At 32.7% G+C, this 51,358-nt stretch overlaps 3 protein-coding genes across 3 annotated transcripts; all 3 read right to left on the reverse strand.

Annotated features, from left to right (window-relative positions):
* Positions 1-544: 544 nt before the first annotated feature.
* LOC147381765 (beta-glucosidase 12-like) lies at positions 545-3,104 on the reverse strand. The gene is made up of 5 exons (XM_086430001.1): positions 2,902-3,104; positions 1,729-1,865; positions 1,050-1,119; positions 892-950; positions 545-787 (listed from the first exon to the last, which is right to left on the reverse strand). The coding sequence occupies exons 1-5, from the start codon at positions 3,029-3,031 to the stop codon at positions 662-664; spliced, it is 522 nt and encodes a 173-aa protein (XP_086286127.1). The 5' UTR covers positions 3,032-3,104; the 3' UTR covers positions 545-661.
* Positions 3,105-16,238: 13,134 nt separating this feature from the next.
* Positions 16,239-17,836, reverse strand: LOC147381766 (beta-glucosidase 13-like). Its single transcript, XM_086430003.1, has 6 exons — positions 17,826-17,836; positions 17,476-17,693; positions 17,352-17,383; positions 17,113-17,218; positions 16,865-16,973; positions 16,239-16,433 (listed from the first exon to the last, which is right to left on the reverse strand). Exons 1-6 carry the CDS (start codon positions 17,834-17,836, stop codon positions 16,262-16,264), a joined length of 648 nt encoding a protein of 215 aa, XP_086286129.1. The 3' UTR covers positions 16,239-16,261.
* Positions 17,837-17,984: 148 nt separating this feature from the next.
* On the reverse strand, positions 17,985-22,715 carry LOC147381767 (furostanol glycoside 26-O-beta-glucosidase-like). The gene is made up of 9 exons (XM_086430002.1): positions 22,557-22,715; positions 21,679-21,818; positions 20,386-20,455; positions 20,231-20,289; positions 19,640-19,715; positions 19,196-19,267; positions 19,023-19,110; positions 18,692-18,908; positions 17,985-18,155 (listed from the first exon to the last, which is right to left on the reverse strand). The coding sequence occupies exons 1-9, from the start codon at positions 22,636-22,638 to the stop codon at positions 18,006-18,008; spliced, it is 954 nt and encodes a 317-aa protein (XP_086286128.1). The 5' UTR covers positions 22,639-22,715; the 3' UTR covers positions 17,985-18,005.
* Positions 22,716-51,358: the final 28,643 nt, after the last annotated feature.

Here is a 51,358-nt window from a genome sequence, read left to right on the forward strand (position 1 = left end):
CTCGATCTTTTCATAAACGTCGGTTCATGAAATAATTTTCTATGATTTTCTTGTCAAAAGTTTGATTTACTTGAAGGAAGCATTGATGGTATCAACTATCATGTGAGAAATTATAAATATGAGTATTTTAGGTAAATTACCATTTTGTGAGACGAATATGATGAAATCAATCCTATGACTAATTGTTCATTTTAATCCTCGAACATGAATGTGCGAGATCGCTGATTTCTCAAGTGACGATTTCACAGGTTTAAAGTGACAATCTCTCTAAAAATGATAAATCTGCGAGATCGTTACTTTTATAACCAATGAAATTATCTCTCTGGAAAGAAAAAATATCAACGAGATTGTCACTTTAGACCTATGAGATCATCACTTGAAGACTTGCAATCTCGCACATTCACGTTCTGAGAATTAAATGAATAGTGACCCCAGAATCGAAATTTAGTCAAGAGTTTATCATTTTTTGATAAAATTCACTTCTTTTTTTTTTTTCCTTTCCCGCCATCCAAAATTAATCCTCTATCATATCAATTCTCACGGGTGTCAAGTATTTGTAAGGTCGATTATGATTCCAAGGGTCTCAATGGAATCAAGATTGATAAGAATCAGAAATGATATTTTATTTAGGTTTCAATTCTAAGTATAAATGAAACCAAACCTATCCATTGACATCGACCCTAGCTCTAATTTTAATAAAGTTAAACATACTTGGCAATATCCGACTCCAAGAAATTGAGAATCTATACAAATCGACTCCCATGTACTTCAACAGCTTCACATCTTCCTGTAAATTCATATACAATAAATGAAAAATCTTGTATTTTTATTTCTTAATCATCTTATACTTTTATTTCTTAATCATGGACTTTAATGAAGAAGAATACTTACCTTATATCTGAGGTAAGAAAGAGTAGCTACGTTGGCAGAAGTAGGTTGACCAATGAACTCTGAAGAGAAGAAAGTCAATGTTTGATTAGGTACTTCAGCACAATTTTAATAACGTCAAATATAATGAAAAAAAAAAAAACAAGAAGAGATGGGCCCACCTGGTCCCACAGTAAGCAAAAAATCCCACGTGGTTGGCCCTCTCCCTCCGATATTGGCTGGTCCTTCTGTCTGCACCACACGAAAAAATCAATAAATAAGATCAATGGCATCAAATATGCCACGTGGAATACTCTTTTGTTGACCCAACTTGAAAACATAGTACATTTTTCACGAAAGTTGTCAATCGGACCAGATCCCAAACCCAATAACTCCATTTCCGGATCGAGGATATTGGTTCTGATCCAATTATGTGTTTGAAAATATATAATTAATGAATATTTATGTCATATATATTTTTTGAAACAAGTAATGTTGGGTGTCTTTCATCCTAATTGTTGATGAAATTTTAATCTAATTTCCCAAAAAAGAGTAATGCATCTGGGCGTTGTGAAAAATAGTTGTCCACCCGATCCGACCCTATAAATAATAAATGATTCGATGTCGTGTCTGGGTTTAATAAATTTCAAATCAATTATGTATCAATATGATCCCAACCTTATCCATAGACAACCATAACATCACCCCCATTGAAATTATTGAATGCTTAAGATAACAAAAGATATACAAATACGAATAAAAGATGAAACTTAAATGATGAGTCAGGGACCGGTAATGTAGTGTAAAAGATAAGAGAAACAACAACTAATTATTTTAAACTATGAGACCATAAATACAAACCTGAATAGCAGAGGTAGACGCCCCAAACTTAAAATCAGCAGGAAAATCGCTTCTTTTTATTGATGGAGATGCAGCAGGAGCGATTCTTGAATGCGGAACTCCTCCATCCGCAAATGCACCTCTTATCAAATACGTGCCTGTATTCATGCACGTGCAGGTATTAGATTCATGCAATGTGGTGAATTAATTCCAGTTATATATGTGTGCATGTTTAGATGTCAATTACTAGCAAAGTAAAAAAAATGTGGGGGTGGTGTAGCTGTAATTACTAGTTCACTAGAAGGTGGTGTATTCAAATGCACGTGTACCAAAAAGGCTTATTTGTAATTAAAATATTGATTAAAGAGTTTTTTTGAAATTACAACATGATTCTTGGGGTCGTTGGATGAAATTTTCTTAGATTTTGTCTAAAATGACTTATAATTATATTAAGTTTAAATGTTAAGGTGGGGGCACTTGTGGGATCCAAAATTTTGTGTGGAACCACTTCTACTCAGCCTTCTCTCGTAATAACGATAAAGATATAGGAGTCCTTACTAAGTTCAAAGGGTGGTTGTTTAATAGTAGGAGGGATGTTAGATTTTAGGAGCTCATGGGTAAGAGTTGTGGTGTATTTAAATAGAATGCATGTTGATTTTCCATCAGAGCTGTTTCGATAAATTTTAAAAAGCAATCAATGGATTCATTTAGAAAATTACTTTTAAAAATTAAAATTTTCTAATTTTTAGAACATAAAAGAAAATAACTTTCTAATTTTTAAAAATTACTTGGTCTCAAAAGCTGCTTTCTACTTTCTTTCCTAACAGGGGCCTAAGTTTTGGGTTAAGAGAATAAATATTAAATACTACTCAGTTTTCAAATATTCAGACCAACCACCCTCTCCAAAGCCATGGGACTTCACCATAATGCAAAAATAGAAAAGAAAGAAAAAATAATAATTGATGGCTTTAAGATGGCTAAATGGTTTATAGGAGGTCGTAAAGAAGTTGTGGTATATTTGAATTCTCCCTTCGATAGAGAATGCAGGCCAATTGAAGCTGCCAACTAGTTTAATTAGTTGGTGAAGTCTATGGGTGATGACACCATAGACCTCGGTTCAATTCTCGCCATGAATCTCATTAAAAACAGATATACAGATATATATATATATATATATATAAGGAGGTTGTTTACCCTGGAAGGAACTTTGTATCTGCAAAATTGCTAAGAAAATGAAGAAGGCGTGGAACAGTTTGGTAGTGAGACCAGGTAGTCTCATATGTCCTCCATTGGAGAATGACTTTGAGATGAGAAGAGCCTCCATATTTGGAGGTTAAAGAGAGAATTAATGTAAAGAAGCTTTGTTTGTCTTAGAATATAGGAAGAACTCAATAACGATGATGGCCTGATTCAGGTTGATATTAGAATATTTATAGTGTCCCAATAGCTTGCCCAACGATGTGGAAATAATACACGTTTTCTCCAGCCAGTGGTTCTTTACCTACACGAAACATTACGTTGAGTAATTAAATTTTCCTAATGACCAATTGCCAGGATTAGAATTTTATATGCTAAAAAAGTCCAATCTAAAGAGGCTGCGGAAGTAATCTTGAAATTGGTCAACTAAAGGGAAGTCTAAGAATTCGACTTGCAGATCGCTTGTTTTAAATAAAACAATTTGGTAATTTGGATATCGGTTGGAATCTAGTGACTTAAGAATGAGTCATGAAAAAACACATGTATGCATGTGTCTATATCACCTAATAAACAAATATATAATACACCATGAATTAAGGTCTCATGTATGCATGTGATTTAATAGACCCCTTTTAATTGTATTTTTTTTCCTAAGAAGACCAGTTTTGATTAATGGGCAGTAACATGGGTTTTCTTTCTAAAAACCCTACAAGATTTTGGAGGTGATTAACAGTCTAGTTCATAAACTTTTCTTTCTAAAAACCCCCTCATCATAAGAAAAGCTTTGAAGTACCCAAAATATCCTTTTTCACTTCTTTACACTCAATTGGGTTTTACAACCCTGATTGTGATCCATTCTATTTTTTTTTTTTTTTATGACGGATGACGAACGGAAAACGATATAATCATAATTTCAAATTCTTAGTCACAATTTCCTATCTATTCTAACAATTTGTACCAACAATCAATGAACCAAGAATGGCTTGCATACAATTTTAAAGATATAGGTGCAACTTTAGATCTGTTCGTCTATTTTTGTTATATACCTACGGGTCTTTAATGAAGATCTATTCACTATTGAGTTTGATACTTGAAAAATAGTGAACCATCAAGCCCGACGGTAGAAAACTCAACAATTGTTGAGTTCAAAGTTTTAAAGTGAAATGCACATATAATAACAGCAAAATGAAAACTCAGAACAAAAAGTTACACACTAATTTAGATTACCAAAGTTTAATCTTAAACTGAGCCTACTTTTAATCCAAACATCCATTTCGCTATTATGATATATGTATTTTGGGTATCTTGTGATCATCTATTTAGTGGCAAGTTCGACACTTGAAAAATCAGAAAGTGTTTGGCATGAAATTTGGAAAATTAAAATGTGTTAAACTTGACAATTTAAAGTGGCAAGCTCATTGGTTGTTGAAGCGTCAAGTGTTCCACTGGATAGACCTACACAAAATATCCAAAATGAATAATATTTTTATTTTGCTAATGAACTGAATTAATAATAGCAAAATAGATACTCGGATAAAAGGTTACACTTTGATTAAGTCTATCCAATCTGGTTGGGATGAGGTAGAGAAAAGATAATTTAAATTCAAATACTATCTATAAATTAATGATTTTAGGGAGTAGGGAGGGAAGTCGACGAGGAAGATCCCTTTGTTTCTCATGAAAAAAGGGTCCGAAGGAGCTTATCCATTAAACAAACCGTAACTTTTGATCCGTATGTTTATTTTATAATTATGATTATATATGCATTATGGGTATTTTGCGAAGATCCATTCAGTGGAGTGTGGATAGTGCTAAGCGATAAGCTTGTCTCTTAAAAGCTTTGAGTAATACGCTTTCTGATTTTTCAAGCTTCGACCTCGCTTCGAATAGATCTTCACAGAATACTCGGCATGCAAGTGTAATAATAAACAACAAACATCAGGATCAGAAGGTATGTATTAATCTTTAAAATTATGAATATATCTTTGTTCATTTGTCATTCATTGTCACAAATCGTTGGAATGGGTTGCAATTGTGGTTGAAAATTCAGATTAGATAAAAGAGGTGTGAAAATGTATTTTGGGTTTGTCAAAACCTTTCTTAAGGTGAAGGGCATTTACAACGAATTTTTTTTAAGAGAAAATACAAGTCGTCCTACATCAAGATGATGTCTTTGGTTGAATTATTACGTATCCCAATTATTTACAAAGTCAATACAACATAAATAGTCCGAGTTGTAAAATTATTTACGTTTATTTCTTTTGGACTTTCTTTCTAATATTTTCCTAGAAATACTCCCGTAACCATTTTTCTATGAAATACAAATTCCCTGCAATCAAACAGACCTTTATGTTTTTGAAATATAAAAATGCCAATCTCTGAATTGTTTGAAATATAAAAATATGACCAATGAATCTAAATCATAGTAAAAGATGGTCAAATCTAGTGGATAGAAATCACCAATCAAATATTAAAAGGCCAGTGGGCAAGAAAGAATATTCTAAGCAATATTTGTTGAATTGGATAACCACCCAACATGGACTATTGTATTAAGTCACTACAAAATTTTAAGTTTTTTGCGGTGGTCAAAAACAGTCGTAAATACAAAAAAATCGCTGCTATTATTAATAGTGATGGCCACGTGTAACGCCGTTATAGGTGGCGAAGTTAAAGGCCATATGAAGGCGGTCAAAAACCGCCTCTAATTGATTGTATTAGCGTCGCTAGAGGTATGAATGAGACCTATAGTGACGGTCAAAAACCGCCGCTAATTGAAATTATTACCGTCGCTAGATATAAATGAGATCTATGGTGGTGGTCACAAACTGTAACTAATTGATTGTATTACCATCGCTATAAATATAAATGAGACCTATTGTGCTTGCAGTGGCCGCCACTAATTAATATTTTAGCGTAACTATAAATACGATTTTGAATGCCTATAGTGGCGGTAATGACCGCCGCTAATAAATTTTTTTTTAATTTTAAAATTATTTGTAACTAAATACTTATTTTTATACAACATGTTAATTAAACACAATTACTTAGTAAATCAAATTAGTTAAAGAGAAAAGTATAACAAAATAATAAGTCGATTGAATTAAAAATCAATACTTATAAATCCATGTTTGTCACTCAAAAAACAAAAACTATTATGGTGGTTGTTGTGGACACTGATCATTGTCGGGTTGATTGTGCTGCTCATCAACCTACACTTCATATACATTAATCAAATTAGTTATATCAATCAATATTTATTTATTAAAAAAATATTTTAAAACACAACATATTCAATTATCAGTGAGAATTTACATTTCTCATTAGAGTAATGATCAATTCCTTGAATCTTTGCACCTCAACATCTCTCACAATTTTGGTTCAGCATTCTCACATGAGTCAGAGCATGTCTCCTATAATGTCAAGTTGTTAACCATGGTGAGTTTCAAATTGTCAAAACAAGCAAACATCAAATAGCTTAATGAGTTGGGATTGATGAACTAATGAAAAATGACTCATATAAAAACAGATCACTACAACCACTTGGGACCATTTGAACATAGAATTTTGACCAAGTCTAAGATGAAATAACAAAAATGCATGTTTTTCCACACAGACTTTGTTAATGGTCAAGAGAGCTATATCTAAATTTTTTAAACTATCATCTAATTTTCATAATTAAGGAGTAAAAATAAGGTAATAAATACAACATGAAAAATGACTCATATAGGTGAAGCTGATCCACAATATATGTACTTCAGAATTGGAAGAATTTGATGACTAATCATAAAATGCTCCTTGAGATTGATTCACCATTTGGCGAACCAAACAGTGAAGATACAATTATTATTATTATTATTATTTTAGAAGTGCATTATCTTTGCCTACATCTATGAGCTGGGTTCATTCTAGAGTGATGAACCGGGAACTCAAATTCGAACTTAAATGGGATAACCATTCAAGGTTCCTCAATTGTGGGAACTAAAATCTATAGAAACTGTACCTGGCGTTATCATCCATGCCCCAAATGCTACTAGTTATGACAACTAAAGATGTCAATTATGTGTAGGAGGCAGGGCTGATCATTTTAGTTATGAAAGGCAGTTGAACTGAGCCTACTTTTGATCACAAAGTTACACACTAATTTAGATTACCAAAGTTTAATCTTAAACTGAGCCTACTTTTGATCCAAACATCCATTTCGCTATTATGATATATGTATTTCAGGTATCTTGTGATCATCTATCTAGTGGCAAGTTCGACACTTGAAAAATCAGAAAGTGTTTGACATGATGTTTGAAAAATTAAAAAGCATTGAACTTGACAATTTAAAGTGACAAGCTCGGTGGTTGTTGAAGCGTCAAGCGTTCCACAGGATAGACCCACACAAAATATCCGAAATGAATAATATTTTTATTTTTATTTTGCTAATCGAAATGAATGATATAATAATAGCAAAATAGATACTCGGATAAAAGGTTACACTTTGATTAAGTCTATCCAATCTGATCGGAATATGGAACGAGAGATCATCCTACTTTAAACATGTCCTAATTCAAATCACCTAACAACCTTTATATATCTAAGGTTGGGTTGAGGCAAAGAAAAGATAATTTAAATTCAAATACTATCTATAAATTAATGATTTTAGGGAGTAGGGAAGGTAGTCGACGAGGATGATCCCTCTGTTTCTCATGAAAAATGAGTCCAAAGGAGCTTATCCATTAAACAAACCGTAACTTTTGATCCCCGTGTTTATTTTATCATTACGATTATATATGCATTATGGGTATTTCGCAAAAATCTATTCAGTGGAGAGTGCTAGGCAATAAGTTTGTATCTTAAAAGCTTCGAGTAAGACTCTTTATGATTTTTCAAGCTTCGATCTCGCTTCTAATAGATCTTTACAGAATACTCGGCATGCAAGTATAATAATAAAAAACAAACATCAAGATCAAACGGTACGCATTAATCTTTAAAATTATGAATATATCTTTTTTCATCCGTCATTCATTGTCACAAATCGTTGGGAATGGATCGCAATCGTGGTTGAAAAATTCAGATAAGATAAAAGAGGTGTGAAAAGGTATTTTGGAATACAAATTCCCTGCAATCAAACAGACCCTTATGATTTTGAAATGTGATGGGTGAATACGTTGTTGAATTGGAGAATAAGGAACGCCAATCTTTGAATTGTTTGAAATATAACAATGTGACCTATGAATCTAAATCATAGTGAAAGATGGTCAAATCAAATGGATAGAAATCACCAATCAAAGATTAAAAGGTAAATGGGCAAGAAAGAATATTCTAAGCAATATTCGTATTGGAGAACTTGAATTGGATAACCACCCAACATGGACTATTGTATTAAGTTTGACAAAGGTTTCCTTCTCTTAGTAATTAATGAAATCTTATCGGTTTTTTAATATAGATCTAAAAGTATTTCTTCATAACTTGGAGCACTTTACATGTAGACCAAAGAAATTGTTAGGGAGAGAAATCGAAATTTGTGAAGGGATGGAAACGTAAAAAATAAGTTAGATTTAGAATGGTTGTTCTAGAATAGCTTGAAAAATCAAAATAAACATATTTTATATTACTCTTAGAATCAGATAAACATATTAATTAATTTCTTAGTCGTGCTGGAGTAACATTGAAATTGACATCGTTTAGGACATTGGTGTGCGAAGAATCATAGATGCTTCTCACTTGTATCTCGATTAAAAGCCTATATGGTTTTATAAACACATCCACATCAGCAATGTCTGCAACGATGTCAATTTCAATGTTACTTCAGCATTTTACTTGTGGGACTGTTTTAGTGATGGTTCGAAAATCAATTTTGTTAGGGCTGTTTTGTTGGTTTGGGCATCAAGTCTTATGGATTTTTTCTTTCCACGTGGAAAATCAATGTTTATGGGACCAGTTCTAACCCTCTACCTTCTCAAAAAACAAAGAGCATTTCTCTTAGGTATTTTATTTTCAAAAATAAAAAAACATATATTATCAATGTAAAAATATTTTTTTCTATTAAACATAATTTTTCAAACAATACTCATAGAACGGAGGTTTTATTAGGGCTGTCACCGGATGCTTATCAGTTTGGATACAACAATATCCGAATCCGAATCCGAATCCGAATCTGATATTTTTATCTGATATCCGAATTCGAATTCGACGGATATTCTAAAACTCTATTCGAATTCGAATCTGATTATCTTATCGGATATCGGATAATATCCGATTAGAATTCAAATAATTTGTATATAAAAATAAAAATAAAAACATAATTTTTCCTTATCCAATTGATTTGTCATTATTAAAAATAAAATTTATTATATATTATATATTATATTATTTATATAATAAATAAATAAATAAAATAATAAATATTATATTATTTGTATAAAAAAACTAACCAAATAAAATAATATATATTATATATTATTTCGAATCGAATATCATCAGATTCGAAATGTTAATATCTGAGTTGTATCCGATAAGGATTCGAATGTATAAAACTATCCGAATTCAAATCCAATATCCAATTAAAATTTTTGGATAATACCAGATTTTTTGAATTCGAATTCAAATTAGATTCAAATTTTCAACCATCCATTGACACCCCTAGGTTTTATTAAGAAATCATGCTAGCCTAACTACGTAGTAAGATTTCAAATGTTACTAAAGGTCGTTGGAACACATGGATTACCAAATTGTCAATTTAACACCACAGTCCTATAAATTTCATCAAACAACAAAAGTATTTTTTAAAATGAGCATTTATTATTAAATAAGAAGTCCGGCTAGCCTGACTAACTTAGTAAGATTTCAAATCTTACTAAGGATCGTTGAGCCCACATGGATTACCAAATTGGCAATCCAACACTGCAGCCCTATAAATTTAATTTAAAAAAAAAAACTCATATTTAAATAATCAAATGAAAAAAAATAATGAGAAAAAACCTTTTCTGACTTCATCCAACGTGTTGAAATTGATGACTACCATATTCCTAAATTTAAAATTAAAATTCAACAGTAAAAGAATTTTTTTTTAAAGAAAAATCAAAGTACTTAGAAAATTTTGTTCTCTAGAACTCGAGAACATTAAAAACTTTCCGAAAGTGGGCTTGACCTAAGGAATTTTTCAAAAAATTTTAAAACCCAATTTTCGATAAGTTAGATGGATCAAAGGCCATTTTCAGAGGAAATTTTAAGCTTGGCCAAACCTTACCTTCAACCAGGCCATATTTAATCCTGTAATGACCTCACCCATGCCAAGGGTAATTTTTGGTATGACTGAGCCTAGGGTTCGTTTAGGGTTAAAATTTTGCTTGGCTGAATTTTAGTTTGGCCAGGGTTGAATTTTGGTTAAATTTGGCTTACGACAGTTAAGACCCATGTGTGCTCAATTTTTTAAAAAGGAAAATGACCCCCCTAACCCCTTTCTTAGTAGTTTTTCCCTCAAGAAATCTCTCTTCTTTTACACCACTTTGGTCTTCTCGTAATTTCTCAAATCTCCTAACAAAGATTTTGTCTTACTTGGTCCTCACTTAAGGATAATTACCTCCCTAACCCAAGTTTGTTACGACTTATTAGAATGAATTCTCACTTCTACTTTTTTTTCATATTCATCAAAATTCAAAAAGTTTTCATAGCATTCAATGTTATTTTACCAAGTTCAAAAGTCTATGACCACTTTGTCCTCCATAGAGAATTTTCTAGAATTTGTCTCAATTGACCCTTGTACTCCCAATTTGTTGGATACTCTATTAAAGGAAGTGACCAAAGATGCAAAAAACCTATCATTTAATTACATTCTAGAAATTGCTAGGCTTTTACTAATCTATCCATTGATCATCATAATTAGTATAACCCTAGATAAGTGAAAGACCATCAAGACCATGGAAATGATGAGTAATCCAGCCACAACCCACCTATCAATATCGATAATGTCTCAATCCACCTAACCATCATCAATCAACCCGCCTCATCATCCAAAATCCAGCCACAACCCAAATCCATCGAAAAATCCATCATCTCCATACCCATATCCACCCCAAAATCCAACCGAAACCATCTAGTTCGTCCCATTCTATCCAAATAAATCAAAATAAAATCCAATAAACCATGTCCACAACCTTCCTAAGCATTAACCTGAGCTAAATCAAAGGAGAATCGAAGGAAAAGTGAAAGAAAAATACCTTTGAATGGGTTGGAGATACGATTAGGCACAAATCCAAGTTCAAACGTACGAAATCGGAATTCAAGAGATTTGATGCGCCAATGGAGGTTGAGATTCTCGAGATTTGCATCATTTAGGTCTGTACCCAACCCAAGATCAATTCTCATGCCGTTAGCCCATGTACGAGAAGTTCGATCAATGAAGTTTTAGGAGAGAGCTGAGACCAAATCGTGGATTGGAATGAAAGTAAACACCAAATGGGGTGTTCATGGTTTTAAGGTTCTAAACAGTCCAACAACTACCAATGGCCTAGGCACAAAACGGGCTCCCATCATTAACCCACAACCTAGTGTATGCCCCTCTAGCCATGACATGCCTCACGGCCAGATCATTTTGAAAATTTTGGAAAAAATACCCACAAAAAATTGAAATATATATATATATAGATATGATGAAATTTTTGAAAAGAGTAAAAAACTGCAAAAGAAAAAAATACAAAAAAAAATAAAAATAAAATAAAAATAAAATAAAAAACGAGCAAAAAAAGTGCAAAATGGAAACAAAGCAAAATATCGAAAGTTAAAAAAAAAAAGTGAGAAAAAGAAAATGATAGTAAAAAGGGTATTCTTGGTTTAATGCAGGGGCACACTACTCAAGGACAAGGAAAAAGTCTTAGAAAGTCATTCCGGAACACCGAGCAAAAGGAAGTCAATGAATAAAAAAGCAACAAAATAAAAAGAAGAGATATTCTCGAAAATGAATCCACGATTATCTTACTGATCAAGGGTGTGGCGTAATAGTAAGAGCTTAAGGTCCCCACGGGGGCATGCATTCAAACCTTAACCACCTCTTTCAAAGGTAGAAGAGATCATGAAGATTTCAAAGCAAAATTGCAAGAAGTTGATCTAGTCACACTAAAGATAAACAAAAGATTTAAGCCATTTTCGTCATCATTTCTTTTTAGACGATCCCAGAGCTCTACATTGTACAAGTAGATCGATTTGAGGTTTCAAAGACCATATATCAAGATATGGAACAAAGAATCAAGCAGTACATCATCCCTATCATTCACAAAGCTTGAGAAAGTTACCTCTTACCTTGTGCTTTATTTCACTTTATTCTTAGACCGTTGAAATGAGACTGGAAACGCGTAAAGTTTGAACTCGTTCGAATAAATAGGAATTTGATTGTATGTCTTTGTGATTCGTTGCCGACAACTCTAACAAATAGGGGTAGTTGTAAACACCCCAATTTATCCAAACTGAGCCTAAAAACTCTCAAAATTCAATTAAGAGAAGTATGATTTAAGTCTTCAAGTTGGATCGAGTGAGGCCTACTTTAGTGGAGACCAAATCTCCAAATTAGTAATTTCAAAAGCCTGGCCTTAAGTAACCCACGGCCAAAGAAATTTTCCTCAGGGTCATGGGTCACCCATCACCTAGTGCATTTTGCTAATAGAACCTTGAGTTGATCATCTTTTTAGTCAATTTTGACATTCAAACATCCTCACCCTAGGTCCATTCGGTTGAGTTTGTTAGAACCCATATGTTTATTAATATGCTTAGGAAAAATGACTCCTTAAACCCCTTTGTTAATAGCTTATTCTTTAAGAAAATCCATTTTTCTTCCAATCCATACTCTTGTATTAGCCTCCATAATTCTTCAAAGCATAACCATTTTAGTCTTTATTTCTTCTTCTATAATTTACTCTAAGTCACCGTTGATTCCCATTTAGGTAGAATTACTCTCCTAAGCTTAAATTCTTGAGAATTATTAGAAGTACCTTAGCTTAATACCCTCTACCTTGATCATCATTCAAAGAGGATTGAATATAAATTTACAAAATTCAAAAACCTAAGACAATTTTACCCATCCTCAAGAAGTCTTTAGAATCTTGTGTGCAAAGACACTCATATTCCTAGGTTGTTAGAAGTCTAGAAAGGTAGAAAGTCTAGAATACCCAAAATCCAAATACCAATTTACATGTCATTTGGTTTGATTATTCTATAATTGACCTCACGTTTAGAATCTAAGATAACTTTGATCCTCTTTAAGAATTTTCTAGAATTTTTTGTCTTTTAGCATTCTTTCCATTGATAATCATGATTGGCAAGATTCAATAAAGTGTAAAAGATCATCAAAACCAAAAAGAGGAGAGGTAATTGGGATTTTTTTTGAGATTTTAGTGAGAATATTGATAACTTGGAGATTTAAGACAAAACTATCATCAAGGATCTCTCAAAATCCTATAAATAGGAGCCCTTCAAAGGAAAAAATAAAGTAAAATTCTAAAGCTCTAAAATTAAATTGAAATCTTCTCTCAAATTTCCTAACTCTTCCCAAACTCTATTTACATAACCTTTCACATCTCCATAAGTCAAACTAGAAGAAGAAGATGAAGAAGGCACTAAGGTGGGATGCTATAGTTAAATTTTTGTTTTCAGACTAATTTCTTCCTAGATCCCTTCTTCTCATACCTTAATTTTTTTTTTTTTCATGTTCATTTAAATTTTAAGTATGCAGTATTTAATTTTATAGTTAGTTTGATGAATTGGAAGTAGAGAGTAATCTCACTTTGGAGGTTATCTTCCCTTACAGTTCACAATAAGCTCCTTATGAGCATTTAATTTTCAAGTTCTTAGTATTTCAATTCTATTTACTTTTACAAGCTTTCGTTTATGTTGGTTAGTTTAATTTTCTTTTCTTTCCCGAGTTGAGAAGAAAGAAAGTAATTCTTCAACCTGACGTAATCTTCCCTCTAATAAGTTATGTAATAAATTTCATTGGAACCTCTTATGCTTACACTATGTGCACACACACCACATCTTTCTATTCTAAAAAGGTTAGAGTTAAAGATGGAAATCTACTTAGATCTACATCTAATTCTTTAAGCCAACAAAACAGTCCCATGGGGACAACATTTCATGCATAAAGGTTTAGTCCCACCATCGGTTGTCTCCAACTTATAGGCATAACTTAAGGACTAAACCAACAAATAAAGACTCTTAAGAGAGAATATAAGAAGAACAATAGCTTTGAGGTAAAAAAATGGTGGAATCTATGTGGATTCCAATCAAAATCAATCTCGTAAAAAATTCAACAAGTATACACTTGGTTTATAGCTTGGTTATTGTCTCTTTTAATCCATTCTACAAAACTAGATTATATACAATTTTCCTAAATTTTCTCTATAACTTCTTCTACTCTTAAAAAATAATAATAAAAAATAATTTTAAAACTTTATTTAATAGTCATTTTGGTAGTCATTAATAGATGGGAGGGACAAAGAAGTTGTTAGAGACAAGATGTCTAACACATTCCTTGTCCCTCAACCGAACCTCCTTACTTAATTTACTAGGTAAACCTTTACCTTACCATTGAAAATAAGTCACTAAAAATCAAAACATATTTTAAAAATCATTTTAGTGGTGTCCATTCACACTCAAACTCTTTAAATGGTGACAAGTCTAAAACCTCAGTAAATGAGCTCAAACCTCTCCAAAAGTTTCGAAACCCATATATCTACAAAGTATATTACTATATATCAAATCATATTCTTATGTAGATTGATTTGATTTTATTATTAAGTTGATTTATCTAGATTTTATTTCTATTTATGATTACTATGTATTTTTTATATAAATCATAAGAATTTATAAAATTTAAGATTTTGACACGCATATGGTTATTGCTGATTGATCAGAGTTTAGAAAGTCTTTTCTAGAGCCCTAATTTGTATAAACTTTATCAATGAATTGAACACTAAATCCCCTCATTAGACATAATGCATGGTTAGTCCATATTTATGTCGTTTTCAATTTAATTATGTATTTCAGAACTAATAACTATTATTTACGTGTAACATGAATTATTCACGAAGTTTCGAGGCGAATCAGGAAAATCCGAAGCTACCACTTTGATCTAAGATCATAAATAAGATCGTACATCAAAATTCAAGTCAATTGATCAAAACTTTACCGTGACACCATGGTCAATGACAATGGCACAGTCAAAGAAGAAAGTCAAACCTCGAGATTCGTATTGAAACTTGAAGATTGAAATACATTAATATTGAAGTAGGACTTTGATATTTTTGTAATCACAGAATGTTTCTGAAATCCTAATTACCCAAGAAATCCTAATCTGGTCTCTCTATAAATAGGAAATCAGACTAAAGGCATCTCATCTGAGAGATCTTCAATGTCCTCTAGAGGTTAACTTCTCATTTTCTATTATTTTAGTTTAGGTTTTTATATTTTTCTTTCTTAGTTTTATGAAAGTTATAAGGAAGTTTTGTCGATTTCAAGTCAAGAAGAAATAAAGATATTTCTTTCTTTCGCTCTCTTCTTTTTTACTTTATTGTTTATTGTTCTTACGATATCTATTGGCTAAATCTCCGTTAGATCGATTGAGGAAGTCGGAACAAGATTTGGTAGTGTTTTACTGTTCTCGTAATGACTTAATAATTGTATTGTGATAGTGCAGGTATTTATTATTAGGTTGAATATTAAATGTTTTCAAAGTTTTGATGATTTATTTTTTTCATAAGTTTAAGAATAACCATGCTTTATAGAGAACAGTTAATTTTTATCTAATAATCTCGACCTAATTTATTGCATACTTTTATCTTGTTTATATTATAGCTGTTTGATTTTCCGATCCACAAACATTAACTTTGTTTAGTGGATTAAGATAAATAAATAACCAAAATTCACTAATAAAACTTGTGAAGGTGGATCCAATTGATCTACACTTTTCTTTTATATTTTTTTTTATATTTTTATTTTAGTAATTTATTTTAGATAAATCATCTCTTGCAAACTATTTTTAATCGTTTCCATAAACTTGAATTGGATTGGAAGTAAAAGCACTTTGGATTAACGTTGTCTCTATGGTTCGACCCTTGCTTGCCAAGGTTTTCTTTTGTTCCTTATTTTATCATCATTTACAACTCGAACATTGATCCAACATCAATCCAACATGTTACAAATTACATCCTTAATTAAAATTCAATCTTCATTAAACATTCAACAAATAATATTAATAAACAAGACATTTCTTTATTTCATTAAAACATACATGACGTGGTACAACATTGAATAACATATCAAATGAGCTTTATTATATAAAAAGAATACAATAAAATTTAATAAACAAATTTAAAAAAATCACTTAAGCCTTCTTGAGGAATTCCTTGAACCACAGTCCAGATTTTTTGGGATATCTTTTGAGATTATCATTGAAATCAGTGAAGCCTAACCCAAATCGAATGGAATAACCTGCTCCTACTTCCATACAGTCCAATAGAGACCATACGCAGTACCCTTTCACCTTCACGTCCTGCCTGTAATATCAAAATATTATTTAACATTAGTAGAAGAACAAATAATTCACTTTCTTCCCCCCACCCCCCCTTTTTTCCTATCTATAAATATATATAAATGGTTTCAATTAGTGGGCTCACCATATTGATAGAAAAAATTAATAGCATGGGCTTGACCTTTTTTTATTATTATATCATCGAGATATCCCCACACTTTTTGGGAGGAGACTAATCCATATGTACATTCTCACCTCCAACCCGAAGTTTCCCAACATGAAATAGAATAAATCAAGAGGCAACCCATTTTCAAACACACACGATCAGAGAGAGAGTAAACCCCCGTCGCTAGTTTTACCACTAAGTCAAACCCTTAATTCAGCCTACTAATTGAATGGGTCAGATTCTATATAACAATGTGATATGGTAATTCAAGATAAGTCTTTAGGCTTTACCTCAAAGCTTCTTCAACTGCATAGAGATGGCGTTGAATGAATGAAATTCGATGATTATCCTCAAGTGCTTGCTTGAGTGGAAGAGTATCATTGCGTTGCTCGCTAATCCCTGCATTTACCATTGAAATCTCCTAGTAAGAATAACTCACAATCTAAGATGTCAATTTGAAGATCGAAACACCTCATTATTAAACAAACCCATGGTTTGGATTATATAAAAAACACAATACTAATAAAACTAACCATACCATTTTCAGTGATATAGATTATAGGGTCTTGGTAGTTTTGCTTCATATATATCATGGCATCTCTAAGCCCATCAGGATAGATGTAAAGGATGGTATTGCCAGGAACCTACAAATAAAAATCATGAAATCAAAATTACAAAATAGTTTAAATAACACATAAGTACTTAGACTTGAATGTATAAAAGAACAAATGTTCAAAATCCTAATTAACTATTGAACATAATAGTGGTCAATCTTACCGTATCGCCTATTGGTACTCCATTTCTTTCCACTGTAATGAGAAACATAAGATAAGAGTAAAAGATTAGATAAGTTAGTGTGAAAGAGATAATTGGGACCTATTTGTGTTGTAGAGATTATCACCTTCATTGACCAAAAATTGGTCCTCAGTATAGTTAAGAGGTACACAGCATTTGATTTTTGGTAGGGCTCTGACATATCTTGATGTATAGTAATTGATACCAAAGAAATCACAAGCTCCTTTAACATTTCTTTCTCCCAGCGGTGAAAGTTGGAAGTCTGTTCCCCACCAAAGTTCATAAATAGATGGGTATTCCCCAAACACAAATGGCTCCGCAAACCTGATAAACAACAACTCATCATTAGAGTTTTGAGTTATATGATTGATTGTTTGTTTAAAGGACAAGAGAAATCATGACCAATGGATTTCTCTCAAAAACAATATATAACTCTCAAAAACACGCGATACTAACCTTGTAAACATGAAATCCAATTGTTGGGATTTATCTTAGGGATACGTTATGTATCCTAACGATATGTGTTTTATCCCAATTGTTTGATTTCATATTTACACGATAAGGATTGGAGTTTCGTTATGAATTCTTTATCATATTTACATAGATGATGGTTATATGCTTATTACTTAAATATAATCAGTATGTCACGTCTATTATAGTTGGAACTAACCATCCTACTTGAAATGCGAAGGCTCTGGTTGCTGCATCTTTATCTGCTTGAGTGTTTGATAATGGTTCAAACCACTGAACAAGCAACGACATACCTATTTCACCACCTTGAGTGGCCTGAAAAATAAAAGAACCAGTCAAAATAAATATATACACATTTTTTCGCTAGAGACGCATTTTAGAATAGAAGGGTATCAAAAGATCCATATGTATGTATATCTATTGATTGGGTTCAATAATTAATAACGTAGCCAAAGTGTATTTCCCTATATGGGCTAATAGTTTCGGAATGGACCGATTTTTTGTGAGGCTGATCTCTATGGTGAGGAGACCATCCCATTCTTGAAACTTCTAACCCCAATTTACAAGTTGAATTGTGGACCATCAATTTTTACCGTAAATTGTAAACCACTTTTGATGGAGTTCGAAGTTTTCGAATGGGCTGATTTTTTTTGACCAAGTTACAACTAAAATTTATGCTATGAACAAAAATAACACTCTGCAATTACCAAAATACCCTAACATCCTCATGAGGCCTTCAACAATATGCGTGGTAAGTATATATATATTCCCAGGAAAATATTTTATTTTAATAAAAAGTCGTACTTGAGAGACAATGGGAGATGTAGAAAAGTAAAATTCATGTAAATCACCTGATAATTTTCTCTGTAGTGTTTAGTAGCAGTAGCATGGGCTAATATGATGTTGTGGGCAACAATGTAAGGAAATCTTGCAGGATCATCTGATATATTAAGTCCTTGTAAATACCCATATTGAGCGAAAATCTGTGGCTCATTAACTGTCTGCCAATGCTTGACTCTATCCCCAAAATTTTTGAAGCATATATCACAAAAGTTTTTGAAATCTTCCCTAAAAGTAGGAAAAAAAAAAAGAAATTAATGAAAACTTTATTTTACAAATATGTATTATAAAAATGCTCAAAGATGAATAAATATATAATTAAGAAAAAAATGAGATACTTACACTATCTGACGACCCAAAAGGCCATTATATTTGTTTTGTAGAGCCAACGGTAGGTCAAAATGGAACAATGTCACAAAAGGCTCTATATCTGAAAAGCAGTTTTTAAAATTTTAATCATATCTAGATGAGAATAAAGTAGGGAAAAAATTCTAATATAATAAACATGTTCTTACCATTTGCGATTAATTCATTTATGAGATTGTTGTAGAAGTTGATACCCTCTTGATTTACCTCGCCAGTACCATCTGTGAGTTTGAATTCCCAATATCAAATATATTGATTTGCTATAGAGAAGAAGTTTGCTATTTATATGATAGTAAGGCTCTAGTTTTATGAAAATCTTGGGCTACTTTTCCCAAGTAACTAACCAAAAATGTGATGTAGAAATCATATATGTGAACATTAGTGGTCTCAGTAAATTATCGTCCGTGTTATCGGGTATCCAATGTATCTTAGGTGTTTGTATGGTCAGTTTTGGTTCCAAGGATCTCTTAATAAGAATCAAAACTGTTGTTATATTAGGTTCCGATTCTAGGTATGAGTGGAAGCAAACTAGAACCGAGTAAAACGTGATAATTGAACAATTTTATCACACCAAAGTAGGATGAAGAACATACTTGGCAATATCCGACTCCAAGAGATTGAGAATCTGTACACATCAAGTCCCATATCCTTCAACAGCTTCACATCTTCCTGTAAACCCATATATCATTCATCAAATATCTTAATAGATACTTTGTATTTTTAATTTTAAAAAAGATTATATACTTCCTTGAATAATTGTGTTAATTAATGAAACAAGTCAAATCGAGTTTCTACGGTATACTTGTCCCATTATGAAAAAAAAAAAATTCCCACCAAAACAGTGCCATTGAGAATTTGAGACCTTAAAGGATCAATGAAACCTGAAATTTTTTAGACCTAGAAGAAATCTTTAGCACCTTATGATGAAAACCTGTATTTTAAAATATATTTTTTGAATATTTTCCCTTTAAAAAAAAAATTTATTCCATAAATAGGCTTAACTCGAAACCAGACCCTTCCCCTAGTCCACACATTAAGAATGGGTTTCTGGCCAGTCTCAGGTTTAAAAAATTAAAATCAGGCCAGCATGAAGTCTGACCCAGCCAAGCCCAATTGGGCTCAACCTAATCCAAAGGAAACCCGACCCGTTCTAATTATTGACTGCAACAAAGCAAAATACTTACTTTATATCTGAGGTAGGAAAGAGTCGCTACGTTAGCAGTAGTGGGTAGTCCAATGAACTCTGAAGAGAAGAAAGTCAAAGTTTGATTAGTTACTTCGGCACACTTTTAATAAAGTCAACTACTACAAGAAAAGAGGAAGATGGTTGTGGGCCTACCTGGTCCAAGTGTGATCATAAAATCCCAGGTGCTTGGTCCTCTCCCTCCGATATTGGCTGGTCCTTCTGTCTGCAAAACACAAAATAAATCACCAAATGAGATCAATGGCTCCAAATATGCCACGTGGAACATCATGTTAATATATTACCAAGGCTGTCAATCAGACCAGATCCCAAACCCAATCCATTCTGAGTTAAAATAACTGTGTCTAGATCAAGCTAGGATTTGGGTTCCCATAAAAGTTCAATCCAATAATGTATTTAGTTATAAGTATATGGAAGATTAATATTAGAGAGATTTACCTGGCAGTCCTATCTGTCGCATCCAAAAATATGATCTAATGTCACAGGGTTATAAGGACAATATTCTAAGAGCTTCAAAATACAAATTTTAACAAAAAAACATTAATTTTCATCATTTAATTTTAGATTAAATTTGGAGCTTGGTAGCCATCCATTTTCAACCCCTACTATCAAGTTAAAAAATTAAAAAAAATTAAAATCTTTCTTTTAAATTTGAGTTTCCCCATGAAATCTTACTAAGTTAGTCACCATAACCTTATTCAAAAAGTAATAATAATAAAGTAGGGAAGTTTTTGTAATAAAATTGCAACAGATAGGTCTGCCCGGTAAATATCTCTAAATATTAATTATGTATTCTTCTTCTTTGATGATATTATACTGATTAAAACTTGAGTGTTCTTTTTTGTACCATTCTCTTTTGATTCTCATTGTATTTGAGTGACTTATATATTTTACTTCGTGTATTATTGCACTTAATTATGACCAAGTTTTATGTGCGCATACACAGACGTGAATTTGTTTGTGCCTACAACGGGATCATCCTCTTTGAGATTAAGCGGGTAAAAGAGAAAAAATGATAAAGTTAAGAGATATTATTTAAAAAAAGGGGGGGGGGGGGGGAAGAAGAGTAGAAATAATATATAAAGTCAAAAGGTCATTCTTAGAAAAAGGGTAGAAAAGGGGGGGGGGGAAGAAGAGTAGAAATAATATATAAAGTCAAAAGGTCATTCTTAGAAAAAGGGTAGAAGAGAAAAAATAATAAAATTAAAAGTATTCTTGAAAGGTGGAAGAAGATAAAAGATAATAAAATTATCCTTGAGAAACTTTCTTTATGGGAGATAAAGATTGAGACAAAGTGGAGGGACAACCATTGTGTTTTTAAACAATTCAATACATATATAAATGATGTGGGTCTGGGATAAAAAATGTAGGATAAAGTAATTAATCTCAGGTAGTTATACTTTAACCAATGAATCAACACATACAAACCTGAAGAGCAGAGCTAGATGCCCCAAACTTAAAATCAGCAGGAAAATCGCTTCTGTTAATTGCTGGAGATGCAGCAGGAGTGATGGGTGAACTTGGAGCTACTGCGTCAGCCGCAAGTGCACCTCTTATCAGATGCTTGTCTGAATTCATTAATAGGTAAGTATTAGATCAGATGTAGTATAGTGTATTGAGGTGTCAATTTTAGTAAAAGTAAACAAATGTGAGGTTACGTAGGTGCAATTACTAGTTCATGTGTAGGAGTTGTTACTAAGTTCAAGGAATGTTGTTTAAAGGTAGGAGGAGTGCTAAACTTGACTAGAATGTAGGTCTATTGAAGGAGACGATGGCATGAGCATGGGAAAAGGTTCAAGGAATTGATGGTAAAAGTTCCACTCATGAATTTTAAAATTGAAAATGAGATCGATGTACAGGAGAGTTCAAACCCAAGAACAATCAATAGATCAGCTGACTCTCAAACCTATCATATTATGAAGGGAAGTATTTCTTCAGTGATGAAATGACAGAGCGAAAAATCTCTTGTTATGCTATATGTACAAAGAGAAACTTTTTCCAAGACATAAATGCAAGGTTCAAAAATGTTTATTTCTTCAAGGGATATGGTACCCAAAACAGATAGATGAAGACAAGGTAAGAAATGAAGTTGAAACTGAAGAAGATCAGATATATGCAACATGAAGAAGGCGCATAACAGTTTGATTTGAGAATTCATGCTGGTTGAAGGTGCCAACTATCTTAGTTGTTAAAGCCTATAGTATATAGGTGATGAAAACTAATCTCATCAAGAACAAATTTATTGTGATAATAAATATTAATAAATATATATATAATTCACAAGCTTATCTAAGGAGGTTGGTTACCCTCCAAGTAACTTTGTGTCTCCAAAATCGCTAACAAAATGAAGAAGGCATGTAACAGTTTGGAATTGTGAAAGGCCACCATATTTGGAGGTTGAAGAGAGAAAAGTATTGAAGCTTTGTTTTCAGAACTCTTTTTTTTCCTTTTTGTATAAGAAGGAAGAGACCAAGAACGATGATGCCTCGTTGAGTTGATATTATGGTATTTATAATGTAACATGTGGAAATTGATACACGTTTTCAACAACTAGTTGTCCTTTGTTTTTACATTGAAGGATGCGTAAAGAAATGAAAGTTCGTTATTAAAAAATCTTTCCATGTCAACTGTTCGTTTGATATTAGAACTTTCCATTATTAAAAAAAATTAAAAAAATAAAAGTTCCATCGAAGGAGGCTGCGAAGTAATTATGAAATTGGTCAACTAAATTGAGGTCTAAGATGGCAACACATGGACTATTTGTTTTAGATTAAAAACAAATAGGGTGATTTAGAGACACCTCTCCATGTTTTGGTCAATATATAGATACCCTTGTTTTCAAAACGGTGACATGCCCCCTTGACCTAGGTTTCGTATTGGAGACTATCATAAAAGGACCTAAATGTCTTTGTCTTCATCAATCGCTGAGAAAGACCTTTAAATTCTTTCTCAAGTTGTTAACCTCTAGAGTAAGTCTCAACCTCATCTTCAATCCCACATCTTCAATTAATGTGTTCTTCCAATTTTTCTATTGAACAAGCTATACTTCTCTTTCATTGAAATCATGTTTTGTTGCTAGGATTTGAAGATTGAAAGAGATAGAATCTTAAGATTGAAGGATGACCCTAAAAATCTTTGATCTTCTAATGGTAAACCTCTAAAGTAAATTATTTTTAATGTATTTAATATTGTCTTCGATTCTTCATCATACTTCTTGTTTAAAACTCTTGATTTTCTATCCGAAAAATTTTCCATACACATTTTTTAAGAATAAATCCTATCAGGTTTGAACATTGAAAAAAATAGGAAGGTTGGATAAATTAAATAGGGAAGCGTCAAGCTTGACGGTAGAAAAATCAACAAGTGTTGAGTTCAAGGTTTTAATGTGAAATGCTCATATAATAACAGCGAAATGAAAACTCAGAACAAAAAGTTACACACTAATTTAGATCATCCAAGTTGAATATTAAACAGAACCTACTTTTGATCCAAACATCCATTTCACTATTATGATATATGTATTTCGGGTATCTTGTGATCATCTATCTAGTGGCAAGTTCGGCACTTGAAATATCAAAAGTGTTAAAATTGACAATTTAAAGTGGCAAGCTCGTTGGTTGTTGAAGCGTCAAGCGTTCCACTTGATAGACCTACACAAAATATCCGAAATGAAAAATATTTTTATTTTATTTTGCTAATCGAACTGAATAATAATAATACCAAAATAGATACTCGGATAAAAGGTTACACTTTGATTAAGTCTATCTAATCTGGTTGGGATGAGGTAGAGAAAAGATAATTAAATTCAAAGACTATCTATAAATTAATGATTTTAGGGAGTAGGGAGGGAAGTCGACGAGGAAGATCCCCCTGTTTCTCATGAAAAAAGGGTCCGAAGGAGCTTATCCATTAAACAAACCGTAACTTTTGATCCGTGTGTTTATTTAATAATTATGATTATACATGCATTATGGGTATTTTGCAAAGATCCATTCAGTGGAGTGTGGATAGTGCTAAGCGATAAGCTTGTCTCTTAAAATCTTTGAGTAATATGCTTTCTGATTTTTCAAGCTTCTACCTCGCTTCTAATAGATCTTCAGAGAATACTCGGCATGCAAGTGTAATAATAAACAACAAACATCAGGATCAAAAGGTACGTATTTATCTTTAAAATAATGAATTATATCTTTGTTCATTTCTCATTCATTGTCACAAATCATTGGAATGGATCGTAATCGTGGTTGAAAAATTCAGATAAGATCAAAGAGGCGTGAAAATTGTATTTTGGGCTTGTCAAAACCTTTCTTAAGGTGAAGGGCATTTACAACGAATTTTTTTTAAGAGAAAATACAAGTCGTCCCACATCTAGATGATGTCTTTGGATGAATTATTAGGTATCACAATTATTTACAAAGTCAATACAACATAAATAGTCCAAGTTGTAAAATTATTTATGTTCATTTCTTTTGGACAACTTGGCAACCATAATGGTCGGGGGTGGAGTTTCTTTCTAATATTTTCCTAGAAATACTCCCGTGACCATTTTTCTATGGAATACAAATTCTCTGCAATCAAACAGACCCTCATGGTTTTGAAATATAAAAATGCCAATCTTTGAATTGTTTGAAATATAAAAATGTGACCAATGCGCAAGAATGACTATTCTAAGCAATATTTGTTGAATTGGATAACCACCCAACATGGACTATTGTATTAAGTTTGACAAGAAGTCTTACTTCTCCAGTAATTCATAAAATCTTATCGGTTTTTTAATATATATTTAAAAGTATTTCTTGATAACTTGGAGCACCTTACATGTAGACCAAAGAATTGTTAGGGAGAGAGCGAAATTTATTAAGGGATGGAAACGTTAAAAATAAGTTAGATTTAGAATGGTTCTACAATAGTTTGAAAAATCAAAATAAACATATTTTATGTTACTCTTTGACTCAGATAAACATATTAATTAATTTTTTAGTCGTGCTGGAGTAATATTGAAATAGACAACGTTTGGGACATTAGTGTGCACAGAATCTTAGAAGCTTCTTGTACAAATACATCCACGTCAGCAATGTCTGAAAAGGAGTCACTTTCAATGAAAAGTCTATATGGTTGTATAAGCACATCCACGTCAGCAATGTCTGAAAAGGAGTCACTTTCAATGAAAAGTCTATATGGTTGTATAAACACATCCACGTCAGCAATGTCTGAAAAGAGGTCAATTTCAATGAAAAGCCTATATGGTTGTATAAACACATCCACGTCAGCCATGTCTGAAAAGAGCTTTTTTCTTAGGTATTTTATTTATAAAAAAAAAAAAACCATACATTATTAAAATAATAATAATATTTTTTTATATTACACACGACTTTTTCAAACATTACTCATAAGACTGAGGTTTTATTAAGAAATAAAACTAGCCTGACTAACTTAGTAAGATTTCAAATCTTAGCAAAGGTCGTTAGGAACACATGGATTACCAAGTCCTATAAATTTCATCAAAAAATTCCAATTCAAAATTTTTTAGGAAAATAAAAATATTTTTTTTAAAATGTGCATTTATTATTAAAAAATAATGAAAAAAAAAACATTTTTTGACTTCATCCAACATGTAAAAATGGACAACTACCGTATTCCTAAATTAAAAATTAAAATTCAACAGTAATAGAATTTTTTTTTAAAAAGAAAAATTTAAGTTCTTAGAATTCTATTCTCTACAACTATGTCGCATTGGATCATATATTTTGGATGTCAGAAGCTGATGCGGTCAGGAATTTCGTTATTCTGGTAAGTATTTTTCTTTCATTGGTGTGAATTGAGCTTGTAGGCACCTTATTTTTGCCTAGGTCGAGTTTGAGAGCATTAAAAATCTTCCAAAAATGGGTTTGACCCAATAAAGTTTTTAAAAAAAGTTTAAAACCCAACTTTCGAGAAGTCAGATGGACCGAAGAGGTCATTTTCAAAGAAAATTTTAAGTTTGGCCGAACTTTACCTTCAATCAGATCAAATTTAATCTTGGAATAACCTCACCCACTCCAAAGGTAATTTTTGGTGTGGTCGAACCTAAGGTTCCACCAAGGTTAAAATTTTGCTTGGTTGAACCTTAATTCGACTAGAGTTGAACTTTGATTAAATTTGGCTTAGTCGAGCCATAGGTTCAACCAAATCTATTGGATAATTAAGACCCATGTGTGTTCAAATTTTTTTTAGGGAAAATGACCCCTCTAACCTCGTTCTTAGTAGTTTTTCCCTAAAGAAATCCTTCTTCTTTTACTCTTTTACCCCTCTTCAACTCTCTAACAAATTCCACCACTTTAGTCTTCTCATAATTTCTCAAATCTCCTAACAAAGATTTTGTCTTATTTGGTCATCAGTCAAGGATAATTCCATCACTCAAAGATTTTGTCTTAACCCAAGTTTATTACGACTCATTAGAATGGATTCCTACTTCTACATTTCCCATATTCTTAAAAAGTCAAAGGGTTTTCATGGTATTCAATGTGATTTTACCAATCCTATGACCACTTTGTCTTTCCTAGAGAATTCTTTCGAATTTATATCAATTGACGCTTGTACCCCTAATTTGTTGGATACTTTATCAAAGGAAGTGACCAAAAATGCCAAAAACATATAATCTAATTACACTCTAGAAATTATTGGGCTTTTACTAATCTATGACTTGATCATCAAAATTAGTGAGACCCATAAATGAGTGAAAAACCATCAAGGCCAAGGAAAAGAGGATTAATTGTAATTTTTTATGAAAGTTTTAATGAAGTTATTGAAAACTTGAAGATTTATGACTAATTTATCCTCAAGAGTCTCTTAAACACCTATAAAGAGGAGATCCATTCAAGGCAAAGGAGTAGGAGTTCATTTAATAATCGAAAATTCTAACTGAAAATCTCTTTAACCTCTCTAGCCTCCCATTGTCAAAACTTCTTAAAACCCCTAGAATAAAAATAAAAGAACAAGAAGAATAATAAGCAAAAGGAATAAGAATACCAATCAGTCTCTTTGTTAGATTGCTTTATGTTCTTTATTTTCATGTAATTTAAATTTCATAGTGTAGATATTTTACTTTCTTTACTTTTCTTGTACTTTAAGTTCCCTAGAATGATAATTCTTTGTTTTATTTTTCAGTAGATGGCAATATAGCTAGAGAGAAAACCATCTTAGAAGGTAGGTAATCTTTTCTTGCTAAGTCCATCCCATGCATACACTTTGTACACATCCACTTTTAAAATGACTACAAGTTAGGATGTAGGTCTTCATAGGCTTATATCCAATCTTTATAACCAACAAAAATAGATAAAATCTCATGCATGTAGTTTTGATTCCTATATGGTGCGATTCAAATCATTATACTCACCAAATGATCAAACCAATAAACAAAGTCTCTCAAGGGAACACATAAGTTAGTTTTGAAGTTTTAGGACCCCAAATGATGAAATTCATGTGGATTTCCATCAAAGTCTCAAAAGTTCACAAAAAATCCAGTAAGCATCTATTTCTAGTAGTAGCTTGCTCATTATCTTAATTTGCTCATTTTTCAAAATAAAACTATAAGCAATTTTCTTAACTATTCTTTATAATTCCTTCTACTCTCAAAACTTTAAAATGAGTTTTTAATTTCACCTTTAGTCAATCAATTGGCAATCATCTTAGGATGGGAGGGATAAGGTGCCTAACACTTTCCTTTTCCCTCAACCAAGCCTTCTTACTTTATTTTTTTAGGTAGACATTTTCCTATTATCATTTGGATATGTAAATCACTACAAGCTAAGAAAAATAAATTAAAATTTTTTTTTTTGTAATGTCCATTTATACTTTAATTGAATGGTGGTGACTCTTATACCCATGTAAATGAGCTCAAACTTTCCCAAAGGTTTTGAAGCCCATGTATTTATAAGGCTTAAACTCGTATCTCAGTTGATTTGACACATTGCAAAACAATTTTGAGGTCATGTTATCCATGTTGGTAAAATAGCGTGTTGGGTACCTAACACGTCTCATACCTAATCCTTTTATCACTTTCTATTAAAAGACAAAAGTACTATTTCTGGTACATAATCATCTCAATGTTTGTTAGATAGTCTTTCAGTCTCATACAAGTTACAAGATACCCTAGCATTTTGTTTTTTTTATCTAAGTTTGATTACCAAATGATTTTTTTCCCTTGGATTCATTACTTTTTTATCACGAACTTCTATTGAACTATTTTGGTTGATCGATAAGGATAAAAGTTTCTAAAATTGTTTTATCTGAAGGCGAAGAGGAGTTGAGAACTACAACATTCTTCACTGGTTATTTTTTTATGTCCTCTATCATCAATAATAATGTGAGCACCAATGATGGTTCTAGAACCTTTTAGTTGTTAATAAAATACATGTATTGTTCCTCCTTTCACTTATATTTTGTCATCTCTCTAGTATTGAAAGTGCATATTCACCTTCGCCATCTCAATGCATTTTATTTTGAGTCATGCTAGCTTACTTAGCTCTTTCAAACTCCATCCTTATTTATTGCTCTATTTTTTTCTCATCCATATCGATGAGGATTCACTATTTGAGTGGGGATTTAATAGGATTCTATTCTTGATTTAACAAGTGTAATGGTTCTGATGTACCAACAACATTTATCACAAAAACATGTCCATATTTTGATGTGAGTTCACAACTACATTTTAAAATGTGAGTTGTTCTCCTTGGTTTTTTGCTTTGTTGGTTCTCTTCAAATATTATAAAATTTGTATTATGTTATCCTCCCACTAATGTATTAGTAAAGAAATAATAAATGTTGTCAGTTATTTTGTTTTGCATAAAAGGATGAGCAAATTCTCATTTTCGTTTTATGTTGACAAAATATGGATTTTAGTTCAAAGTGAAAATCTCATTCATAACCTTTGTCGTAAGGAAGCATTATACTTTTTTGAATGGTGAAATGAAATGGTTCTAATTATTAATTTTATAATTGGTTTAGTGCTCTTTATTAATGAAACTTTGAGCATGCATTTACTAGTAAAATTGTGCAACCATTTCATGAAATCTTTGGAATGTAGGAACTTTTGATAAGTTTGTCTTTGTCATGAGAAATGCATACTCAAAATATTTCTCTCTTTGGATAGCCTGGTGTCAGTCAATGGGTTGATCCAGTAATGGGTTTTGAATTAAGTTTCGGTTGAAAAGGAAAGATTTGGTAATAATATCTCTGAATATTAAGAGTTTTGTTAGATGTATTTGTTGTAAATAGAATAATTAGTCAACACTATAAATTAGGAAATTAGTTGGGCTAGCTAGCTGTTGAAAATGCTGATTTTGTGTTAATCAGTTTCCTAATTTTGTGCTTATATTCTCTCCTATAGGAGAACTAATGTAAACTTGTGAGAGAAGTGTACTAATATAGAAAATCTTATTCCATATTGTCATCCCTTTCAAGCTCAAATGGTATTAGAACCTCCCTAAAAAAAAGTTTTTTTTCTCCATAATTTCTTTGTTAATCTGCCATGTCTAACGTTTCCTCCAAGTCAATCCTGTCTCTCACAATCCAACCAACCAACTCTGCTCAAATCACCACTATTTGCCTTAATGGTGACAATTATTTATGATGGTCTCAGTCCGTTCGGATGTACATCGAAGGACGGGAAAAGATGGGGTACCTGACGAGAGACAAAAAGGCACCAGCACTAGAGGACCCAACATTTGTAACTTGGGATGCAGAAAATTCAATGGTGATGACTTGGCTCATGAACTCTATGGACGAGGATATTAGCTCCAACTATATGTGCTAATCCACACCTAAAGAACTATGGGACAATGTGAATCAGATGTACTCTGATTTGGAAATTCATTCTTAGGTCTATGAATTGACTTTGAAACTTAGTGAAATTAGACAAAGGGAAGACTCAGTCACCAAATATTTCAATTCATTGAAGCGCCTTAAGCAAGATTTGGATTTGTTCAATGATTATGAATGAAAATCTATTGAAGTTGTCAATCACAACAAACGGACCATGGAGGCTCATTGCATTTACAAATTCCTTGTTGGGCTCAACGTGGAATTTGATGAAGTACGGGGACAGATCATTGGTAGGACTCCACTTCTTTCAATTGGTAAGGTGTTTGTTGAGGTTCAAAGAGAAGAGAGTCGCAGATATGTAATATTGGGGAAGAAGACTACTAGCAGGCTTATTGAGAGTTCTACCCTTGTTGTTGTCGAGGCTACTGCTAATAAAGCAGTCAATTTTTAGTGAAAACCTGAAGAGAAGCCACGAGTCTGGTGCGACTACTGCAACAAACCGCGCCATACTTGAAAGACCTGTTGGAAAATCCATGGAAAACCAACGAATTGGAAAAACAGCAAGACTAGTGTCAGAAACAATCGTGCATATCCCACCTCTAATGAAGCTGTGACAAATCTCTTCAACAAAGAGCAGATGGATAACCTTCTGAAACTGCTGAAATCTAATTCCTCATCTGGTATTCCTAATGTTTTTCTTGTACAAACAGGTAGTGCACCTAATGCCCTTTCTTGTTGTTCAAATTCTATTCCATGGATCATCGATTTTGGAGTTACTAATCATATGACCAGCATTTCCAATCTTTTTAGCACTTACTTGCTATGTATTGGCCTTGAAAAAATTAGAATTGCAGATGGTAGTTTCTCACCCATTACAAGAAAAGGTTTGATAAAATTATTTGAGAAAATAGATCTTAAATCTATTCTCCATGTCCCTAAACTAGCCTATAACCTTTTCTGTGAGTAAACTAACTAAAGAATCTAATTGCCATGTAATTTTCTGTGATTCTTACTGCGAATTTCATGATTGGAGTTCGAGGAAGAAGATTGGCAGTGCTAAGATGATAGATGGATTTTACTACTTTGATGGTGACTTCTCTAATAATAAAAAGGATCAGGGTCTTAGTAGTGTCAGTTCTAATTTTGTTTATGAACAAATAATGCTTTAGCACTTAACACAAGGACATCCTAGTTTTCCATATCTTAAACTTTGTTTCCTACTTTATTTAAGGGTTTGGATTGTTTATCGTTCTATTGTGAAAGTTGTCGCTTATCTAAGAGTCATCCTATTACTTATTTGCTAAAACCTTACACTTCTTCAAAACCATGTTATTTAATACATAGTGATGTTTTGGGACCTTCAAGAGTCACTATTATCTCTAGGAAAAAATGGTTTGCTACTTTTATAGATGATCATACCCGTTTGTTTTGGGTTTATTTGATGAATGAAAAATCTGAGGTGGAAAAACTTTTTAAGGAATTTTACATGATGGTTGAAACTCAGTTTCAAACAAAAATTAGTATTCTTCATACCAATAATGGAATGAGTATTTTAATGAACTTTTGGGAAGTTTTTTGAAGGAAAAGGGGATACATCATTAGTTTACTTATGTGGATACCCCTCAACAAAACGGAATTGCTGAAAGAAAAAATAAGCATTTAATTGAAGTGACTCGTGCTTTAATATTTTCAATGAATGTTTCAAAATATCTTTGGGGAGAAGTTGTTTTAACAGCCTCTTATCTAATTAACAAAATGCCTACACGTTTTTTAAAATATAACACACCATTAGAATCTTTTCAAAAAAAAATTCCCTTATCAAGGATGTACTTGTAGACACCCCATTTTTGCATCCGCCTGACTTGGCGATCCGTCACCCAGTTGTTGTGGATTCCTAATGATGAGCACAAATAACTTGAAAGTTTATGAGAAGTCTCCTTCCAATTCCTTCTACCTTCTAATTTTATTCTATTCTTTCTCTTTGCCACACGACATAGAATTACGCACGCTTAGGATCGCTACACCATACACTCAACTTAGCAAGTACGTACACTTAGGCTCGCCACACATTAGGACAACTTAGAAACCTCGCTACACTAGGAAAACATGATCTCGAGACTTAGAAATAATCACGTTGCGATTGAAAGAATCTTCAAGCAAAAATTCACCTAAATGGACAAAAATTTTAAAAATGACAAAAATACCCCTCATGAATTTCGGACCTCAAAAAGTCTCGAAAGTACCTCCATTGCATTCAAAATGGGATTTTGAGTTTAACGGGACTCAAATCATTGAAATCAGAGAAATGTAGGAAAAATCATGAACATGACCGTAATGCCCCTCGATGTCCAACTCATAGAAACCTTGACGCTTAGAAAAACACAATTAAAGAATTAAAACGACTTCAATAAAAATCTCGAATAATCAAATTAATTTAAAATTTAAAATTTAAATCAATTAAAATTTACAATCAAATAAATTTTTTTTCAAATTTGCAAATAACCATTAAACTAAAATTAGAGTTTAATCGACAACTTAAAATTTACGATCAACTTGAAATTCAAAATTAAAATTCAAAATTAAATCAAAAATAAACTTTAAAATCAAATTAAAGATCAATTAACCAATCCGACTTAAAATTCTATCAAAACCCAACTAAAGCCAATCAACAAATTAAAAAATCAAAATTCAAGCTCAATCGATCAATCAATATCCAAATCAAAACTCTAATTAACCAATCAACATGTAAATTAAAAGCGATCAACCAACCAAAAATAAAATTGACTAATCAACATTCAAATTAAATCAACCAATCAACTTGAAATTAAAATCCAAATCAATCAATCAACGTTCAAATTGAAATTAAAACAAACTAGCCAACGAATCAATCCAACCGATAAACTTAAACTACAAACCTATGCGATGCGTGGCATCGCCCCCTCTAAGAAGCTCAAAAAATTAGAAGTAAAATCTCTACCTTCCTAGGTTCAGTCAACAAAGTTAGCAAGAGTAAAAAATCAAATCAAATCAAATAAAAAAAAAAAGAAACAAATAAAAGAAAGAGAAAAAATAGAGGATAAAAAGAATAGAAACATTTTCTCTATAAAAGAGCCATACGTCCTCTTGAAGAGGGAGGCTTTTCTTTTGGAGAAAAAAAGGCCTGACAGACAAAAGAGGAAGAGCTGACGTTTTTTGGACAATAACCAAAGAAAAAAAAAGAGAGAAAAGAAAGAAGAAAAGGAAAAAAAAGAGGGACCCCATTGGTTTTCATCTTCTCCAACCGTTTCAGTCCACTGCTGCCCCTTCTTCTTCCTAGAAAAATCTGCAACACCACAGCCCCTTGCAGCCCCCAAACTCCCTCCAACAGCATCCCCTTGCTGTCCCATTCACGTTCTCCCTTTCTTGGACTGTTGGCAGCCCCAAACCACAGCTCTGCTTCACCATTAATAGCCCCAAATAGCACCCCCTTGCTGTCCCATTAGTTGTCCCTTTCTTGGACTATTGGCAGCCCCAAACCACAGCTCTTCTTCACCATTAACAACCCCAAACAGCACCCCATTGTTGTCTAATTCACGTCCTCTCAGCCATTACGTAGCACCATCTCCATTGTCTCTACTGCACCAACGCTCTCGCCATTACATCATCTACAGCAGCCATGCTGCCATAATCTCTCTCACAGCAACAGCTATACCAGCGCCCTAACTGTAACAACCTCTTAAGCTGTCCTCTTCTGCTCCAGCACAGCCAATAACCACTCTTTTTGCTCTCTTTGATGCCCCGAATGCCCTTCATTGGCAGCCCCGTGTCAGTCCAAAACCAACCCCAATCATCGCTCCTTATCCCTCCAACATAGCCTCCATTAGCAGCACAGCAGCCCCATTGTAATAGCCTTGCCTTCCACCTCTTAAACGACCCCAACAACACACCCCTCTTCGTCATTTTTCTTCTATGAGCGCTTCAGAACGCAGCCACTGTTTACTTTTCACTTCGCCTTGACATTCTCAACAGCAGCAATAAACATTCTGAAGGAACCATAGCCAGCCACCACTCCACCATTGAGGTAAGTTTGATGTAATTTCAATTTTTTTTTTATTCTCCTTCTCATGATGTGCTCTTCCTCATTTTATTTTATTTTATATCATATTAGAGTTTCCCATTGTTTTAGAATAATGATTATCATGAAGCTTAGGGTATAGGAAGTTTGGTCTCTTATGGGTTGTTCTCGTATTAATAGGATTAGGAATTATTATTATTTTTATTATTTTTTTTGAAATTCTTGGTCACCACGGTTAAGTCGATTTTTATACGATGAAATTATGCTTATTTGAATCTTTTTGATAGTTTTCATGTTTAGAAACGGATAATTAATCATTTAAATTAATGAATTGTGATGAATGATGCTATGCAATGAGTTACTCATGAAATTGATGAATATTCCAAACGAACTTTTTGTAAATTTGAAAGTTGGCATATATCTCTCTCTTGTTGATTTTGGGATTTTGCTTATGTGAGTGATCTGTCAATCTAGAAATGTCAATAATCTGAAAATTCACATATTGCATGTGTGTTGAAATTTTCTACTCAAATTTGTAATATTCTATCCCGAAAATTCCATGTTCATATTCTCTATTTCGGAAAGTTCGTGATCACAAGTTTACATCTTGTGAGAGGGTTAATATTTGGTGCTTTCTAATACGAAATTTCATATTTTACAATTGTAAGAAAGTCCATATTTAGAAATTTCACATTTTTGATAATTATCCAATTCAGTAATTTTGCACTCTATTTTCTAGAAGTTCCATGTGGATTTGTAATTTACTAATTGAGAAATCTCATGAGTTACCAATTTGGAAATTTTAATTTAGAAAATTTTTGCGAACTTCTGTTGTTATTGATTCAAATAATATTTGCATGAGGATTTACAGTTAGCTTCAGATCATAGATTATAGAAGGCTTTTTCAAATATTTTTCTTTTGTGCGGAATTCGAGAATTATATGATATTTGGATAATATTGGCCTTAAGATTCGTTTAGCATAGTTGATATAGTTTGATAATGATAGTGATGATGATCGGACCATAATCTTGACTTTAGTCTCTACCCGTTGACCGTAGGATAGTTTGGATCGTAGTAGAGACCGATCATCTCGATTGGGCGGGTTCGGTGCCTAACACCTTCCAAAATCCGTAATCTGACCCCTTATCCATTTTTCTAATCTGTAGACCGACCCTATCCATTTCGGAGTCATCTATGGTTCCTAGACCTAAACTAGGTGGCGACTCCTTATTCCCTAAAAGTCCCCCATTTACAAATCGGACCTTTATCCACAATTTGGTGGAAAATAGGTCGTGGCGATTTCAGTACTCGAATTTACCTCTCAAGGTTTTTGGTTGCATTGATTTTGTTCATATACCCAATAATACTCGGTCCAAACTTGATCCTCGGGCTGAAAAATGTGTTTTTATAGAGTATGCTTATAATAAAAAGGGATATAAGTGCTATGATCCCCAAACAAGAAAATTTTATGTGAGTATAGATGTCTCTTTCTTTGAAAATAAAACCTATTTTCACAAAAATTAACTTTAGGGGGAGAATGAGGTGATGGAAGAAAAATTTTATGATGTGATGGAAGAAAATATTTGGGATTTATCTCCTACTCTTTTACCAAATATGATTTTGGCTACTTCATCTCATTCTTATCATCATATTGTTATTCCCGATATTCAAAGTCAAGAACAATGTGATAGAATCAATGAAAACAATGAAGGGAATCCTAGTCATATAGTGCCGAACATTACTATATCTGAAACAGGGGGAGAATCACTACAACTGGGTCCAACAAATCCCAATACTGAGCATCTGGTTTATACTCGGAGAAAACCTCATCAAAAGAGTCAAAGTCAGCCTATTCCTCTTAGAAATGATCAATCTTGACCTTCAGGAATTGGACCTCCAGATATCACAAATAGATTTGTTCCTAACTCATCTTCAATTCATGTTACTTCTCTTAATGAAAAACCATCAAACCTTGATATACCTATAGCTATTAGGAAAGGAACCCTAACTTGCACCAAATATCCCATTGCCAAATACCTTTCTTATGAAAAACTCTCTCATACTCATAGGACTTTCACTTCAAAAATCTCATACTTATTTGTCTCGAGAAACATTCAGGAAGCTCTTCATGATCCAAATTGGAAATTAATTGTGATGGAAGAGATAAATAATTTTAGAAGAAGTGATACTTAGGAGATAGTTGATTTACCTAAGGAGAAAAGAATAGTAGGCTGCAAAACTAGTAATGTAGAGATGTAAGATTAAAAGAAGTTAAAATGTAAAGTTAATGGTAGCATAGAGAGGTATAAGGCAAGACTAGTAGCAAAAGGGTTTACCCAGACCTATGGGATTGATTATCAGGAAACCTTTGCTCATATAGCTAAAATAAACTCAACCAGAATCTTATTATCTTTAGTTGTAAATTTCAACTGGCCATTACACCAATTAGATGTAAAAAATACTTTTTTAAATGGATATCTTGAGGAGGAGGTCTTTATGAGTCTACCACCTGGGTTTGAGGGAAAATTGGGATCAAACAAAGTCTATAAACTAAAAAAGTCTTTATATAGTCTCAAACAGTCCCCTAGAGCTTGGTTTGAGAGATTTGAGAAAGTTGTGGCTACTGTCATAGCCAAACTGACCATATCATGTTCTACAAACACAATAGAAAAGGCAAAGTTACAATCTTAATTGTCTATGTGGATGATATAATCTTGATAGGTAATGACAATCAAGAATTGGAGAAACTTAAAAAGACACTTGTAGCTAACTACGAGATCAAAGTTTGGGTGCATTAAAATACTTTCTTGGAATGGAGTTTGCTAGATCCAAAGAAGATATATTTTTTAATTAACGTAAATATGTTTTTGATTTACTTGATGAGACAGGTCTGCTAGAATGTAAACCAGCCGAGACACCCATTGGGCCCAACCTTAAGCTACAACCTTCAAAAAATGAAGAAGTTCTGAATAGAGAGCAATATCAAAGACTTGTTGGACGACTGATCTACTTGTCACATACATGTCTAGATATAGTATTTGTAGTCAACATGGTTAGCCAGTTTATGCAATCACCTGGACAAGAACACTTTGATGCAGTTTATAGAATTCTCAGATACATAAAGGGGACCCTTAGAAGAGGTTTACTATATAAAAACCATGGGCATTTGCAAGTTGAAGCCTATACTGATGCGGATTGGACTAGGAGTGCTATTGATAGATAGTCAACTTCCAGTTGTTACACGTTCGTTGGAGGCAACCTTGTCACTTGGCGGAGTAAAAAATAGAATGTGCTAGCAAGAATCAACGTAGAGGCCAAGTTTAGATCTGTTGCTCATGGAATTTGTGAGGTGTTGTGGATTAAGAGACTATTAGAAGAGTTGAAGACCTCTAATCTGTTACCTATGAAAGTGTACTGTAACAATAAAGCTACGATTTCGATCGCTCACAATCCAGTGCTTCATGACAGAACAAAGCACATGGAAGTAGACAAACACTTCATCAAGAAAAAACTCGAAAATGAATTGATCTGTATGCCATACATTCCGACTACCAACCAAGTTGCAGATGTGCTTACAAGGGACTTCTTACAAGACAATTTGATAAACTAATTAGCAAGCTGGCTATGGAGGATATCTTCTAACCAACTTGAGAGGGAATGTTGAGAAGGAAAGATTTGGTAGTAATATCATTGAATATTAGGAGTTTTGTTATATGCATTTACTGTAAATAGAATAATTAGTCAACGTTGTAAATTAGAAAATTAGTTGGGCTAGCTAGCTGTTGAAAATGTTGATTTTGTGCTAATCAATTTTTTGATTTCGTACTTATATTCTCTCTTATAAGGACCAATGTAAACTTGTGAGAGAAGTGTTCCAATACAAAAAAATTTATTCCATATTTTTGTCTCTTTCAAGTTCAGAGTTTCCATATGAGTGATTGAATTAAAAGTTTTGACTCTTTGGAATGAAATTAATTGTTTGATTTAGAGTTGACAACTTTTTTGGTTGATGGGGACGAGTGAAATCCCTTCTACTCCATCCATATATTGAGTGTATTTCTCACATCCATATAGAAGCATATTTTGGACACCGACAAATTTGCTTAATTTGGAGTTAATGTTTCTTCCTTAAAACAAAAAATTATACTTAAATATTTGTGAAATTTATATCGTTTGAGAAAGATTTTGTGCTTCTTTTGTTGCATATATTATGGCTTTCCATATCTTTTAAAGTGACTGTTCATAGTATATCAATTATTAAGTTACCCTCTCCCCCCCCAAATTGTTTTTTATTCAAATGCGTTTATTTCTATTTTTTTTTCACTCATCCATCTCAACACCATTTTCTCTGCAACATAATGTTAATGGTATATAAATATATAGATTTGGTAGATAGTGTAGTAAGTGTTGTATAATTCATATATTTATAATAATTAAATTGGTCTTAAGAAAAGGGATAACATTATTGGACTTCATACATCCCAAGTAGGCTTAGCTAAGTGTATTAGAAGGGTAAGTAAAAATGTTAAATTACTTACTTTAACATTTCAATTAAGAGTAAAACCCTGCTTCAGATACAAATCAAATCTCTTTCAATGTCTTCTCTAAGGACAATATAATGCAAACCAAGTGATTCATAAGCTATATTAAACCAAGATGGAGATAAGAAAATGAATGTCACATTTCCTCCTCCATCATTCATCGAGTAACTAAATTTTTGAGTTATGAATCTCAAATGAACAATAAAAAGTGGAAGTAACTCTTGCTATCAAAAGGTCTTCTTTTTAGATTTTCAATTTCTCTACCACTACCCATTGTCGCAGCTCTACATGCTAGAGTAATCCTTTTGACATTACTTTGCAATGTATGTTTTCCATGATAATTTGTGATCCTTTTTTTTTTTTTTTTGTAGTTGTGAACTTTGTTTTTGGTAAGATTACTCTATGTGGCTCTATGAATTGATCTGTTCCGTATGTAGAAAAATATATGGTTTGATATACTAGGATATATTTGTTAAAAAATAGGTGTTTGACATATGAGTAGAACATGATGTCCAATATGGAAATCTTTGGAAATAGTGACCTTTTGTTACACAAGTCTACATTGACATATTAATGCATACAACTTTTGCTGCTCAATACTTCGCAACTAACCATCATTTTGAATGAAATGATCGTTTCTTTTCTATTAAAAAAACAAGTTCCTTCTTATACTTCTTAAGAACTCATAACCTTCGAAAAGTTTTAATCCTTTGTCCCTTCGACTTATAGATGTTATCAAAAGCTTAATGCTAACATTTTCAAAATGCCATGTGGCACAATCTCAGAGAACCACTAATATAATGGATGTTCGGTTCACCATTGAGTGGATTGGATCAACAAGACTAATTTTTTGGATGTGTCTATTGTTTTTATAAAACGTTGTCTAACATGCATGTATTATGCCTAACTTTTTCAAACTTAGTTCTTAATTGAGTATTTTATGATGGAGTAAATCTAGTCAAATTCATTTATTGCTAGAAAAAAAAAAATGTTTAAAACCATCATCTTGACATAGGCATTCACAAATAATTCCTCAAAAAATTCAATCGAATTCTCCGCTGATTTATAGGTTTTTGAAAGAAAAATATCTCATGTGAGTTCGACACAAAGGCATTAGTTATGTAAGTTCCAATGCAATGTCAGAGATTCTCTTCATAGATGACCGTACGCTAATCGAGGTTACCTTGTGACAATATTAGCCCACTAATCAGGCAAAGGAAGTATGTTGGACAGGCCAGTCATAGAGAAAACCACTCTTAGGCATGAATTAGAGTGTACTTGAGGTATGGACACAAAATCTTTAGGTTTCTCTGTTTGTTGATTTTGTGATTTTTTTCTATTTTAGGAAAAAGAGATTGAAAAGCTTAAAACCTTTGACAAGTTCAAAAGTTTTATTCAAAATTTTCCTCCCAATGATATTCATACAATTACATTTGATCGAGCAATACTTTGGAAACAATTCTCTATTCGACTTGACAAAGAATATATGTCACACATATCCAATATGAAAGAGTTGTCTACTAATTGCATGATAGTTTATATTAGGTGAAATAAAATAATTTATAATTTATTTAGTGAGTGAATGTATTTCATTTTTTATGATGAAACAAAATTAATATTATTTTTTTTTTCAGTCACCTCAATCAGTTGCTTGTACTTGAACAATTAGAAGGAATGTACAAATTTGTCAATCTTTGTGGCATCAGTGTTGCAATAGAAGAGAAAACAACTCACCAATATCTTGCACAACTAATGATCAAGGTCAATGAGATGAAGTACCTTCTTTTTCATATATGTTTAAGGCTATTCTGATTCCTTTATCATTTCTTTTTTACATATTTGCATATATTTAATTATAAATACTTGCACTAGTAGAAATAATGCTTTTAACGTGGGTTTATAATCGACGTTATTGTCTTTTAATGTCTTCTCTAACATCAATCAGAAAATCGACATTAAATCGATTGACGTCTTAAATGTAGGGCTATTACGTCGATTTATAACCAATGTTATACTTTTGGAATAATGTCGGTTTGTTTTGTTCCGTCGTCAAAGGTAAGTCAATAATCATAAATAATTGTAAAAACATAATTATAATATAACGTCGATGTTTATTAAAACCGCCGTTATATCTAAGTTTTTTTTATAATTTTTTTTAATTTTTCTCTAGGTAGTTTCCCTAGAAATTAAATAGAAAAAAAAGTATTAGATATAACAAATAAACAATAATAACAATTATAATTTAAACAAAACCTAATTTAAAACATGAGCATCTCCAGCTATTCCGCTTAGTATATTAGCGTTGTCTCATTTTGGCAATTACTTGGTTCTTATCAGCATAAGACATCATCATTGACAATATATTGGTAGGACCCCTTAAGAAATTTCATCAATCTTCGAATCAAAGTCATTGCAATCAAGTAAGTATCTTGTATTTGTACTTTTTTATTATTTTTTCGATTATGATTGTATTTTTGAATTCTTTTCTTTAAGTGCTTTCAAAGAAATAAAATGAGACTTTAATCAAAGAAGAAAAAATTTCCTAAATTGGAAGAAAGTTATAGTAAGAAATATTTGTATAATTTTTATATATAATCAAATCAAATCAAAATTATTTTGATTAATCACGATTATGTGTCATGTGGGTATTTCGTGTTGAAATATATGAAAGTCCTCATTATGGACGAACATATTCCTACAATTCAAGAAAATGTGATAAATTTTTTAATATAATCTAGTAGTAATAAAAAAAAATTATTTTTAAAATTAAAATAGCTTGTTATCCAACTTATTTTTATATGATATCTTGCAATTTATTGAAAAATTCTCGTATACTCAAGATGAACACAACACTATTAGAGTTGAGTGGATTAAAGACTCCAATGAGACTTTGTAAAAGCTTTGCATTAATGTATTGTCAATGAGAATATTTAGATAGGTATTATGTTTGTAAACTCTTAGTATCTTTATGTTTATACTTTACATTAATTTAAAGAGTTCAAGTAAATGTACATAATTGATTTTCTTTTTCTACTTAATTAGTTGGGCCTTATTTTATCTGTCTCTACTAATACTCTTGAGTTAATACATATTTAGGCTCATAGTAAGGGGTATTTTAGGGAACTTAGCAAATAATTTTTTGGAAGGGCAAATGAATGTAAATATCACTCTTTGAGTGGGCAAGATTGGACGGGCATATAAGGTAAAAAAAAAAGACATTTAAGCGAAAAATCTGGAGAGAAAGAGAATATGTCTGGTACATACCAAATCATATTAGAATGGAGAATAAATTTCGTATTTGGGTATATTCTCCCCACCTCATTGTTTCATTTGTTATTGAGATTTTACCTCTAAATAGAAAGAACTCCATATATCTTTTGAAATTTTAAATAAGGTTTCCTTGTCTTACTAGCCTACTTCAGAAAGTTTCTTAATTTTGACAAATCAATAAAAGAAAGAGTAAGTTTTAAGGTTTTTAGAATTTAACCAATCATCAATTAAGTAAAAAGGAAGAAAAGGGGGGAGAGGAAAATAGACGTAGGTGGTGTTGATGCTCTCCCATAGTGTAACTTCCCTTACTTTTTCTTTTTCTTTTTCTTTTTCCTCTTCAACTTTTCTATTTTTTTTCTTAGTTTCTTTACTTTGGCTTAACTGTTGTGGATCTTTTGCGCTAAGTACAAGAAAAAAAAAACATCAAGAGATCAAGGTTGGGTAAATGATGGGAGGCCCAATCGGAGAGAATCGAGAGTTCGATTAAGCATCCATCATATATATATATTGGGTTGGGATCTGTAGACAACATTCTAGAAAACGTGTTTTGTCTTATATGAGAAAACTTTTTTAGAATAGAATGATTTTTTGTGAGGATGATCTCTATGGTGATGAGGGGATCATCTTGGAAAAAAATCATCGCATTCTGAAATTGATAGCCCCAGTTTACAAGTTGAAGAATCGTGGAGCATTCATTTTAATCGTTAGTTTGTAAGAACTTTTCATAGGATCAGAAGTTTTAGTACCAATTGATTTTTTGTCTGGATGATCTAGAACATCCTCACAAAAAAATCAGCCTATTTTGAAACTGTTTTGTCATATAGGACAAAATGTTGTCTATATATATAGGGTCCCGTTCGGCACCCTAAGTTTTACCACACACTTTAACAAACGCGTTTTGTCTTACATGGGTTAGAAGTTTCGGAATGAGCTGATTTTTGGTGAGGATGATCTCTATGGTGAGGAGATCATCCTCACCAAAAATCAGCTCATTCCAAAACTTCTAACCCCATCAAAATTGACTTACAAAAAATGGACGGTCCACGATTTTTCAACGTGTAAACATGGGGCTAAACATTTCGGAATGGGCTGATTTTTGGGGAGGATGATCTTCTAATCATAGAGATCATCCTCACCAAAAATCAGCTCATTCCGAAACTTTTAACCCATGTAGGACAAACGCGTTTGTTAAAGTGTGTGGTAAAACTTAGGGTGCCGAACGGGACCCATATATATATATCGGTAGTGTTCAATGGCAAACTTTTTAGCAAACTTTTTGGCAAAACATTTTTCAAAACATGAGTTAGAGGTTTTGGAATGGGCTGATTTTTGGTGAGGATGATCTCTACGGTGAGGAGATCATCATCACCAAAAATCAGCCCATTCCAAAACTTCTAACCCCATCAAAAACAGTTTACAAAAAATGGACGGTCCACGATTTTTCAACTTGTAAACATGGGTTAGAAGTTTTGGAATGGGCTGATTTTTGTTGAGGATGATCTCCTCACCGTAGAGATCATCCTCACCAAAAATCAGCCCATTCCAAAACCTCTAACTCATGTTTTGAAAAATGTTTTGCCAAAAAGTTTGCTAAAAAGTTTGCCATTGAACGCCCCCCTATATATATATAGGGTGGCGTTCAAGGGCCAACTTTTTAGCAAACTTTTTGGCAAAACATTTTTCAAAACATGGGTTAGAGGTTTTGGAATGGGCTGATTTTTGGTGAAGATGATCTCTACGGTGAGGAGATCATCCTCACCAAAAATCAGCCCATTCCAAAACTTCTAACCCATGTTTACAAGTTGAAAAAGCGTGGACCGTCCATTTTTTATAAACTATTTTTGATGGGGTTAGAAGTTTTGGAATGGGCTGATTTTTGGTGATGATGATCTCCTCACCGTAGAGATCATCCTCACCAAAAATCAGCCCATTCCAAAACCTCTAACCCATGTTTTGAAAAATGTTTTGCCAAAAAGTTTGCTAAAAAGTTGGCCCTTGAACGCTACCCATATATATATATATATATGGGTCGAGCTCCGTGCACACACATATGTACTCATATATCTACAACGTGTTTTGTCCAATTGGTTATAAGTCTCGGATTGAGCTGATTTTTTGTGAGAATAATTTCTATGATGAGGAGATCATCCTCAACAAAAATCAGTTCAATCTGAAATTTCTAATCTTGTCAAAAGTGATTTAGAAAAAATGGACGGTCCACGATTCTTCAACTCATAAATATTGGGTTAGAAGTTTTAGAATTAGCTGATTTTTGGTGGGGATAATCTCCTCGTCATAGAGATCATCCCCACCAAAAATCAGCTCAATCAGAAATTTTTAACCCACATAGGACAAAACACGTTGTAGATATATGAGTAGATATGTGTGTACATGGATCCTAATATATATATAGATCAATAAATTTTACTGCTTTTGGTCATACATGTAATGGTTTTCTTACTGATTTTTTATGAATTTCAATCTCTGGAATCAGCGTGTATGCTATCTTATGGGTTTCCTTTTTTTAATTGCTTTAATATGTGAAGATATGAGTGTGGGTTGGATAGGTAAGTGTTTAGCTGTAGTTCTCTCTCAGCTTTACTTTACATAATTTAATTTTCAAGATTTTATTTGGGTTATGGAGTTTGTATCACCTGTTTGCATAATTTGCTTTTTATGGAGTTTTTGGGCATTATTTTTTGTTTTGATAGTTTTATGGACATCATGTTTGTTCATAATTGTATTAGTTTAAGGTCAACCTTTACTTTTTCTATGCTTCTCTAATTATTTTGGTGGGTTTTATGTGCATTAAAGTCTAGTTGCTAATATCACTAAAGTCTCAAATCAGAAGCACAACAATTTTATTATAATTTAAAGCAACAAAAATCTATTCCTTCATTCAATTTCATCAATATCGATAATGTCTCAATCCACCCAACCATCATCAATCAACCCGCTTCATCATCGAGTGAGACCCACTTTAGTGGAGCCCAAGTCTCCAAAATAGTAATTTCAAAAGCTAAGCCTTGGGTAACCCACGGTCAAAGGAATTTTTCTCAGGGTAGTGGGTCATCCATCGCCCAGTGTAATTTTTCTCAAGCTTTGGTTATCTTTTTAAGTAATTTTAACATTCCAGCATCCTCACCTAAGGCCCATTCGGTTGAGTTTATTAGAACCCATGTGTTTACTAATATGCCTAGGGAAAATGGCTCCTTAAACCCCTCTGTTAATAGCTTATTCTTCAAGAAAATCCATTTTTATTTCAGTCCATACTCTTGCATTAGCTTCCATCATTCTTCGAAACATAATTTTTTTAGTATTTCATTTGTTCTTCTATAATTGAGTCCAGTCATCATTTGTCCCAATTTAGGTAGAATTACTCCCCCTAACCTTAATTTGTTGAGATTTATTAGGAGTAACTTACCTTAGTACCCTTAACCTATTTTTTTATAAGTATAAAATATATTGAAGAAAGAAGTGGAAACAAAATACTAAAAGAGAAAGTTGAGGTAGCCCCTCAAAGAAAAGTAAAAAGCAAATGAAAAAATTCCAAAACATCAATGATTATACAAGGAATTTCACTTAAAAACAAAGTCATTGAAAGTAGTTTCCGCAAACTCTATGTTCAGATTTGATCAAAGGTATAGAAAACCCAAGATCTCCAAGAAAACGCCATGAAAGCTTCTCACCTTACTTTTGAATACCCTGATATTTCTTTCGTTCCATAACCCCCAAACAATAGTCGAGGGAAGCATAACCCAGATGTATCTTTTTTTTTGGAGCAGAAAGCATTATTGGCCTACTACTCTACTGACAATAAGCAGAACTTTTGAGTTAAGATCCAGTTAATACGAAAAAACCTAATGAAAAGGGACAAATATCATGAAAAAAATAGCAATGAATTAAAATATTGTCAATCGACTCCCCATCCCTCAAACAAAGCGGATAAGAGTTGGGAGTAATCCAAGCCCATGCAATCAAATTGTCTATTGTAATGATCTTTCCTAAGAAAACCAACCAACTAAAAAAGGAGATTTTTGAAAGAACTAACTTAAACCAATGATGGACTTCGAGAAGGATTGCTCAACGAAAGGAATTAGTCATTTGTAGAAATAACGGACAAAGAATCTCAGATCTTTCACCCTCGTTCATTCCCACCTATATTGATCGTTTTCATTGAAATGAAGGGAATACAAGAGATCAAGGAAAGATGTCACCTCTGTTAGCTCCCAATCATTAAAGTTTCTTCTAAACCCCAAATCTCAAGTAAAAGTGGAGTCATTGTGAATTAAACACTACTGGATCGAACAGTTCTTCTTCAAATAACAAGCGTACAAGGATGAAAATTGAGTTGCCAAATACAATGTGCCATACCAAATATCTTCCAAGAATCTAATTTTATTCCTCATGCCCGCTCTGAATCTAATCATTCTCTCAAAGTCCTCGCTCACCTTAAGAATCCCCTTTTACACATTGCATCCATACGAGCTTTTAGCCTCACCGCTATCCCAACCTAACACGTTCACTTCGTACTTAGCCATAATGGCCCTTCTCCACAAACTACCATTTTTCTTACTGAACCTCCAAAATCATTTCCCTAAAAGCACTCTATTAACCCGTCTTAGACCGCTAATCCCTAGTCCCCCATTCTTCTTGGGCATGTAAATCAACTTCCATCTTACTAGGTAGTACTTTTTCTTACCATTCTTATCATTCCACAAAAAATTTCTCATAAGCCTTTCAAATCTGATTTCTACGGACTTAGGAAACGAGAATAGGGAGAGGAAGTATGTCAAGATACTTGTCAATATGCTTTTGATCAAAGTTATTTTCTTTATTTTTGATAAATATTTGGCTTTCCACGTGCTCAACCTATTATCCAATATCTAAATCACATATTCCCAAATTCTGTTATTATTGTAGGAAACTCCCAACAATAAACTCAAATAAGTCGTGGGTAAAGTATCATGCCCACAACCCAAAGTTGCGAAAATCAAATGAATATCATTCACATCTCTAACCCCAAAAACAAACTTTACTTTTCTGCAAATTTATATGTAATCTTGAAATAGCCTCAAAAAAACACAATAAGACACATAACACTCTCACCTGATCCCTTGAATGGTTCAAAAACACCAATGTGCCATCCGCAAATTTTAAATGGAAAATCAAAGGACCATCATTGTTCATCCTAAACCCCAAAAGCTTTCCTAAATCGATCGCTCTTCTAAACAATCTACCCAAGGCCTCTACTACTATAAGAAACAAGAACGAAGATAAAGAGTCCCCTTACCTCAATCCTTTCAAACCCCTAAAGAAACCATCCAGACTCTCATTCACTATAATCGAATAAGACACTGTTGTAACGCATTCCATGATTTAACTGTTCCACTTCGCTCTAAAACCCATCCTCCCTATCATATATTCCAAAAAGTCCCAACTTACATGATCATAAGCCTTTTATAAGTCTATTTTTCCAATCATCCCCTCTTTCTAATCCTTAATCCTCGAGTCAAAACATTCATTGGTCATCAATACTCTATCAAGAATTTTTCTTTCCCTAATGAAAGTCCCTTGCTCTTCATTGATAAGATTAGGAAGAACCACTTTCAATCTTGAAATTAACATCTTGGAGAAAATTTTACACACTGAACTCACCAAACTAATAGGTCTTAAGTCTCTTAGCTTATGCACCCCGACTCTCTTAGGGATCAAAGCCACAAAAGTGTTGTTAAGGCTGTAGTTAAGATAATTCTTCTCTTGTAACTCTTTTATGACTTTCATGAAGTTAGTCGAGATGATTTCCCAACAATGTTTGAAGAATTCTATGGTAAATCCATCCGGCCCCAGTGCTTTATCCCCATTCATCAAAAAAAGAACTAATTTAACATCTTCCTCCTCAATTTGTCTTTCCAACAACATCCTATTATTCTGATTTAATGATTTAAACTCTAAATTATCCGGTTGAGGTCTTATGGATTCCTTTTCCTTGTAAAGATCTTTGTAATAGCCCACCACCACTTCCCTAATTTCTTCTTCTCCAACCACCACAATGTTTTTGATGGACAGTTTGATAAGTTGATTACTTCTTTTGTGAAAGTTGGCAACTTTGTAAAAAAAATTTGTGTTATTATCCTCTTCTTTCATCCATTTGACCCTCGATTTTTTGCTTTCAACTTATCTCCTCCATAAGCGCCCCTCTTTGAAATTCTAGTTTCAACTCTATTATTTTACCTCTTTCTACCGTATTTGAAAGGGCCCTCGATTCGCGGGATGTGCGGATCCGCTTTTGACCCTTGAGGTTTGGGAGTCGTCACCTAGTTATTACGGTCTAGGAACCGAATACTGACTCTAAACGGATAAAAAAACTAATCTATTAAAGAAAAATTGAATTCCGGGGATCATATTACAGGGTTGGAAGGTGTTAGGCACCAACCCCGCCTGGCCAATGGTGGTTTCTACTTATCCAAAATAAGACTGCATTACTAACAACAAAATCTAGATAAAAAAATAATAAAAATTTTACCTTCGATACGCAAAGATTTTATTCCCTCAGATCTGATAAAAATGCTCCCAGTACCGTACTCCTTGCTTCATTCTATCTCCGTATCTGATTTCTGATCTCCAAGGTAAGGTATATCTTTCTTAAATCTGAATTCTTCGAATTTATTATGGATTTTGGGGTATTTTTGAAGGGTTTCTAAGGATTTTTCAAGCTAAAATCGAAGTATGGGTGTGAGGTAAGGAGTTGGGACTTCAAAATTAGGGTTTATAGGAGGTTAGCGAAGTTTTTTGACCTACTTCTCTTAGGATTTTTGATTTGATACGAAATAGATTGTGAGGGCCCCTATTTATAGATTCTTTAAGTGTTTTTTTAGATAGAATTATTGTTTAATTATAATTCTTTTAGTTAGAGTTATATTTTAATTAGAATTGTTTTAGGTAGAGTTATATTTTAGTTAGAAATCTATTAAATAGAGTTATTATTTAATTAGAATTGTTAAATAGAATTATTATTTTATTAGAACTCTATTAGGCTGTTGACTTTTGGTCTTATTTGATTGACTTTAAGATTTTGACTTTAGTCTTACTTGATTGACTTTAATTTTGACTTTAATCTTACTTGATTGACTTTAGTCTTACTTAATTGACTTTAATTTTTTGGAGAACCCCCCTCTATTATATCTTAAATTTTTTGGACCCCTAAATGAAGAGGTCATTGAAAAAATATATTGGCAACCATCAACAATTTTGCCTGAGAGCCTGATTGATCAATTTTTTTAGTTCAAATTTTTAAATTAATTTTATTAACGTTTCACTTTAATTATTTAATGTTTTATTTATTAATTTTAAAATTTTTAATTATAAAAATTATAAAATTATTGTTTTACCCTCGAAAATGACTTTTTGTATTTCAAGTCAGTTTTTGATGTTTTAGGATATTTTGGAATCGATTTTTTGTAAGGAATTCAATGGAAATGTTGATTTTTATCATTTTTGAAATTTTTTGTGTGGAATAGTCGTGAATTTTATGAGGGGTATTTTCATGATTTTGTCAAATTCTATGAAAATTGATGAAATGATTTATTTGATTTCGATTTGTTGTTTTTATGTATTTGAATGAGATTTTCTAAGCTTACCGTAGGCTCTAGGGATATTTAAGATTAGGGGTATTTTGGTAATTTGATCATTTTTTAGTGATTTTTATCGTGAAACTTCTTTTTATTTGAAAAATGATGATTTTTAAGCTTTTGGGATTATATTTTCCTAGCGTAGCGTGGTTTCTACAGTTTTGTTAATTTGAGATACCTCATCCAGATTTCTGAAACATATCTAGTAACAAAATAAAGCATTGGAATAAACATCTATCATTGGGAACCGTTACAATCGGATTGACGAGTTGATTACTCAGGCGGGTACAAAAATGGGGTGTCTACAGATGCCCCTCTTTGGCAGAGGGTTGAAGCAAACTAGATAGCAAATCAATTTTGGTAAATAGTGCGCTATCCGAATGCCAAAGCTAGTGACAGTTCATTTTGCAGCCTGATTCAGCAATTCGTCAGGGTGTTCGAATCCTTGAGCGTAAAACTCTTCCCGAACTAAAAGGTTGTCAGGTCATTGAGCGAGAACTCTCATTGAAAGTGTCAGATCCTTGAATTTTAAAGAATTCTCTTTGACTAAAAAGTGCAAGTGTAAGTGTGTGTACTGTGTGAAACTGAGTAAAAATGTGTCAGGTCTTAGAGATCTTCTCTCACTGACAATGATAATTCAAAATTAAAATGTGCTTATCCAACGAAAGCAAACATGACAAGGTTGAACAATGAGGTAATTGGAATCATAACAATGTAGGAACTTCGTTAAATCCTATTTGAAATTCTTTTTTAGAGTTCGAAAAAATATGAATCTCGTTTATCGAACTCGAACCTATTGTAATCACGCTTCTCGGGCTAAAGAACTTACACAATCTTGTTAATTCAATATGATTCAAACAAAGTTAGACTCTCGTTTCTCGGACTCTGGCTAAGGTTTACAGGAACTTAAACAATCCTATTAAAATTAGAGTATCGTTTCTCATACTTGAACTAAGGTTTATAGGCACTTCAAAAAACCTATTCATTCTATGATTCAAAAAGTTGGAGTCTCGCTTCTTGGACTCGAACCTAGGTTTGTAGGCACTTCAAAAAACCTACTCATTCTATGATTCAAAAATTGGAGTCTCGTTTCTCGAACTCGTACTTAGGTTTGTAGGCACTTCAAAAAGCCTATTCATTATATGATTCAAAAAGTTGGAGTCTCGTTTCTCGGCCTCAAACTTAGATTTATAGACACTTCAAAAAGCCTATTCATTCTATGATTCAAAAAGTTGGAGTCTCGTTTCTCAGACTCGAACTTAAGTTTATAGGCACTTTAAAAAGCCCACTCATTCTATAATTCAAAAAGTTTGAGTCTCGTTTCTCGGACTCGAACTTAGATTTATAGGCACTTCAAAAAGTCCACTCATTCTATGATTCAAAAAGTTGGAGTCTCGTTTCTCGGACTCGAACATAGGTTTATAGCACTTCAAAAAGCCCACTCATTCTATGATTCAAAAAGTTAGAGTCTCGTTTCTCGGACTTGAACTTACTAAGTCACCTTTCTCGGGTTTAGATTTATAGGAACTTAAACAATCCTATTAATCGAGCTCAAAGTTTGAAAGATCGGGCCTTTATTGGCTTATTATACATCTGGATTCATAATTATCATTGGACTTCATCGGACTTTTAAATAAGATTTTCCTTTTTATCATGTGATTCAGAACAAAACTTTGGAATTAAATGACTTTCAAAAAATGCCCCTAGTTTCAAAGTTGGCTTTAATTGGAACTTGACTATGAGACTGATAGAATGGATTACGCTTGAAAAATATGGACTTTGATGTATGACAGATTGAAGAACTGACATTCCC

The sequence above is a fragment of the Akebia trifoliata genome, unplaced genomic scaffold (genome assembly GCF_017979445.1).
Source record: "Akebia trifoliata isolate Shusen 1 unplaced genomic scaffold, ASM1797944v1 Contig00273, whole genome shotgun sequence".
NCBI lineage: Eukaryota > Viridiplantae > Streptophyta > Magnoliopsida > Ranunculales > Lardizabalaceae > Akebia > Akebia trifoliata.

What these genes read in the sequence shown, in the direction of transcription:
- LOC147381765 (XM_086430001.1), bottom strand. Translation starts at nt 3,031, where the DNA reads ATGGAGGCTCTTCTCATCTCAAAGTCATTCTCCAATGGAGGACATATG. An exon ending in GATACAAAGTTCCTTCCAGG is followed by an intron (nt 1,866 to 2,901) that starts GTAAACAACCTC and finishes GCATGAATACAG; the next exon opens with GCACGTATTTGATAAGAGGT. An exon ending in TTTCTTACCTCAGATATAAG is followed by an intron (nt 788 to 891) that starts GTAAGTATTCTT and finishes ATGAATTTACAG; the next exon opens with GAAGATGTGAAGCTGTTGAA.
- LOC147381766 (XM_086430003.1), bottom strand. An exon ending in CCAATTTTTGGTCAATGAAG is followed by an intron (nt 17,384 to 17,475) that starts GTGATAATCTCT and finishes TTCTCATTACAG; the next exon opens with TGGAAAGAAATGGAGTACCA. An exon ending in AATCTATATCACTGAAAATG is followed by an intron (nt 16,974 to 17,112) that starts GTATGGTTAGTT and finishes TGGTAAATGCAG; the next exon opens with GGATTAGCGAGCAACGCAAT.
- LOC147381767 (XM_086430002.1), bottom strand. Translation starts at nt 22,638, where the DNA reads ATGGTGGCCTTTCACAATTCCAAACTGTTACATGCCTTCTTCATTTTG. An exon ending in CATCTAGCTCTGCTCTTCAG is followed by an intron (nt 20,456 to 21,678) that starts GTTTGTATGTGT and finishes TGTGTTTTGCAG; the next exon opens with ACAGAAGGACCAGCCAATAT. An exon ending in AAATGAATTAATCGCAAATG is followed by an intron (nt 19,111 to 19,195) that starts GTAAGAACATGT and finishes ACTGCTTTTCAG; the next exon opens with ATATAGAGCCTTTTGTGACA.